Source organism: Oncorhynchus kisutch, linkage group LG9, assembly GCF_002021735.2.
Source record: "Oncorhynchus kisutch isolate 150728-3 linkage group LG9, Okis_V2, whole genome shotgun sequence".
NCBI lineage: Eukaryota > Metazoa > Chordata > Actinopteri > Salmoniformes > Salmonidae > Oncorhynchus > Oncorhynchus kisutch.
The window spans coordinates 4,829,649-4,891,008 of NC_034182.2; the positions used below are offsets into that span (position 1 = coordinate 4,829,649).

The following is a 61,360-nucleotide window of genomic DNA, read 5'->3' on the forward strand; positions in this document are numbered from 1 at the left end:
TCTGAGGACAAATACCAAATCTTTTCAGTCTCCTGAGGGGAAATAGTTTTTGTTGTGCACTCTTCATGACTGTCGGTGACTGTTGGTGTGCTTGGACCATGTTAGTTTGTTGGTGATGTGGACACCAAGGAACTTGAAGCTCTCAACCAGCTCCACTGCAGCCCCGTCGATGAGAATGGGGCGTCCCCCACGCCCCACGCGTGCTCGGCCCTCTTTTTCCTGTAGTCCACAATCATCCCCTTTGTCTTGATCACGTGAGGGAGAGGTTGTTGTCCTGGCACCACATGGCCAAGTCTCTGACCTCCTCTTTGTAGGCTGTCTCGTTGTTGTCGTTGAACAGGCCTACCACTGTTGTGTCATCAGCAAATGTAATGATGGTGTTGGAGTCATGCCTGGCCGTACAATCATGAGTGAACAGGGAGTACAGGACGGGGCTGAGCACACACCCCTGAGGGGCCCCTGTGTTGAGGATCAGCATGGTGGATGTGTTGTTACCTACCCTTATCACCTGTGGGTGGCCGGTCAGGAAGTCCAGGATCCATTTGCAGAGGGAGGTGTTTAGTCCCAGGGTCCTTAGCTTATTGATGAGCTTTGTGGGCACTTTGGTGTTGAACGCTGAGCTGTAGTCAATGAAAAGCATTCTCACATAAAGTTGAAGTCGGAAGTTTACATACACTTAGGTTGAAGTCATTAAAACTTGTTTTTCAACCACTCCACAAATTTCTTGTTAACAAACTATAGTTTTGGCAAGTCAGTTAGAACATCTACTTTGTGCATGACACAAGTCATTTTTCCACCAATTGTTTACAGACAGATTTATTTCACTTATAACTCACTGTATCAGAAGTTTACATATACTACGTTGACTGTGCCTTTAAACAGCTTGGAAAATTCCAGAAAATTATGTCATGGCTTTAGAAGCTTCTGATAGGCTAATTGACATAATATGAGTCAATTGGAGGTGTACCTGTGGATGTATTTCAAGGCCTACCTTCAAACTCAGTGCCTCTTTGCTTGACATCATGGGGAAATCAAAAGAAATCAGCCAAGACCTCAGAAATGAAATTGTAGAGCAAATTGGGAGCAATTTCCAAACGCCTGAAGGTACCATGTTCATCTGTACAAACAATAGTACGCAAGTATAAACACCATGGGACCACGCAGCCGTCATACCGCTCAGAAGGGAGACGCGTTCTGTCTCCTAGAGATGAACGTACTTTGATGCGAAAAGTGCAAATCAATCCCAGAACAACAGCAAAGGACCTTGTGAAGATGCTGGAGGAAACAGGTACAAAAGTATCTATATCCACAGTAAAACAAGTCCTATATTGACATAACCTGAAAGGCAAGGTAGAAGCCACTGCTCCAAAACCACCATAAAATGCCAGACAACATTTTGCAACTGCATATGGGGATAAAGATCATACTTTTTGGAGAAATGTCCTCTGGTCTGATGAAAAATAGAGCTTTTTGGCCATAATGACCATTGTTATGTTTGGAGGAAAAAGTGTGAGACTTGCAAGCCGAAGAACACCATCCCAACTGTGAAGCACGGGGTTGGCAGCATCATGTTGTGGGGGAGCTTTTCTGCAGGAGGGACTGGTGCACTTCACAAAATAGATGGCATCATAAGGAAGGAAAATGATGTGGATATATTGAAGCAACATCTCAAAACATCAGTTAGGAAGTTAAAGCTTGGTCGCAAATGAGTCTTCCAAATGGACAATGACCCCAAGCATACTTCCAAAGTTGTGGCAAAATGTCTTAAGGACAACAAAGTCACGGTATTGGAGTAGCATCACAAAGCCCTGACCTCAATTCCCATAGAAAATTTGTGGGCAGAACTGAAAAAGTGTGTGTGAGCAAGGAGGCCTACAAACCTGACTCAGTTACACCAGCTCTGTCAGGAGGAATGGGACAAAATTCACCCAACTTATTGTGGGAAACTTGTGGAAGGCTACCCGAAACATTTGACCCAAGTTAAACAATTTAAAGGCAATGCTACCAACTTTAATGTTGTGAAGCCAAGAAATACATGATTATTTTCTATCTTATGCTGTTCTGATACAAAAGACTTAAGTACATGAACAGGGTGAAGGCATTGGAAATTCATGGAGCATTGGGCACATAAAATATTGTTAATATTAGTCTTATATCCATATAAAATATGAGTTGCTAATGTCGTGTCACCAACAGATCTGAAATGAATTTGTCTGTGTACAATAGTATAACAAAAAAAGTTGAATGGTGTTCAGTGAGCAGAGTTTGCTGCACACTGTGTAACCTGCTTCAGACCCCTTATCAAAATGACCTTTCCGAGTATTTGAAACACTCGGAAATCCTGAGGTCCTTTAGGGTAAAGTTGATCTTAAATGATCTATTGAGGACTCAAATATTGTAGTTAGCAGCTCCTAGGAAAAGCCCTGAGGGTATTTGTAAAATGGCCATACGAAGTCAAGTCTTGTCTCCTCAAGCGCAAGAGTGAAAACACTTAATGTGCTTTATTATTGATCATGATTGCTGTCTCACTTCCCATGGCACTTGCAGTCTCCATAAACCTACTAGAGTGAAGAGCAATGCAACGTGGGAAGTCTTGCAAACATGTTGATTAAAGTGCTTACACAAGACTTGCTTGTGCACATCTTTATCTCGTCACACTGCCTGCGTCTTTCGTTCATTGACTGCTGTCGGCTCAGATGTTTTCACCCACGACCCCTGCACTTCATCAATGTCATCGGCCTGCCTCTGGTAATTACCCACAATGCTGCTTACTCCCCAGAAAGATACCTGTCTTGAGTTGACTCTGGTACCTGGAAACAATGATTGAGCAACTCATCAATCTGGCTGGCGTTTGAGTCCAATGTGATTTACAAATGCCCTGACCAATGTTTTCCATGTGGGTTTTCAGGCAATCAATCAGTGCTAAACACGTAATTCCAAGTAGTGCCATGTAAGAGGATAAATGCATCTCAATTCAATCACCTTTTGACAGAATCCCTTTTGATTTGAACGAAACCTTTCATATATATTTGACCATTATAGAAGTGCTCAGAAAGGGACTTTTTGGATCTGAATGTCAAAACATTCAAGAGATGAAGGTGCTCAAAGTTGACACATTTTGCATACCCCACCATATCACAAGACATCCATGTCTTCATCACTGGAAAAGATAACCAACAGTTGAGATTGATATTATTTAAATGCTAACAAGTGTTGTCAAACTATTTTATAATGTTTTAAGCTTTAATGTCAATTATCCAAAAACGTGTAAACTAAAACATCATATTCACATACAACATGTTGTAGCTTAGACCCTATTTTACACCATCTAAGGTTTTTGTGTTGTGCCTGACAGCGGTTGAGACACAATATGCTCTTGAATACAGAGTGGGCGTCATGTTGTGGCTGATAAATGTACTAAAATGGGAATAACTATATATTTTAACATTCCAACATATCAACAATTCCCTGTGGGAAAGTCTGGAGAATATGTCTAACGATAACCACACAAAATTGTGTGAATGCAGATGCTGTGTGGGAAGAGCCTGTCTTTCGGGAAATGGCAGTTAAAGGCAAGTACACTAAATTTAGACTACCAAACGCCAAACCCCTATTTACACGCAATTGCCATCTATTAAAGTAAGTTGCTAAACATAGTCCAGTTTCTAACAATCTCTATGAAATGGGCTTTAAATTGTGTCATTTAATGTAGTGAGCTGAGCTTTGCAGTTATTGATGTATGTCCTTTTTAAAGTGGTTATGTTTACTTTTTGAAAATATTAATATTAATGGACAAATATACCAACAAATATCAAAATTAATAGTTAGATGCAAAAATGGCATTTCAGCTTGTGGTGCCTGGCCTTAGTGCAGTAAACTCTCCATAGCTGGTTTGTCTGCATGGCTCAACATGATAATGGATTTGTACAGGTTTCTTTCTGATCAGCCACTGTGATCTGTACCTCGATTGTACCTCTGCTTGCTTGTCATTAATTAATTACTACTGTCGTGTCTTTGGCTATGCCGGATTAAGTGATATGACATGCTATTCTATAAAATCCTTTCTCTGTAATTAATATTACCTGGTTGAGCTAATCATGTAAATGTAATTAACTAGAAAGTCGGGGAATCACAAAATAATATTTATAGAGCAGTTATCTTCCATATAAACTCTTAAAGACCTAGTAATATTTTACATCCATAGCAGTCAATATTAATCGTCACCATATTTCAGTCTCATCTGAAAGTTGTAAATTCTTGGTTATCTTCACGAACCCTGGCTAACAAGTTTGATCAGCAATGCAAAATTGGGTTTAATGATTTATTTACTAAATACCTAACTAATCACACCGAATTACATATACACAGAATGAATCATACCTTGATTACAAATTATGTCATAAAGGAAAATGTCCCTAGCGGGCAGAACAGATATGACAGCTGGTTACACAAAGAAAAGGGGGTTGGCTTTGAGTGAAAGAGTGGGAAGACTGAAGAACAAAGGGAGAAGCTATGTCTCTATCGGGCCATAGGCAGCTACTCTATCGTAAATACAGAATCTTATGCATTCTAAATTACCGCCCATTTTGGAAAAGGAAAATGCAATAAATATTTACTCTGAGCTGTGCTTCAATAGGTTTGTGGTAGATGTTAGTTCTTTCCTAGACCACGTTTACAGCTGCTGTTGCTAACTCAGCGGCTAGGAGGTATCACTTCTGTAGCGAATAAGAGTTCAGAGTTCATACCATTCACAACCAAAGCTCACGCTGAGGTTGGCTTCGTTCTGTAGTTATTATCTGAATCATTCTGACATCGGACAGTCGTCCTAATGTACCCGGAACAGATAGTTACATTTTCGTCAAGGGCTTATATAGTGGAGGGAGATAAGGGTGTGTTCCATAGTTTATAATCCATGTCTCTTCACAGGGGCGGGCCACTGATTGAGCAGAGCTCTAATCTTATGAAAACCCAATTCTCTCATTTGGAAGCTAAAATTACATTTAATCTTTTCACAAATAGTTTAATTTAAATTGCACAACAATTCCATGTGAATCTGATAACTATAATGTGTAGACTTTTCCAGATACAGTTTATGTCATTCTGTCATCAGTCATAATGTCTCAGATGACAACCGAACTGACATCATATTCATTAAGTACCAACGCATATTTTCAACTGGTTCTATTACCAAAATATGGTTCCTTTCCCTCCACTTGTTTGATGTTCTCAGACTCTCTATGTTTAACAAAGGCTATTCAAGAGTCCCTCAGTAGAGTCAGAGAGAGGGAAGAGAGAAAGGTATTTATGGGGTTGGTCATAAACCTTACCCACAGGCCAACGTCATGACACTACCATGTCATCAAAAGGGAGATTGTATGTACAGGACAGGAGTCGTTGACTACATTCAAAACCTTGGATCGTCAAAGGCTGTCAATTCTCCCAGTGGTTTAATTTGTCCAACCTGAAGGTCTCTGTAAATCCCAGTACCCAGCGATTAAGCAATACTTCTTCCTATAGTAGCGCACGTGCTGCTAGCAGGATATGTTTCATTTACATTCTGTGTCTGGCACGGGGCACGGACCTGCAGTGGACACAATGATCTCCTGTAAACGGGTTGCACTGGGTTTATTCATAAGGGCTCTTCCATTCACCTCTCTCCCTCTCTGTTAGATATGAGGAGTCAGTGTGAGTTTGTATGGGACCAAAACACACTGTCCCCTCACTGACTACACAGGTTGAAGCCTGTGTAAAAGTCTATATAATTGTTATTTTATCGTACTGTGATTGATTTTAAACCCAATGTTACAGTATGTCAGCATAAAAGTGGATTTATGAGATGATATTTGGTGTAATTACAGTGATTGTAATTGTATACCCTACTGTGTGACTGGGTTTAATGTAGCACAGCAGTAGATGTTTAGTTTCATTTATCTAAGTAATTTGTCAGAAGTCATTTTGAAGTAGCTACTTCTTAACTATTTCCTTACCGTTCCAATCACATGACTGACTAGCTGTGACTGCGTTGGATGGTTGCCAGTTTAGAGATCAGAAATGGAAACTAGTAGGCTACATTTAACATGTTTAAATAGTAATTTAGCAGACACTCTTGCATGTTAGAGCTTGAAGCCTAAGATGTTCACTGTACCCTGCAATCACACCTGCAACCCTGTACATGACCATTAAACACCCTGAATCTGAATCAAAGGCATCAATAGTTTTTTCACCTAGTCGGCTCGGGGATTCGAACCAAGGACCTTTTGGTTACTGGCCCAACGATCTTAACCGCTAGTACTAGGTCAAATGTCTGATTTATTCTCATTTGACACCTGGAAGTGTTACCTGCCTTTTCTGCCGAGACCAGGCTGGTTGAATGAAAGTTATTGAAAGCGTAAGGTAAATGCCTCATGTGTCTGTCATAGTACTATACAGGATATGTAGATGGCATTTCCCTCCCTCTCCATAGGGAATAGGATATGTTTTCCAGAAGAGCTGACATGCAGTGCCAGCATAACACCCACATGTTGACACTGATTTCCTCACTGCTTTCTTTGATCAGCTGTCAACAGCTGCCTGTTGGTTGGATTTGAACAGACTGGACCACTGCGATGGCAAAGCAGAATGTCAAATCAAATCACATTTTATTTGTCATATGCTCCGAATACAACAGGTGTAGACCTTACTGTTAAATGCTTACTTACAAGCCCTTAACCAACCAATAAGAGTTAAGAAAAGATTTACTAAATAAACTAAAGTAAAAAAAGTAACAATAAAATAACAACAACGAGGCTATATACAGAGGATGCCATCCTCCTCCTGCTATAATCTGCAACAGGGAAACGTGGAGAATTGATCCAGTAGATGGATGCATGGATCTCCTGACTCCTGTCCAGGCAAGAATTTCTTATCTAGTAGTTATTAAAAGCAGCAGAGTTATCAATTTGACAAGACGACACCTTCTAATCTTGTTGCTGTATTCACAAGTATCTGTGACATGTCGCACACACACAAGCACCAGGGAAACATTGGCAAGCTTGTCAAATAAAACCAGTAGCCTGTAGACTACAGTAGCTTTTTTTGTGTGAACTAGCCTACATTGTTTTTGGTCGGCTCTGGCTACGTTTGTGACGGCAAGCGGTACTGGAGCGTCAAGTCTAGGTCCAGAAGGCTCCTTAACAGCTTCTACCCCAAGTCATAAGATTGCTGAACAATTAATCAAATGGCTACCTACAATATTTGCATTGACCCCCCCTTTTTTTTAAATGCTAATGCTACTCACTGTTTATTATCTAAAAATAGTCACTTTACCCCTATGTACATATTACCTCAACTAACCTGTACCCCCGCACATTGACTCGGTACCTGTACTCGTACTCAGCAACCAGCTTCAGTATATTGTATTGTCACTGATGTTGTTACCTGTTGATTTCAACCTCAACAACCCCAATAGCAATTTATCATTCCTTGAAAATGGGGCTTGATCAGATCATCTCTGCAACCCTGAGACTTTTACCTCTTGGATGGTGCAGTCTGCACAAAAGCAATGGCATTTGTTTGTTCCTGACGTCCTTAAGTGCTCTCTCTATTTCTCTTTATCTCTCCCTCTCTCTCTCTCTCCCTCTTTCACCCCCCACCTCTCTCTCTCTCTCCCACCCTCTCTCTCTCTCTCTCTCAAACACAAACCCTATCTCCTGAAGTAGAACGTATCATCAATTTAGTAACCAATTCACTCTCAGTTCCAGGGCCTTAAGAGCACTGCAGTCTAATCCCCTCCTCTTTTTAAAAACAGAAAGGTTTTCCAAACACTAGCGCAGCAGCCCATATGGATGTGAGTGCATAATCTTCCTGTGTCCTCCTTCTCACTGGCCTTAAGCCCTCCCTCCATCCCACCACTTACCACTCGAATACAACTTGCATCTGCATGCAGCTGGGTGGAGCTGCTGTGCGGCTGTGATTCGCAAGCACATATGGTCTGTGTGGAGTTGATTACAAGTGCAAGTCGAAAAGCACTTTAAGATGAAGGATACAGTATGGAGTGGGTTGCTGAAATGCAATCTTGAAAAATGGCACAGCGGTACACAGTAGGCTGCAGTCATATTCTCTTCCATTGTTACACTTTCCCACATTAGAATGGAAATCTACCTGAAAGTGAGGTCATTGATTTTCTAAGGTATAAGTAGACTTCGCTGAGAGGAGCCTAGACATAATTAAAAAAGAAATGGAATCATTTGAAACTTAAACACGGTTGTCTAGTTTATAACTAATTGTGCACCGAAAAGTCATCCAGCTAAATACATCTTGAAAAATGTCCCTCATTTGCTTTAAATCTATAATAGCATTTACAAATGAAAATGTTCAGGCCTATGAAATGTAGCCTACAGTGTGATCTGTCACCTTGTTTAAATCCTGCTTCCTCCATTCTAAAGGATGTACCCACGGCCATGGGATTGAGCACAACCTCTATGGAGAGGGCGGTATTACATTTTCCTTGGTTTTTGGCCACACTGCTACAGGTAATGCAGTAGATTTGCCACAGCTTTAGGCTGTAGTTGCAACAGGCATTAGTAAAGGCAACAGCGATACAGAGAGAGAGCCCAGCCCAGAGCCAGTTTCTGTCTATGCACCGGTCTCCTTTCTACAGTACTATAAACATGGGGATTAATCTATAAACCCTTCATCAGCTGCGGTTCCATGCCATCATTGAAATCTGTTTATCACTTTGTGGTTACTGTAGACTACTATATCAGCCTTAGGCTGCAGGACAACAAGAATCCCCTGCCATAAGCACACAGGTTGCCAATGAAATTGTCAGTGAAGAATTCAATATCAAAATGTTCATATCAGCTAGTCAATTTGGCTATAGGTCAATGCATTTCCATCCACTCTCAATTATTTGCATAAAGATATTAATCCCGCGGTTGTTCGGTTTGACAGGACCATTGGGTCAGTCCGATGGAGCAGCGGCGCGGGAGGTAATCCCCTCTCCCTTCCAGCCACTCCCACCGACGGGCTATGTGCTCTCACTCGCCCGTTTAGCTTGAGTTGCTTCTGATGCTGCAGCTACCGTAGTCGCTATATCTCCCCATAACAGCAGTCATGGCGACAGAGGTCCAACCGCTCACTCTGGATCGAGGTAAGACGCACAATCGTCGGATTCGCTTTCTTGTTGAATTATTTCTGGATCCCGAAACTTGAGCGAACGATGCATTGGCGGACCACATTTAAGTTGAAAGTACTATAGGCTATTATATCATTTTTACATTCGTCTACTTATATTTCTCTCTCGCTGGATACCGTTATTTGCTGGGAATAAAATGTATGGACCGTTTGGTGCGCACTCTGCAAAATTGGATAAAACGGCTTAATTAAATGATGCTGTTCAGCAATATTATAACGAATGTGTTATTAACCCACAGTATTACATTCCACTGTATATGAATAGAGTGGATTTATCTCTGTTATGTAACATCCAATAGAATATTATCTCGCTCTATTCTTCACTTCGTGATTGGGAGAAATAATTTATTGCGCGCAGGAATCCAATCACGCGCAAATCCTTACTTCTCTACACATCAGACAACTTTTGGATGGGTAGGTTTAAGAATATAAAACAAACAGCTTTTTGAATGGGTTTATATTTTTCTTGAATCTAATTGTAATTTGGACAGTGAACAAGAAAGGGGCACAGGTCTTCACCCCATAGCATACCTGTTGTCGACAGTGAAAAACGAATTCACCTGCGGCATTATTTTAAAAGGAAGGTTGAGTCCACAATGTAGTCTACCTATAGCCTACGTCATATTTCGGAGTAGTAATAGGTCGACTTGCACGCGGAATTCAGGTGATATTGCTTTCCTACAGTAGCCTGCCTGTCCAATGATAACAGATGGATAGCTTCTGATAGCTTCTCCTGACTATTCTTTCATTTTGATATTCGAAACGGGGACTATGGGGAAATCAGATTAAATGTGTAGCCTATAGAGTGCTTAAAACGAATCCGGCGGTGAAATGCAATAGTGTGGCTGCATGGCACAAACGAAAGGGGTGGTGTTAAAAATAGAGAAAGATGATACATCTGGGAAAAGTAATGGGCATGGGCCCACTTTGAATGATTGCCACAACAGTTAGTGACCGTAGGAAAAACTGTAAACGCCGTGGAATAAACAACTCACGGGAATGTAGAAGGCAAGAGGATATAAACATCTGTCTAAATTGGAAAATGACAAATGGTGACCTCTCTACGTTGTGTTGAACACAGCATTGCGCATGAGTAATCGAGCCTGGTTGTTATCATGAAGGATGGAATGGATGTAAACCGAATGAGGATCATCAGCGAGTGACCTGTCTTTATACCCAAGGAATAACAGATAATATAACGGTTTTATTCCCATTTTTTAAGCATTGGCTCATTTGAATGATTTACAGTCAATTAAATGCTCAGTGGCAATTGGATTCATTATTGCGTGACTGCAGCAACTGTATACGAGCTTGTATACGAGCTTGAATGGGGAGTGGGTGGATGTATACGAGCTTGTATACGAGCTTGAATGGGGAGTGGGTGGCTGTATACGAGCTTGAAGTGGCTGTATACGAGCTTGAATGGGGAGTGGGTGCAAGGGCAAAAACATGATACAGGGCAAAATGATAAACAAGAAGCTGCGCTCTGTTCCATGAGGGGAAGGAACATTTCTGGCATTGAGATTCTATTGATAAACAAGCCATTCATTATATGACACATTGGGGAAGAGTTTTGTTCTCCCCAGTTAAACTGAAATATGTGTGCCAGTATAGGCTACTCAACCCTTTCCATTGGGTTTGCATAGGTAGACTAGTGAGTCAGAGCCCCTATCATTTCAGAGAGAACATTCAGGTGGCTGCTGTATCCACATGCTCATTAAGTGGCCACTGCCCCGCAGCAGTGATCATGTAGGGGATCATAATGATAGCTTTACCAGAGCTGTCATTGTCTTTGCACAGAGTCCTTTGTCGCTACTGCCACTAGCGAAGAAACACTGTAATTGATATTGAAAAGAAGCCTGTTTCTTTGTTGAAAGCAGGATGTGTTAGGGATTTGTCACACACACGAAGAGGCGGGAAACTCACATTGTGCTTTGAGGTCATGACTGCACTTCCTGCTATTGTCTCAGGAAATGACTCAAACGCCACTGTCCTGTGGAGAAACAGCCTGTGTTGGAACCTCCCTGCCCATGGCACCAAAGTTCTCCTTCAACGATTGACTCTCATTCAAACACTAATCGGCACCAGGCATGCCAAGACTATTGAAATTGATAGAGATACTGAGAGAGTTCTCATCAACTGTATGCCATGAAGTCCTAATAATATCAGTCAGGCTGGGGCTGTACAGTAATCACAGTGAAATGTGTTAGTGCTCTTTCTCCCAGATATTTGCTGATGGAGAGGAATTTGAGATATATTCCTATATATTTGCTGATTGAGCGGTGTAGTAAGACACAGATGCTCAAACAGGTTTCTGTGCCGTCTGAAATTACAGATTCCAAACATCGAGGGCGAGCAGAAGCTTGAAATCTGGAAGTCAATACTTTTTTGATGCTCTCCGTGCATGGTTTATTGCCGTAATAAATATAGAACAACCGCACATTTCCTTGCAAGTTATCGCTGATCCTTTGTTTGAGTCTATTCACAGGGGAGAAAGGGCAACACACTGTAGGCTACTCAGGGCCCTAAGCATGTTGTCTCACCATACTGCAGACAGGGTTTGCTTTGCTTGCAGAGGTCACTGGATTTGTTCGTTGTTGCACAGCAACCTTCCTCTTGTACCTTGCTTTGGGTGATAACAGAGAGGAGGGATTACAGGTGAGGTGAACAGCCAGCTCAGCAATTTAATCAACGGAGAGCTGTTTAGAATGGCACAGCTCTTGGTAAGCTCTCATTAGAACCACAGTGAAAAGAAATGTAATTTGTTTGGGATGGACATCTGCCAGGTAATCAGTCAGAGGAAGGGAAACAAAAACAAAGTTCAGAGTGTTATCCGCTTCTGCCTTAGGCTACTGAGCCCTGATGGGGACAGTCTAAGGAGTGTTTCATTTTCCCAGGAATGTCACAGCAGGGCCATTTAGTGTTAATTCACTCGGCTTATGGGGGGATTGATAAAGTGAGGTGCGTCCATTTAAAAAGCTCTCCTGTTGAGGAGCTGGCCTTGTGTCTGGCAAGCCCCTGCTGGCCTGTTCCTCTGCTCATCCAGAGAATGAGCACAGTAGAGGTTTTTTGTGTGGTAATTTCGGCGTGGTTGCCAACGGCAGAAAGGACACGCGGGTCAAAGTGGGAAGTGGCAGATGGCATGGCCTCTCCGGGGCAATTTATTCTGGCATGTGTCAGCCATTCTGGTAGTGACCGTGTTAGGGCACTGCTCTGGGAAACATTACATGTGGGAGTGAGGAATAGCTCAGACTAGTCTTGAATCAATCAGCTATGAAACGATTCTCTATTAGGACCTTAGACGTCCCAGTAGAGATGAAGATGCACCTGCGTTGCAGTCTCTGTTTTCATCAGCACCATGTCTTAATGAGCCAGCTGAGTTCATTGGACATGCTTATTTACACCGCACAGCATTTGTATTGAAACAACGTGCAGATATTGGAAAATATATTCTATTCAGCTATGCTCTTTATTATCAACAGGGCAATTATGTGATGATATTGGAGCACTGCCCAGTTTTGCAAACAGTTCAAAATCATGTTTAGACTTTTACTCAAGTGTAGAAAGCAGTGAAGCACTCATTGTTTAATACTGCGGCGTCGAAAGGCTTGGACCCCCAGGAAGAGTGAAATAAGCCGTGCCTAAGGCAGGACAGCACAGACCTGGTGTGTTTCAGCACAGCAGCATTGCTAGCTGCTTGTTGTGGTCTTCACATTTATTTATGACACATCCAGAGTGATGGCTGCATTAGTAGATCCAGTCATCAAAGCAGAGCAGAAAGGGAACTCTGTGTACTTGAAAGGCTGACTCATTCTGGAACTGGTGATTGTTTTAGACACCATGCTGTTTATAGTTTGAACATTGTATTTGATCAACATAATACCATTCATTTCTGTGGTCGTCCGTCACTGATTACATTTGAGGAAGTCTCAAGGTAACACACAGGACAGTACTGTATATTATAGATTTATCACTAAACGTCTTTACATTGTCAGTCACAGAAACAGATTTACCACTAAACATATTTACATTGTCAGTCACAGAAACAGATTTACCACTAAACATATTTACATTGTCAGTCACAGAAACAGATTTACCACTAAACGTATTTACATTGTCAGTCACAGAAACAGATTTACCACTAAACGTATTTACATTGTCAGTCACAGAAACAGATTTACCACTAAACATATTTACATTGTCAGTCACAGAAACAGATTTACCACTAAACGTATTTACATTGTCAGTCACAGAAACAGATTTATCACTGAACAGATTTACCACAAAATGTCTTTACATTGTCAGTCACAGAAACAGATTTATCACTGAACAGATTTACCACAAAATGTCTTGACATTGTCAGTCACAGAAACAGACTGTAGTGGACTAATAGCTTCTTAGATACGCACTATTAATTGATTGATTCCTCTTGGAAATGTCTCTTTAGAGGACACTGCTTTCAGTAACACTTCAACAGCACTTTCAGTATATTTCTCTCCCAAAGTTGGGCACCCTCTAAAACACCTTCATCGTTGCCTTAGAACATGAATGAGAATGAGCATAAATGTTTTATTTGTTGGCTGCCTCAAGAATTCTTTCCCACAAAGAATTCAGATATAATTTTTATTGGACTTTGTTCTATTGCTTTTACTTCTGTCTTTATTGCTGTTAGGGACACATACATCGGCCCATTAGGAATGTATTCATACGTACACTGGAGGTCGCACAGTATCATTTTGGTTGGCCACAGGGATTTCAGTAAACACTCAGTTTGCTTCACTCTCTGTTGTAATTGGAGACGGATGATAAACCTTTCAAATAGAGAAATGTGTCATTACCCAGTCAGGAGTGATTGTTGAAATAGAAAATGGTAGATGAGAGCCCTATGTGACCGCCCCAAAGAACACGTCTTGTTACTTTCAGCTCAACCAATCAGGCAATGGTAATGTGTTCTCACTGCTGTGTGGCAAAGAGAAGTTCAACTAGGTCAGATGTTTGGCTAGTAGCATCAATGTTCCCGACGACACAATGCATAGCAATGTACTGGTGTTTCATACTTTATTTAGTTATAGAAGACCGAGGCAAGAAACATGCCTCTCCAACTTCACAGATTGAATAAATGTGAATTAGGAGTTGTATGTTTAATTTTTAACAACCATTGTTTTGTATCCCATCTCTTGCTCCCATCCTTAATTACACCTCCAATAAGAGCAACAGTATCACCTGGACACCTTTGTCTTCCCTTGAAAATATGTGTCAAATGAAACAGGATCATTTATTTTATTTTATTGCAAACAGTGCTCATGCCCTGCAGAGGTTCTAATGGCAACATCGATTTGCAGTTGTGTCGGCGTTAAAGCTGAACATACAGTAACTGCTCTTTAAATATGTTCATTTTGAGGCGGAGGGAGGAAGGGTGAGTCCCACAGATGTTGCGGACATCTGGACCCCCTGAGTCCATCTCTAGAGTTGGTGAAGCGCCAAGGGGGCTGAAGTCTCATTGGAGTGTGGAGAAGAGGAACGACGAGCAGAATGCTAATGGTTTAGTGGTTGAGTGAATCCATCTCAGTGGAGTGAGGACAGTGGATTGAGGACAGTGGAGTGAGGACAGTGGGGTGAGGACAGTGGATTGAGGACAGTGGAGTGAGGACAGTGGGGTGAGGACAGTGGGGTGAGGACAGTGGGGTGAGGACAGTGGAGTGAGGACAGTGGAGTGAGGACAGTGGGGTGAGGACAGTGGGGTGAGGACAGTGGGGTGAGGACAGGAGTGAGGACAGTGGGGTGAGGAAATCCAAAGAGAGGTTTTCTAATGAAGTGGAATAGAGAGAGAGGGCCAGATCCATGCATACTCTCAAGCTCCTCTCTCAGATGGGTTGGAGTGTTAGTTAGTAAGGCAGGCCAGGATGGTGTTGGCTGACTGTGTGTTACCCTCCAGATGTACTGTAGTTATTAATGGAGTGGCTCCGGCTTGGTAACGGGCCACGCCATGTGGGCGGTGAGGGTATTCTTAGTGGTGTGTAGAGCTACTCTTTCAAAGCGGTTTGCCTTTGTATTAGTATTGTAGGCTGAGGGATTTGCTGTTGGTGGTGTAGCTCAATATTACCATGGTTTTACTGGTCTGTGTGTGTCTACATAGCCAACTATAATAAGGACTTAAGTTCTCAGCTGGTCTCCTAGGTGATGTGGCTGAATGCACCAAGCAGGGATTTGATGTGACGCGTGTCGTTGTAACGTGTCTTATTTGGGAGTCGTTGCAGACTAAGCTATTTGGATGTGACGTAACTCTGTGCCTGGATTCCCATAGTCATTGAAACTGCAAATCACCCTGGGCCGCCAAGTCAATCTTATACCCTGGGGGTTTTATACCCCTTAGATCACACACAGAGGAAACCATTTGATGTCTCACTCCTCCCACCGTAGACAAAATACAGTATTCCAGCAGAAATGCCTGACGTAGGCAGCTCCTCACAGGACTGGATGTTGTTCTATTACTGCTGCATGTTCTACACCAATTATCACACAACACTATCCACGGTCTGTCCAAGACATTCTGTCCAAAAATAGCCATCTACTTCTTGAAACAAATCGACATGACAGTGCTTGCAGAGGGGATGAGCTAGCAGACCAAGGGAAGCAGGGTGGATGATGGGCATGATATGTGTCGCGATGCAGCAAATGAAATGCAACTGTTGGAGAGGGGAGGCTTTTATGACCGATTACCTGTAATAACTCTAGGAGCAGGAGAGGCTCTGCTGTAGTCTAGCCCTCATCACTGGTCTAGGGGGATAACAACTGTCACATCTGGTAGCAACAATCCCTATTCACTGCTGGGGTGTTGGCTGACTGGGCTCAGACACTGGACAGTCTGAATAGGGGAGATGGGGCATGACATTTATGGCGTCGTTACGGGATTTGCGTTTGTTTTGCTATTCAAATATGGGTCTAAAATACTGCCTTTGACGGCTTGTAGCCTACGACTTTTCCAGACTGCTTTCTCCTTTCAAACACCTTGATACCTGAAATCCTTCCCTTTCGCAATCAAACACTTTTAGCCATACTTTTACAAAATAGCTTCTTATCCTATAACCCAGTTTATTTCAAAGAATACATTTATTTAATTCCCCAGACCGAAGTTGAAAGCCAAACTACTTGAAAGTGGTGCTGAACAGGTGGAGAATACCAACTATTGCTTTTGATCAGTGTAGAGTCAAAGTACAAAAACTGACCTCCCGAGAAATCCCATCTATCAACAAAAATGTTTTAGAAATCTTAAATCTTTGATGTGTTGCTCGATGTCGGAGGCCTCGTCAGAGACCTTGACGTGGATGAAGAAATTGGCGCTAATGAGAAAATGAGAGCAGGCAAAAGCTCTCCTGATCTGGCTCTGACCTCGCTATAATGAGAAATAAACGCTCATAAAACTACCCAGGCTGCTTGGAATAATACCAGCAGATTACTAGCCACTCATTAGTGCAAAGCTAACTGTTTTTTACAGGTATGGTACAGAATACTGTACAACCTCATTCACCTTAGCGACTCATTGGATGCTTATTAAAGCTGATGGAAATCCTGTACATTAGCTACATTACCATTCACACTCACAGGTTCAGAGAAAAGTGTCCTCTTTCCTGTGTCCAACTCTCTATGGACCAGCTTTAATTCCGCTCTCGTCTCCCCGTAGCTTAGGGTTCTTACCAGAACAGGCTGCCTCTAGGGTAGACTACACCACCCACGCCTAGACTTAGAGCATTGGGCCAGTAACTGAAACGTCGCCGGTTCAAATACCCGAGTCGACAAGCTGGGGGAAAAAATCAGCCGATGTGCCCTTGAGCAAGGCACTTAACCCTAATTTGCTCTGGGGGCGCCGTACTACTATGGCTGACCCTGTAAAAAAAAATACATTTCACTGCACCTATCCGGTGTATGTGACAATAAAACATGTTATTTTTGTACATCCTTTAGAACATCCTATGTGATATGATCTGTGCTATACAACACCATCATTACAGAAGATGCTGAGTTGAGTCGTGGAGTTTGATGAATGCCCTGTAAAGATCTCCCTGACAACACTTTGTGGCTTGAAGTAACCAATCCTGATGGAAATCGACCCCACCATTTCTTCTGGTTTAATGTAATCCACGCTGGTTCTCTGGGTATCATGTTCTTTGTCCATGTATACTTGTGTACTAACAGTAAATGTTGTGCCCTTGAATGTCTGTTTGACTGCCTAATACAGGCACAAAACAAACCTGCCCAAACAACCCCCGGTTCTATGTATGCAGTTCTCCCTCCCCTTACCTAGTTCGCCCTAGGTCTGTAAAAGGTAATAGCTTTTCTGTCTCCTCTCTGCCTCACCGGGTTACACTAGATTGTCTTCCGTCTCAGTCCAGCCTCCCTGGGTTCGGCGTGATGTTTATAAACATGGTCGGTTGTTTACCTCTCTCTGTTGGTGTGGTGCAGAATGTGGCGCTAGTTCAACACCAGGGTAAAGGTGTTTAAGATGATTGTTTAGAATCCTTGCACCTAGCCTCAGTATACACTTGCTGTTCTGATGTAGTTGGATATTTCTAGCATTAATAAAGTAGACTCACTTAACGACGTTTCATTTTTCACACCTAAGCTATATTATCAACTCCAATACAACATCTTGCAATTTCCCTCCTGGGTGGCACTGTGTCACTGTGTTCGACATCAAGCTCGGTAGGAATAATATCAAATCTGTAGCTGATTACAAGTGGTTTGATCATTTTCGAGCAACTCACTGATCTTTGCACATGCTCAAGGGATAAAGGGTTGACAGATGCACATTATCCACCAACTGCTTTTTATTTAGTTTCTTCTAGAACAACTGACCCAATGATTAGGCTGCGCACCAAATCCCTCCTCTCCCCTTCCAGCATGTACTCTCATTTCTATCATTTTCCCTGTTTGTCTCTAAGAGTGTAAAAATAATCTGCTTTACTCTGGATTTCTTCACCGGATGATAATTAGGAGTGGAGAGTTTACTAGACACAGGAGTCAAAGTCTTTAACTCAGAGGCATCATAGGTTTGTTTTCAAGGATCTAATGCTCGTGGTGCCTGCTCCTGCCAGGAATCGCTCGCTTTGAACGGAACAATTCTCTTCCCCGAAGTCCGCCCCCCATTTTCTCATGCATGGAGCAGGCCTAATGCAAACTATGCTGGGATTTCTCTCTCTCTCTTGTTCCCCTAGGCCTTGACTCAGTTTTTTTCCATTATCCTCTATCGATTCACTCCGGACTTCTTTTTCAAGGCTGAGGTTAATGTAATTCAATGGGGCATTTTTTTCCTTCTTGTCATTTCTCTCTCTCTCTCTCTCTGACTTTCTCCACCTCTCCTTACCTCTTCCTCTCTCTCCTTCTCTTTGCCTCTCCCCCTCTCTCCTCCCTCTCTCTCTCTTTCTCAGATGTGGCCAGGGCGATTGAGCTGCTGGAGAAGCTACAGGAGTCCGGAGACGTCCCGGGTCACAAGCTGCAGTCCCTGAAGTTGGTGTTGCAGAGTGAGTTCTGCACAGCCATTAGAGAGGTGAGTCGATTCCCCTGCACCACGGCCCCGGGGTCCTTTTGCTCCTGCCAACACAGGGAAATTGACCACAGGTGACTGATGGTTATTTGAATGAATAAATGTGGCTACACAACAATGCAGACTTTTAGGGGTGTTTTCCCAGACGTGGTCAGCTCAGACACACAGACTGAAGGGTAAGAGGGCCATCAATACAGACTGAGGTCATCTAGTAGGAAATGTAATCTACCAGAGGAAATGTCAGGGTGGGCTGGCCCTTTCATTGAAGAGCAGGATGAGAGAAGCCTGGCCTGGGAGTCAGGCAGAGACACTGGAGCCTGGTGCTGCCTGGTGGTGGGGGAGGCGTCATGTCTCTGCCAGGAGTAGCAGCTAGGCAGCACCCTACAGACTAGGTTACAACAGCTGGCCATTGAGAGGGAAAGAGCGAGAGAAACACTTCAACCACCAACAACACATCCAGTCACCAGGGAAACTAGAGAGGATCAGCTTGGATTGGTTGCAGAGGCTGACGTGGCCATAGTTTCCAGTCAATTACGTCCTTGTGTGAGCTGACACTTTGCCACGGTGCAGAATGGCTCTTTCTCGTAGAGGTCTGACTGCTAGAGGAGCTGGAGAGTGAAGATGAGTGGTCGTGGCCATGATGATGATTGCTGTTATTACAGAGATCGTTATCAGCACATACAGTTACGCTGCAACATTCAACAGCTGTGGTGTTCACGTCAGTGGTTATTGGACTAACAAACTCCCAAGGCGATAAATGCTCCCACGTCTCTATGGAAGATCAGAGAACATGGTGTTTATGTGAATGGCGCAATAGCTTGCCATACGTGAGAATGTCACATGTGTTTACAATCCAGCAATGTTGTCACAACGCCTGCATTCACTTTCCTAGCACATGCACATTTTCCCCAGACTATGGACAGTGACGAGCATCGTAAAACACTCCCCCCCCCGGCTCGCTCTTAATACCCTGACAAAGCAGGACTAGACCGCTGAGCCTCTTTGAGCTACATTGGTGAGTTAATCGTAATGCAATCACCCTGTTCTGTGCTGCAATGTCTGCAGATGGGAAATCTTTGTAGTTGAGAGAGCCACGTCGTGGGGATTCTAACCAAAAGGAGAGAGACTGTATTCTTCAAAACAACTTTATTATTAGATTTGCAAAAATGAAGCAATCAATAACAACCACTCAACCATTGCCACCATTTTGTCCGTTCCGTCCTGCATGTTGTTTCCACACGTCTAGGTTCCTGTAGATTGTTAAAACAGAATGTCACATACTGCAGTCACACCTAAACGGCTCTTATCTGTACGCCCAGACAAATGACTAAGTCACACAAGACAAGCCTGTATCAGCAAAATACTAATGTATAACAATGTACAACTCTCCAAGTAAAAACAGCATATGTTCAATTAAACAACATAGTAGGTCACTCAATAATTTCCTCCACAGCTATTACAGGGAGATTAAGGGTTGCGTCAGAGCCATATATTGTTGTGCGGTATTGGGATTCACCTGCGTGTCATTTCATTAATGCAGATGACCTATACTGCATTAAGCTGGGGCCACCAGGTATTATAATTGAGCAATTTGATTTGTTCCCCTCGTCTCATATCTGCTGGTGAAGCTCATTTCATGGTCTGATGAGCAGACAGAATCCCACAGACCAGGGTAGCTTGATCATGTCTCTACTGTAGAAGTCAGAGGTGATCCGGCTGAAAACCTTCTTCACAGTGTCAATAGTATTTACAGCCACATGAATCAGCCTAGCTATGGGTGAGGGGGTTAACTGGCTAACTGTTGATAGGGGAAATTGATGGGGGATGGAAATGCTTGCTAAGGTGAAAGACCCACAATTACAGAGAGATGGAGTGAGGAGGAGCGTTGCTCTTCCCAACCTTGTCTATCAATGACATCTCAGAGCTCAGGGAATGTCCCTGAATGAGTTGTCAGAGTCAATCTGCTTTGCAAATGGAAAGGGAAGGACACCAGGGAAGACGACTGGGAGCGCTAACCAGCTGGAAATGATGGAGTTTTTGATGATTTCCAGCCACTCTGTTGGCTTGACTTAAAGCGCTATGCATATCCTGATGAAAATCATCCGAGAAGCCCGAGCAAACGATTCAACCCGAGCAAACGATTCATTCCACACATGAAATAGAATCATGACTTTCATTAGTCACAAAAAAAAGCATAGTATGTTCCAATGAACTGAATCAATTATGTGATCGTAGAGTTGTAGTAGCCTGATGATAATGGAACAGGGCATATGAATACGGGTCTCACTTTGAATTCATATAAAGGAAAGGATTTGTGTGCCGCTCCATTGAGGGCAGACCTTAGTCTCTTACTACATTTACTGTGAGCTGAAGGCTGAAAGCCACTTCATTTAATTATCTCTGTGTGTTTAATATTCTCTTTTTGTGTCATGCTGACAGAGCGAGGGAGGTCTGTGAATGAACAGTTATTAAATGCCATTTTGCTTCTACCAAATGACCCCTTTAAACTCAGTCAGCTAGAGAGAGGAGAAGGAGAGCTCTTCAAGCTCTCTCTCTCTCCGTCTCATCCTTCCCCATTTTTCTCTCCACTCCCCGACTCAGTAAAGAGAGGGAGACGGTCGGGGAGCCATGGTTACACGCGTCGTGCCAGGCACCTTCCGGGCAGCTCTCTCCACTATCAGGCATTGTGTCGTCCTCGTAAGGCTGGCGGTAGACGGGTAGCCCCCAGCCCATCAAGCACAATGAGCCTTCCACAGAGGTTAAATAGATCTGGGTTAATGAAAGCCTGTCGTGGTTTACGCCCAGTGAACCGGAGAGTCAGGAGAGAGGGGGAAGAGAGAGAGAGAGAGTATATTCAGGAGGGACAGGAAGAAAGTAGAGTTCGGAGGTAAAGATGGATGCGTAGTAACAGGAGGGGGAATGAGGTAGAAATTATGTCTTCAGGAGTGCAAGTCTTTCAAATCTTGTTCTCTCTCTCTCACGCTCTTTCTACCTGCATGTGTCTGTATGTTCCCTGGAGCTTCACAACATCAACTGAGGGCAAAAATAACACAGCAATTTGTTCCATGTTGTGACTGTTTTCTTTATGTTATTGGAGATTATTTTCCCCCAATGAATTATCAGAACAGAAGGTTAAGTTCATTCATTAACAGTGTTGTCAGACTGAGTTCAACTGGGTTCATTATGGTCAACCTAAAAAGCTCCAATATCTTATTTTTGTAAGTGAACTACTTGCTCAGAACAAAATGCAATTGATTTATTTGGTTGACCATAATGAATTGTGAGCTTGAGGTTGTTATTTTATTTTCACATCAACAATGGACTTTGTTTTTCATCAGTCGGATATACCAAGGCTTCACGAAACCACTTGTTTTATTGTTGAAACACAGATGAAGCACGTTGAAGTCGCAAAGAGGCAAGGGCCTTGTTTTGCTCCAGCTCATCATACAGAAATATTGAATGATGGTTGAGCCCAGAAAACACATGCTCTCCTTTGTAGAGACATACCGAGGTGTGAGCTGATGAGTAAAATCCCTATTAGTTTTCATTCCAGCGAAAAACAATAGCATGAAAAAGCTTTCAATTCACTGCACAGGAAAAAAAACAAAGTCAATGTTGTTCTTCAAGAAGGGTTTGAGACGTTACAATTGAATTTGGTTTGCTCGTTGAATAATTCAGCAGTAGTTAGTGGTAAATCCAATTTGCACTTCAACTCGTGGATGTTTGTGCATATAGTTAAGCAAATTACAGATTGAAATAGCTTGACCTTTATTGTTATTCACGTGTTTCCTAGACACAATTATCCTGACTCACAGCAAGGCATCCACTGAGACCTTGAATACACAACAGCCCATACATCTTAAGTGTATTTAAATCAGGCTCACAATGATGGATGGATGCAGTATCTTTATGTGAAAAGCGATGCACTGAAACAAATATTTATAGAATGGAGCAGCCGCAAGCCTCTTGGCTAAAACACACAAAGGATGTGGGATAACATGAGTCACATCAAACAATTACATGACCCTGTATGGGGATGTAGGCCAATGTCTCATGTAATGTTCAACAATGCAACACTAATCAGAACATTCATAATGTTTCCAGTTGTTTGTTGGATCACCAGAGGAAGGTGTCATTTTTAAAAATGTACCTTTATTTAACTAGGCAAGTCAGTTAAGAACAAATTCAAATTTTCAATGATAATGTCATACTGTGCACTGGGGGGGCTATTGTAAAATGGTGTCGAAACAGTATGTCATATTCTGTATAGAAACGACTATGTATAGAAACGACTATAGAAACGACAAGAAAATGGCTCTTTTACACCTGAAAGCTTTCCACTGGCACATAATGCTGACTCCTCTTTAGAGGAGGTAAGAACACACTGTAGATGTGGAAGAGGTGTCCTGGAATAAGGTCCCAAGATGGTGTTCAATATTGGAAATCAAAGAGTCGCTCAGCTGAAAAACAAAGAACTGCTTTTTGACTGTAACACCAGAGTTCCACTAGTGTATACACCCTTAAGTTATACTAGGAACGTTGTGATTCCATAGCTAGGGCCAACAGTGAGGACTTGTGAAGAGCGGAGTCAGCAACCTCTGCATAATCAATACAGTTGCTTTGTGAGGTGTTAAACATCATTCACAGTTAGCCATTGTTATGTATTACTGAACAAAAATATAAACGCAACATGTAAAGTGTTGGTCCCATGTTTCATGAGCTGAAGTAAAAGATCCCAGAAATGTTCCATACGCACAAAAAGTTGATTTCTCTCAAATTTTGGGAACAAATTTGTTTACATCCCTGTTAGTGAGCATTTCTCCTTTGCCAAGATAATCCATCCACCTGACATGTTTGGCATATCAAGAAGCTGATTAAACAGCATGATCAGGACACAGGTACACCTTGTGCTGTGGACAATGAAAGGCCACTCTAAAATGTGCAGTTTTGTCACAACACAATTCCACAGAGGACTGAGGGAGCGTGCAATTGGCATGCTGACTGCTGGAATGTCCACCAGAATTGTTGCCAGAAAATGTAATGTTCATTTCTCTACCATAAGCCGCCTCCAATGTTGTTTTAGAGAATTTGGCTGTACGTCTCACACCGCAGATCATGTGTAACCCAGGACCTCCACATCCGGCTTCTTCACTTGTGGGATCATCTGAGACCAGCCAACTGGACAGCTGATGAAACTGAGGAGTATTTATGTCTGTAATAAAGCCCTTTTGTGGGAAAAACTCATTCTGATTGGCAGGTCCTGTCTCCCCAGTGGGTGGGCCTGGCCCCAAGTGACCTCCCAGGACCACTCATGGCTGCACCCCTGCCCAATCATGTGAATGATTAGTACCTAATGAATTAGGACCTAATGAATTTATTTCAATTGACTGATTTCCTTATATGACTGATTTCCTTATTACTGTAACTCAGTAAAATCGTTGAAATTGTTGCATGTTGTGTTTTTATTTTTGCTCAGTATATTAAATGATGCCCGAAGAGCCCCAGTGGCCTTGCCTTGACCCCAAGTCAGGTCAGATCCACTGAGCCATGGCCCAGTAAGTACCAGGAGCTGGGCCATGGAGCTGGAAACAGACAGGTCTGATGCTTTTTGGTAGAACACCGGGGTAAATCCTCAGCCGAAATTCACCTACAGTACCAAGAGTCTTAGCTCCACTCGCTACTCCGTTCCAAACTCCACTCTCTTCAGTTTATTTACTCAGTGCCATGTGTTACCCACATGAGAGAAAACCAAAAGGGGTAGTAGCGCCACACCACAGTGTGCTATGAGTATTTTGTACTTACTGATGCACCACGGTTTGCTTATGCTAATTGTCGTAGGGACCAGATGTTTGAGCAGCCTTAAGGGCAGTAAGTAGCAGGAGGCAGCAGGATCAGGCACCAAATAGTGTGCAGTTTATTAACAGTGAGAGGTGGATCCAGGTGGATGAAGAAATCCAATGAATATCTACATAATCTTCGGAGGTATTTGCAAAATAAAACACTCTCAAAATACAGGTTTGAATTGAAATCAAAAACCTAACCCTGCCAACTAACAAGTCTGGTAGCCTACGACATGGATTGAACATGCAAGAGACTTGGAGAAATGTAGCAGACAATTCAAAAGGTACTGAGAAAATACGCTCATGGTTGGTCCATTTTTCTCTCTCTTTCAGGTGTACCAGTACATGCATGAAACAATCACAGTCAATGGCTGTCCGGAGTACCAGGCACGGGCTACAGCGAAGGTGAGCAAACATCTCAGACCGGCTTAGCTGTATTTACCACACCTGAGGCCAAAAGATACTGTACAATGTAGCCTAGATACACAAACACCCATCATGTCTCCTTCAGATGATCAAAGACTGGAGCCGGTTTGGTGTACAAATGAATTACTCATTAGCAGACCTTGGATGTAAACACTTGAGAGGTTCTACCAATGAGTCCCTCTGCCACCGCTCATTCATATTCCTTCTGAGGAGAGTTTCTTTTGTGGAGGAGAATAAAGCAAGCAGATCTCTAACAGTGAAAGGGGGACAGGAAAAGAGGGAATCAAGAGGGAGGGTGAGATGAGAGAGAGGAGTGCATCTCCGTCCTCCCAGTGTTCACAAAACATCAGAGAGGGAGTGAAGAAGACATGGGGCAACATAGGGAGGTACGCACACTGACTGATTCAATTGGCTGCTCCTTCCAGAGACTGGGCACACAGAGGAGTAGGACACGGATTGATTGACAACACTGGGCAAGCAGGATGAATGGATAAGTAGGCCCGGTGTGGAGTACAATTCCAAAGGGCTCTTTTTTTTGTCAGCGAAACATCGTCTCTTCAATCGCAAATGGTTTGCAAAACTTTGACTGTGGTTCAGTAGTAAACGGAGAAGTAAACGGGGTAACCTTTTTTTCCGACTTTAATCAGACTGTGGATTGTGTTGTGAATTTCCACCTTGGATGAAAGGTATGCAAAGACATAGCTTAGGCCTATTGAAGGACACCACTGTGTCTGATGTTGATGGAATATCAAAAAACTCTTTCTAACCTGCTCAGATCAAATGGTTTTGAGGTTGATGGTATGCTGCTGTTGATATTTCCCTTCAAATATCCATCATTTGTTGAATATTCAAGGTCCCTGTTCAACATTATAAAGTACATATTCATAAACAAATCATTTTATTTTCAAAGCTTATTCAAAGGCTGTTTTGAAAGAGAGAATGTAGATAGGTCTAATCAAACTGCTTTACAATTCATGAAAGAGGCCTTGGGGCTTGTATTTAACAGTGTTAAAGTAAGCCAGATTGTCCATATGACACTGTTTACACAAGAAAGCAATGACGACAGCATGAAGTGCCTTTCAACTTGTCCTTGTCCATCACCAGTCTTTTCAAAAGCATATTAAATGTAGCCACCAGCGGAGCAGCAATTAACATAGAGCAAAGTCCGTTCACTGGCTTCCACGCCCACGGGAGTGATTTCAATCGATGACATCGAAATGAGATGGTGCGCTGTTTTTGAAAGTGCTGCCCTCCTGAGAGTTTCCCATTTAGCTGAGCCGGTGCTTGTTTCATCAGCCTCCTCTTCAAGTACATCACTGACCAAAGGTCTGGAGGGCAGCACTCAGGGCATTTCACATGAATCACTTTAAGTAGGACACCGGGGGCCTAAAAAACATGTTATAGTCCTATGGAAAACCAGGGATCCCTTGATACATCTTGAGGCATTAGCAGGGTAGATGTTATTTTAGATGCCTTTGCTGTAGTGTTGCTGGTGAGCGTTTACCAATTAAAATGTGTTCCACCTGAGAACATGAGCACTTGATTCAGTTTATTACCCAATTAATTGAATCAATTCCAGGCTGTAATTCCTGGCCTGAGGTTCTTATCTTTTATCTTCTAGAGATGGGAGACCACTTAGTCTATGGTGCTCCAGAGAAAAGACTGAGCTGAACTGATGGCTGATGATGATAACATTTTATGAAATGAAGTCATTTCCATACGGTACTGTGACATTACTTGGGCAATTTCCCAGTAAGCTGTAATTTTTGTTTGGTTCGCCCCAGACACGTTTTTGCATTTGGAGGAGGCAGCCATATGCCATCTAGTTTCTTCCTCTCGGGAAGGGAGATACATTTGTGAAGGTCGATATGCCGTTAGCCAGAGAGGGGATGGTGGCCTACTGAACACAGTGCTTCTTTACTCACAGTGGGAGAGAGAGATGGAGAGAGAGAGATGGAAAGGGGGGGGACGAAAAAGTGGAGGATCTCAGGGCTTTCACCTGCTAGGGAAAACATTGGATCCACATACGCCAAGCTTTGAAACAGAGGCCTTTTTCCCCTGCAGTTTCCCGAGAAAGTATTGCTCAATAATAACGAGACAGACTTGACAGACCGGCACCCGTGGCGATGTACATCTGCTGTTCCTTTCCCAGGCTGGGCTAACAAGCTCCTGTACACTTTGTTTCAGACGACAAGGAGAGGAGAAGATTCGTCTAGAACTTGAAAGCCATCCCAAGCCAGTGGAAGGCTCACAGACATTTAGTTAGTGGGGGTGGAAGTTATCTCGCTTCTTCTTCTCCAGCTGCGACAGATATGTGCTAATTCATGTTCTTACAGAGCCAGAAAACATCTCACATGGCTATACAATACATCACCTTGGCTTTGACTTTGTTATTCTCAGCCCTACTGGACGTCTCTAAGCCCCATTTAGAGAGAGAAGTCAGAAGGTCCCACCCTCAGAGTGAATTTAAGTCTGTACACTTGGGAAAGTTTATTTGGCTGTTGGGAAATGCAATCCCAGTTCACTTAGTATCGTCATTATCTAATCTATTTGTGTGGTAGACAGAATAGGGTGGTATAGGGCGTGGAGTTAGTGCTGAGCACACCAATAATGGTCTGATCGTTACCATCTCGCCTGTCTCTCTCTGCAGGCCACAGTTGCAGCCTTTGCGGCCAGCGAGGGTCACTCTCACCCCCGAGTGGTAGAGCTGCCCAAGACGGAGGAGGGGCTGGGTTTCAACGTGATGGGCGGCAAGGAGCAGAACTCTCCCATCTATATCTCCCGCATCATCCCAGGGGGCTTGGCTGAGAGGCATGGGGGCCTGAAGCGAGGGGACCAGCTCCTGTCTGTCAATGGTGTGGTATGTATTGCTTATTTACTATTACCGCTAGGTTTGGTTACATGGTCAGATCTTCCTGACCACGTGAACCAACCAGGAAAAACTCTGTACCCTATTTATGATATTCGGTGAATTCGCATCTTCTATATTACGAATCCCAATCACAGTTGTGTGCTGTTGTTAATATTTCAAGGTATTCATTTTCTCATCTTGCTTGACTTTTTCTGACAAGCCACATCCGAGCAGGGAAGCATTCTGTCTAAACCTTGAGTCAAACTTTCAGAATATTGATAGGGTCATGCAGAGTGATTGGTTTTCTGAAGCCTAAATAAAAAGAGGCTTATAGTGAGCCAGCGTCCAAGATAAAGGAGAGCTATCTATGACTAAATGACTAAAGCAATGGGCAACAACAAACGCTATATCAAAGCGACCGTTTTTTAGAAGAAGCAAATGTCACCATGAGCAAAGTGTTCCAAGCTTCACACGGCTTAGCGGTTTTGCCATTCAAAGTCACTCCTTGCCGAATCCTATTCCGTAACTCTCCATTTACACCATCAAATGAAAACCAATTTACATGGTAAAGTCAGGATGTGTTTGGAATTAAAACTGCCTTCAGACAAACACTAATCAAACGTGTGCTTTAAAAAGCTATCTTCATAAAGGAGTCATTTGATTTCCGTGACATCCAGAATGTTTATGTGAAAATATACAGTACCAGTCAAAAGTTTGTACACGCCTACTCATTCAAGGGTTTTGCTTTATTTTTACTATTTTCTACATTGTAGAATAATTGTTGAAGACATCAAAACTATGAAATAACATATGGAATCATGTAGTAACCAAAAAAAGTGTTAAACAAATCAGAATATCTTTTATATTTTAGATTCTTCAAAGTAGTCACCCTTTGCCTTGATGACAGCTTTGCACACGCTTGGCATTCTCTCAACCAGCTTCACCTGGAATGGTTTTTCAGTAGTCTTGAAGGAGTTCCCACATATGCTGAGCACTCGTTGACTGCTTTTCCTTCATTCTGCGGTCCAATCCCAAACCATCTCAATTGGGTTGAGGTCGGGTGATTGTGGAGGCCAGGTCATCTGATGCAGCACTCCATCACTTTCTTTCTTGGTCAAATAGCCTTTTCACAATCTGGAGGTGTGTTGGGTAATTGTCCTTTAGAAATAGTTTATTTGCAGCAACCATAAAGGCCTGTCTCCTCTGAACAGTTGATGTTGAGATGTGTCTGTTACTTGAACTCTGTGAAGAATTTATTTGGGCTGCAATCTGAGGTGCAGTTATCTCTAATGAATTTATCCTCTGCAGCAGAGGTAACTCTGGGTCTTCCTTTCCTGTGGCGTTCCTCATGAGAGACAGTTTCATTGTAGCGCTTACTGCTTTTTGATATTTTCCAGGTTGACTGACCCTCATGTCTCAAAGTAATGATGGACTGCCATTTCTCTCTGCTTATTTGAGCTGTTCTTGTCATAATATGGACTTGGTCTTTTACCAAATAGGGCTATCTTCTGTATACCCCCCTACCTTGTCACAACACAACTGATTGGCTCAAACGCATTAGGAAGGAAAGAAATTACACAAATGAACTTTTAACAAGGAACACCTGTTAATTTGCTTCCTGTAGCACTAACTCCCAAACGTTTGGGGACACTAAAATCCATGGAGAATAAGAGCACCTCCTCCCAGCTGCCCACTGCACTGAGGATAGGGAACACTGTCACCACTGATAAATCTAGGATAATCGATAACTTCAATAAGCATTTTTCCACGGCTGGTCATGCTTTCCACCTGGCTACCCCTAACATCTCAGCCCCCCCCCCCAGCCCCCTGGATCCCAACAAATCGGCTGGGCTAGACAATCTGTACCCTCTCTTTCTAAAATTATCAGCCGAAATTGTTGCAACGAGAGCATACAGGTTGCAGTGGTGGGTGATACAGCTGAAGTCGGAAGTTTACATACACCTTAGCCAACTACATTTAAACACTGTTTTTCACAATTCCTGACATTTAATCCTAGTAACAATTCCCTGTCTTAAGTCAGTTAGGATCACCACTATATTTTAAGAATGTGAAATGTCAGAATAATGGAAGAGAGAATGATTTATTTCAGCTTTAATTTCTTTCATTACATTCCCAGTGGGTCAGAAGTTTACATACAGTGGGGCAAAGAAATATTTAGTCAGCCACCAATTGTGCATGTGCTTCCACTTAAAAAGATGAGAGAGGCCTGTAATTTTCATCATAGGTACACTTCAACTATGACAGACAAAATGAGAAAAAAAATTCCAGAAAATCACATTGTAGGATTTTTTATGAATTAATTTGCATATTATGGTGGAAAATAAGTATTTGGTCACCTACAAACAAGCAAGATTTCTGGCTCTCACAGACCTGTAACTTCTTCTTTAAGAGGTTCCTCTGTCCTCCACTCGTTACCTGTATTAATGGCACCTGTTTGAACTTGTTATCAGGATAAAAGACACCTGTCCACAACCTCAAACAGTCACACTCCAAACTCCACTATGGCCAAGACCAAAGAGCTGTCAAAGGACACCAGAAACAAAATTGTAGATCTGCACCAGGCTGGGAAGACTGAATCTGCAATAGGTAAGCAGCTTAGTTTGAAGAAATCAACTGTGGGAGCAATTATTAGGAAATGGAAGACATACAAGACCACTGATAATCTCCCTCGATCTGGGGCTCCACGCAAGATCTCACCCAATCTCACTCAATCTCAGAAGCACACCTAGTGAATGACCTGCAGAGAGCTGGGACCAAAGTAACAAAGCCTAAAATCAGTAACACACTACGCCGCCAGGGACTCAAATCCTGCAGTGCCAGACGTGTCCCCCTGCTTAAGCCAGTACATGTCCAGGCCCGTCTGAAGTTTGCTAGAGAGCATTTGGATGATCCAGAAGAAGATTGGGAGAATGTCATATGGTCAGATGAAACCAAAATATAACTTTTTGGTAAAAACTCAACTCGTCGTGTTTGGAGGACAAAGAATGCTGAGTTGCATCCAAAGAACACCATACCTACTGTGAAGCATGGGGGTGGAAACATCATGCTTTGGGGCTGTTTTTCTGCAAAGGGACCAGGACGACTGATCCGTGTAAAGGAAAGAATGAATGGGGCCATGTATCGTGAGATTTTGAGTGAAAACCTCCTTCCATCAGCAAGGGCATTGAAGATGAAACGTGGCTGGGTCTTTCAGCATGACAATGATCCCAAACACACCACCCGGGCAACGAAGGAGTGGCTTCGTAAGAAGCATTTCAAGGTCCTGGAGTGGCCTAGCCAGTCTCCAGATCTCAACCCCATAGAAAATCTTTGGAGGGAGTTGAAAGTCTGTGTTGCCCAGGAACAGCCCCAAAACATCACTGCTCTAGAGGAGATCTGCATGGAGGAATGGGCCAAAATACCAGCAACAGTGTGTGAAAACCTTGAAGACTATGACCTTTGTCATTGCCAACAAAGGGTATATAACAAAGTATTGAGATAAATAAGTATTTGGCCAATAACAAAAGTTTTCCACCATAATTTGCAAATAAATTCATTAAAAATCCTACAATGTGATTTTCTGGATTTTTTTCTTCTCATTTTGTCTGTTATAGTTGAAGTGTACCTATGATGAAAATTACAGGCCTCTCTCATCTTTTTAAGTGGGAGAACTTGCACAATTGGTGGCTGACTAAATACTTTTTTGCCCCATTGTACACTCAATTAGTATTTAGAGGCATTGCCTTTAATGCCTTAATCTTGGGGCAAACATTCCACAATAATTTGGGTGAATTTTGGCCCAGTCCTCCTGAAAGAGCTGGTCTAACAAAATTGACAAAATTGAAATGCATTCCAAGTGACTATCTAATGAAGCTGGTTGAGAGAAAGCCAAAGCTGTCATCAAGGCAAAGGGTGTTTACTTTGAAGAATCTCAAATCTCAAATATATTTTAATTTATTTAACACTTTTTGATTCCATATGTTATTTCATAGTTTTGATGTCTTTATTATCTTTTGAAAATAGTACAAATAAAGAAAAACCCTTGAATGAGTAGGTGTGTCGTATATATCAAATCAAATTTTATTTGTCACATACACATGGTTAGCAGATCTTAGTGTGAGTGTAGCGAAATGCTTGTGCTTCTAGTTCCGACAATGCAGTATTAACAAGTAATCTAGCTAACAATTCCAAAACTACTACCTTATAGACACAAGTGTAAGGGGATAAAGAATATGTACATAAGATATATGAATGAGTGATGGTACAGAGCGGCATAGACAAGATATAGTAGATGGTATCGAGTGCAGTATATACATATGAGATGAGTATGTAAACAAAGTGGCATAGTTAAAGTGGCTAGTGATACATGTATTACATAAGGATGCAGTAGATGATATAGAGTACAGTATATACGTATACATATGAGATGAATAATGCGGTGATACAGCGGTGATACAGCCCGACAGGATGCTCTCGATTGTGCATCTGTAGAAGTTTGTGAGTGCTTTTGGTGACAAGCCGAATTTCTTCAGCCTCCTGAGGTTGAAGAGGCGCTGCTGCGCCTTCTTCACGATGCTGTCTGTGTGGGTGGACCAATTCAGTTTGTCTGTGATGTGTACGCCGAGGAACTTAAAACTTACTACCCTCTCCACTACTGTTCCATCGATGTGGATAGGGGGGTGTTCCCTCTGCTGTTTCCTGAAGTCCACAATCATCTCCTTAGTTTTGTTGACGTTGAGTGTGAGGTTATTTTCCTGACACCACACTCCGATGGCCCTCACCTCCTCCCTGTAGGCCGTCTCGTCGTTGTTGGTAATCAAGCCTATATATATTACTCTGGGCTTGAGGAGGAAGTACTAATTATACCAAATACGCAATGCTTGTTGAACTAAGTAGAAATACATTTGACTTCCATTTCAAACCTAATTGGTAGTAACCATTTAGAAACTGAAGCTGCTGCTGTGTAACTGTGTCATTGTTGCTTACATAGAAGTCCCTTTATTTCTCTGTCCATGCCAATTAAGAAACAGAGGCAGACTTCAGAGACCATACCACTAAAACACTAAAACATTGCCACCACATTACTTAAATGTGCTGAGTCTCTTCTCTTTCACTGTATCTCTCCAGAGTGTGGAGGGGGAGCACCACGAGAAGGCAGTGGAGCTTCTGAAGGCAGCCAAGGACAGTGTGAAGCTGGTGGTACGCTACACGCCCAAGGTCCTGGAGGAGATGGAGGCGCGCTTCGAGAAGCTCCGCACGGCCCGCCGCCGCCAGCAGCAGCAGCTCCTCATGCAGGCCCAGCAGCAGCAGAACCTCACTACCCAGCAGAACCATATGTCGTAGGTGAGGCTTTTCATTGCTTTAAGGGTGGGGGACCATAGCCTGGTGCCAGATCTATTTGTACTGTCTTGCCAACTCCTATGGGCATTGTCACACCAAGGATGACTGTAGGTGTTGGCAAGACAGCACAAACAGATCTGGGACCAGGCTAAGGGGCCACCAAGGAGAAGGGCCACACAGCTGAAACAGTAAGAATACCAGTCCTCTAAACTGGCTACATATTCAACAAACTGTGATTTAATTTAGACTCATACTGTTTTAAGGATCTGACAGAGATTTTTAATTTCCGTCATTTAGCAGACACACTTATCGAGAGCATACATTTTCTCACTTGTCCCCCTTGAGACTCTAACCCACAACCATGGTATTGCAAGCGCCATGTTCTACCAACTGAGCCACACAGGACTCTTTAGCACCTCAAAGGTTTTTGGGGAATAGGGTGAACTGACGGAGGCTGGCATTGTCTGGAGATACACATTGCACATTCGAAACAGCAACAACATTTAAAACGCAACGAATGCCTCTGAAAACTGCCCATGTGGCATCGATATGAGTCAGAAACAGTTATTCTAGTGTCCACATTGACTACAAAGTGTTTGGAACATGTGTGTGTCACAACTGGTAAATGAAGGATGGGTATTGATTAAATGAAGTACATTTGCCCATTAACATTGGGTGAACAGCTGCAGTGATGGCTCTCTATTCAATAGCATACAGTGAGACAGACCTGCCCAGCAGCCTGGCTTGGTTTACATAAGACATGTTACGCATTTTTTTAACTTGAAAAATACTGCAACAAACACCGTAGTCAGATGTAAAATTGCACAAATACAACATGAAATAGGCTTCTGCATCTACAGTGTCTCATGGGGGACAGACATCATTAACCAAGCGTGGAATCGGTCCGGAAACAAACCTCCAAGACTGAAATCTTGTTTTTCTAATGAGCAACAGAAAAAACAGAAGTGCCAATCGACGTGTTCAGTGGTTCTTTAAAACACATTGGGCTCTTTATACCCAGAGAGAGTACCAGAGAGGCTCCTGTCAGAGAGGCTCCTACTACAGAATGATACCAGGCCTTGTCCTTTGGGTAAAAGTTACAGAGGATTTATATTAAGCTTTTCATTTTTTCATTAAACATATGCTTGCTGCACACATTAAGTTCCTGGAATGAGCGCTTAATCTATTCCAGGGTGTTTGTTAACTAAGCAGTTGCAATCCCCTGTACAGTCATAACCGTCTATGTTGTGTCAGTAATTCAGCCGCGTGGCTTGTGAATTATTTTTGATATGGCTGAGCAAATAAGAGCTCACGCTCATGGGATGCTACATGTTTTATAACACATACCACAGAGCAACGTTCAGGCAGACTTATGGTATACAAATATACCCTGTCGTTGCTTAGATTGCTGGAGGTGATAAAGCAAAAATAAGGACAACTCTGAAGATAGGTAGTAGTAATATCAAGCCTGTCTTGGCCTCAGATGAAGCTATGACACGTTGCTGTGGCTAATTCAACTGAGCATTCTTTAAAGTGTACCCTTGACATACCTCAACGAGGCACATCACAAAAGACTTAACACCACCCGCAGGCTAAGGGATCCTCAGTGGCACTGATCGTTTGATAGTAACCCTCCTCGTGTAGGCCTCGTTTAGCTCGGGGAGGTATGTGTGAGCTTGGAGACCTGTGCAGTAGAGGCATGGAGTGGGGACTGAGCAGGGATCATGTTGTATCAACCCTGGCATGCTGACTACAGGGCTTTGCCACAGGGGCCAAGAGGCCGGTGGCCAAGCAAGCGACATGCGCGGCGAACAGGCTGCTAGGTGGCAAGCACCATGGAATCTGTACGTCATGTAGCCTTCCTCTCTGACACGCTGCCCGGCCATTCTGTCTCCTCTCGCATACCTGGCCAGGCTGACCAAGGCCGAGGACACAATAAGCTCTGCTATATCTCTGTTCTCAGTAGTGGGAAAGCCACAGAATGTAGCCATTTCCTGCTGTCAAATGACCTAGTGGCCTCATGGGTGGAATGTTATTCATATTTTTCATAATTTCATAATTAATAAACATTATTTCTAAAACCGACCGAAAATCCTGTTTTTACATCAGACGGTTTTGTTATATTTCAGTCTTCTGTGATGTATATAAAGTGTAATATTGGGATGCAAACTCAAAATTGTATACATTTAAACTCTATATCTGACATGGTACAGGTGTCTTCCTTCTTAAAAGTCCATAACCATCTGTCTGAGGTGTACACTTTTGTTTCAAAGTAGATTTGTTTAAGACTACCAAGAAACACTCTGTGTGACCCTGATTTAGCCCACTGCAGTAAAAGGTTAATTCACAATCCTTTTTAATTGGCTTTTCACAGTTCAATGGGCTTTTCGCAATTCACAGCAGAGTACACTACACTTTTTTTGTAACTAATTCTACCAGAATATGACATTAGCATCCCACTTTACTGACCTTTCAAAGTACTGACTTGTCAAATGGTTTCAAGCATTGCTCTCAGCTGTCCTTACATCTATCCCCCACAGGCTGTTCCAAAAGAAGAAGTAGTGAAGGACACCGAAAGCAAGGTTCTAAGTCCATCTCTGTGCGGAGGATCCCGAAGGAACCACCTGGTAGAGGAGAATATGATACTGTTAAGCAGTGAAGACTCTCTCTCCCCCTTCAATGTACCACCAATAGAAGGAAGCAAAACTGAATGATATGTGTTCTGAAATGTAAACAATGGTGCTTGTGACTTGAGACATTGGAGGCTAGCACTGAAACCCATCCTTTTAACTTTTATTTTGTTTGTGTTCATTTGAAGTTTTCCTCTAACAGTTGAAAGTTGAGACCCTCCTCAATGTTCCTCGTCATTTGTGATAGTTTATTTTTGTTATCTGTTTTGAATTCATTTCACTTGTTTCCTGACTTTGGTTTTGCTATAGCTTTGTACAGTGATATTGTTTCTTCTATGGGAGCTTGTGTCTGTGTGTGAATGAACATTGCTTTTTTTGTGTCAAACTTGTCCTGCTTTGGATAAATGTGAACTCTTTTTTTACCTTATATATTGCAGTGAGAAAATATTTTGTATGGAAACTTGTAGATTTAGCAATAACAGACTTTCGTTGGTTTTACATTTCACATAAAAGTAACGATTAGAGATATACAGTATGTGGTAAAGATACAAAAGTTAACCATGGAATACTCGGTCAACTGTATCTTATGCACTGTGTGTCATAAGGCAGCTTCTGCCATTAAAATCAAATGGCTGTTAAAAGAGGAAGAGACTGTGGAATGTTCTCGGTCGTCTTATCAATAAGGGACCTCTGTTTTAAACTCTCTCCTTCAACCCTCTACCTATCGTCTGACGTAGTATTCTCATGACAAGTAACCGTATTTAAGTATAACAAGTTGCACTGTGGATTCATTCAAAGCTATTAGAAAACCAGTTGATGATCAAGACTGATCAAAAGGAGTCTTGTATCTGTAGTACAGTCAGACAAACAATACATTGGATGGTTTTCCTAGTAGCAAACTCTAGTATGTATGTTCTATATAGGCCTAGTTCCTTTGTGGGTGGGTATTGAAGTAGTGCTAGATCATTTGACAGGCATACTGTGTGCAATGTGCCATCCTGATAGCCCAATCTGGTTGGACTATGAACGTGTTTTTTCCCTCAACTTTTGAGCAGTTCATCTTGCCTCTGACAGATCCCTTTTGTACATTTACTTATTCTCTTTCTAATTGACGACTTGCATTTTTTTAGGCTGGACGTACTGTACTTCCTGACTGGACGTACTGTACTTCCTGATTCGACGTACTGTACTTCCTGATTCGATCTACTGTACTTCCTGATTCGACGTACTGTACTCCCTGATTTGACGTACTGTACTTCCTGATTGTACAGAAAAAAAAGACAACACCAGGTGATATGCAATTGTTATACATATTATATTTGTATAAATAAATATATGTGCGTGTGTACAATGACGACTTTATTGACCTCAAACTGATTCTTCTTCTACTGTGTCTATTGTGCTCGTCTGAAATCTGGGGTAAGGGGACTAACTCGTGAGCCCTGTCTGTTTGAGCTGTGAACGGGAGTTACAGGGCAGCAGAGTAGCACTTGGTTCTGACACTGCCTTCCACTGACAGGCACTGAGATGAAGTGCCTGTGGATGATGCTTTTACATCATAATTCCCCCTTGAATTGAAGCATCTGAATATGAACCCAATCGCCAATGGCACGTCAACACAGAAGGCAGACACTGAAAGTAATGCCGGAGCTCAGTGGTCCTTGTAAGATGGTGGAAGGAAACTCAAGCTGAGGATGTGGATTTGCTTGCCCCAGCTACACTGTCTATATAGAACATAGTGTGTATCGGCCTACTATTGTGTTTGTCAAAGGGAACCAACTAGACAAACCGTGGTATATTGCCCATATACCACACCTCCTCGGGCCTTATTTCTTAAATATATTCCCCTCAGATAGAATCAAAGGAATATTTCCATCGGGAATGTCTAATTCATAAACAGCGACTCATCCTCGCAATCCATCTATCCATTTAATCACCTCTTTTCTCATTCCACAGGGCTAATGAACTGAGTAGTGAGGATGGAAACGCAAACTCGTAATTAGGCATCACTGATGAGAGATCAGTGAAATATGTTAATATCTGTCATTCTTATTTTGTAAAACGAATAGATCTCAGCTTGAATTAATAAATCAGTAGGCTACACGCTACAGATACCTTCATATAGTCTAGAGGGCTTGTGCACAAGCTACAGAGACTGGGCCATGTCGTGGTTACTGACATTTGAGCCCTCAGGAATGACATTGCATTATATGCATCTAATCTCATCTTTGTGGACATATGCATCCTGGCTACAAGTCATTTCCATGATCACAACCTTTAAATTCAACTGAATGATCTGATGAGTCTAACGCAAATTTAGAACAGTATATCTGGCATATGTATTCACTGTATAACACTGTAAGAAATTCACACTTATATGGCTGGTGTGAATTGATGTGTTTCTGTGTAATGCTGGAACACAACACTTACTTTATATCCAGGTGAAATCACATCTTCTCTGTCTCTGTGACAACAGACTTCCAGATGCAGGGGTGGGTGGGGGGGATGCCAGACTTTACTCTGTAGGGTGGGTGCATTGCATGCATGTGATGTGATGTGATACCCTGTGATTTGATGTGATTTGATGTGATACCCTGTTGGTCTGCCATGGCAACCTAGAGGTAGAAAACATTGCTTTTGTACCACAGACATTTGGAAGCAGGTGATAAAACAATACTTCATATGATTCCACATGGAAGCAAAGGAAGAAGGAAAGGGTAGACTACAAAGGTTATGTTAACTGATGATACAGTCTACTATACAGAGGAAAAGCATGGAAGATTCGACTGAAGCCTTTTGTATAGTAGTCTGTCTGGCACCAGGTCTGGAGGTCTTCCAGTCACACCTCACTGTGTAGTCACGTGGGTCGCGCGTCAGCCAGGCTAATAGAATTGTATAGACCCAACAAAACAAAATAAATACACATTTTTCATTTAGGCAAGTTAGCTTGCTAACTCATTGATCCTGCTTTGTGGTATATCCCTCTGGTGTCCCAGGTTTAAATCAGTCCCAGATTAGAGGGGACTTTATGGTTTGAGGTCCAGATTTGAATTTGAGGGGTATATACACTATTATTTACTAGCTATAGCCTAAAATCCCACTGGGCCCACACTGGATGAATCAACGTTGGTTAAGCAACGTAGAATAGACATCTGTGCCCAGTGGGATAAATCAACATGGTGTCTAGATTACGCACTCAAAGGTATGTCCTCAATGAAAGGGCAATAGTGTCACGGCGGTCGTTCAAGGAAGACCAAAGCGCAGCGAGCGTAATTTTTTATTTATTTGTAAAAATGTCATCAACAAAACAAGAAATAACAACCACGATTCTTACCAAGGCTATAGTGCCCCTAACAAAGACACCTTCCCACAATGACAGAAGGGAAAGGCTGCCTAAGTATGATTCCCAATCAGAGACAACGATAGACAGCTGTCCCTGATTGAGAACCATACCCGGTCAAAACGTAGAAATACAAAAACATAGAAAAAATAACATAGCATGCCCACCCAAATCACACCCTCACCAAAACAAATAGAGACATAAACAGGCTCTCTAAGGTCAGGGCGTGACAAATAGTTAGCCTTCATAATGACAAAAGTGTTTGAATTGTATGGAATTGATGTGATTATAAATCACTTAATGTGGTTAAATATGTTTAATGTAAGAGTCTGTCAGCTAGCTAACCTCCTCATAGCCTCCTCATAATTTGAAGGAGGGATTTGCAGTGAACATGAGGACGACATTAGCTCCACTTGAGCACGTGGATTTTGGAGTTTTGATGTAGCCTACAGAGCAATTGAATTGTTAACTGTCTTCCTTTCATTCCAACCTGTCCCGTTAGAAGAGCCCAATGTCTGTCAAAAACCTACAGATGTAGGATCTTAATTTGATCACCCTGTTGCTGGAGAGCTTTCCTGCAATCCAGGAAATGTAAAATGTGTAGTGTATTTGAGGTTTAAAAAAGGCTTCTGAAGTTTTGTCATTTCCACCATGAAATTCCAGACTTGATTTTCCCTTACGAAAAATGTATCAACCCTTACAAAATGTCCATTAATTATAAAATTAATTATATTAATTATATGCTGCAGAATAATTTTCCTGGTGTAGTAAACTGGCTAAAATTAAGATCCTACATCTGTATCAAATTGTCAGGTAGTTATTGTTTAACTGGAATATGACGCAAACAATATCACAACCTACTTATTAGATAAGCAATTTGAAAAAGCTGTGGAGTCATGAGAGCATGAAAAGTGACATCTCAGAGTCAAGTATTAGAAATACCTCCCTCTTGTGGTAATAGTGTATACTCAGTATTGCAAATAATGGCTTTGGCTATTGTGAGAAATGCCAGAGTACTTCACATTAGAGTGATTAGTGTCAGGCTACGTTTAGTCCTTACATTGTCCAGGTTGGAAGATGAATCAAATTGAAATAGATGAGTGATATCCTAAAAATAAGGTACTCGGTGCAAATTCCGCCCGTTTGTAACCTTGGGTCAAACTATCTGTTGATGTGGAAAAAATATTATATATCTTGTCATCTCATGATGTCACATGCCTAGTGCATGAGTGATTTATGAATATATCCAAGGTTCAGCCATGGAAAATTTCTTCAATGCGCAGGGAGCTTCGTAGCCAACGGTGTGGCTTACTGAAATAGAAGCCCTCGCTGGTATGCCTGCTATGCCACAGAGCCATCTAGCTTCGTGCCACAGAGGCAGAGCCAGTGTTTAACTACTAACCCACTCGCCACTGAGTCTCTCCCTCTGGTGTCACAACAGGAAGGTGCTTGTCATAAATATGAAGACTTAAGTGTCTCTCGAAGGTTGTGTCATGACGAGACAGGTTTCTATGTTTTCACATGGTCGTGACTGTGTGCTGTGCTGCCATAGGGCAAGTGATACAGGAGCTTCATCACCTGTTGGTTTCTCTCAAACCCAAGTCAAAAAAACGTTTGATTTTACTGTCTTCTTCTATTATAAATGTGCTATAAATGTGAGGGAAATCCTTTTAGCCTAATGGGGTCACAATACAACAGGAAAAAGACTGCAACGCTTTGATTTTATGAGCTATAGGCTTTGATGACACGCAACATATGATACTAGTAACCCCTTCCCCTCCCTTACACACAATTTCAAGTGTTACGTTCAGGCCATTTGTTCAAAACCATAGTGTTTAGGGTGTAGTTAGGGGTGTTAACAATGAGAAACATCTGTTCCTAAAGAAAAAACAGGTACACAAACCCTCTCTCCTCCCCTTCCCATCTCCACCCACCACACCAACACTATGACCAGGAATGGAATGCAAGCTACTCTCTCTTTGGTACTCACTCTATTTGATAGAATAAACAGCATTTACACCAACAGATATGGGAACTCTAGAATTATTGAAACGTTTATTGATCATGAGAAACGTGAAGCTACAACTTGTTTCAATGATGCATAGGCCTATATTAGGACAGACACATGAAAAGGATCAATTAAATATGTCACAGTTGGTATTTATATTGTTTAAAATAAATGAACATTTACAGTACATATTTACAATCTTATTTACAATACAAAAGTTGGCAGGTGTTGATCGATCTTAGCCATCACCGAAATAGGAAGTCAAAGTGGTATGCGGTTAAAGATCAGGGCCATCAGTTTATTTATATTCTAATGCAGGTCATTTTCACAATACGTGGTACACAGGTCTGGTCCCGGGGCTTTCTGGAGTGCAAGGCTGGGAGTCGGTGCTGGAGGGCGAGAAGGTAAGCATATCTCTGAGCCCTGCTGGGGCACTGGCATCCACCGAGGAGAGGCGATCTACTATGCTAGACAGGCAGGCCAGGCTGGAGGCACCTCTCTCTCCAGAGCTCACTAGACAGGACAAACAGGGGAAGGACAAGGTCAGTCAAGACAATGAAGATAGCTCATCTTATGGATGAGATCAGTTTACTACCATGTCTCATTGAGTCAATTTATGGTTATGGTGAACTTAAATGGAAAGGCAAAATTATTCACATAACTTGTAACACCATTTGTGTCTTTGTAGTACGAATCAAAACAAATGAAAGTAAACCTGGCAAGTTTTACAATACTCAACATACACAGACCACAGCCTTACATAAGCCCATTACATGTATTCATTAGACTATGTCTATACGTTTACATGACATAACAAACAAAAAAACATATTCATCCATTTGTCTTACCATTCTTAGTATAGCTGTAGTTGTTGCCATAGCTTGTGTTCATCTGAGGCCACACAACAGGAATGTTACAGTCAACCTACAAGGAAACAAACAGAGCAAACTGACGTTAGCACAGCAGTCATGACAAAGCATGTGACACTATTCACCTTTCTACGTTTCAGACATTTTGAAGTGTCGAGTGCATTTTCCTCAACTGAGGTTTGTAAATGGTGCACAACAAAGAAATCTACTAAGATGAGAACATACATATACGAAATAAGACTAAAATATGGGTACATAATGTAATCCTTGGTCAGCTTGCCAGACTGATAAATCCACAGTGTTCCTGCCTGTCTGGCTAGGGTTCTTTATTTCACAGCCACCTCAGGGCCAAAGTTGCATGCTACTCCCATGATCTGCCCGGGCTCTAGCCGTGGCGAATCGATTGTATCAGTGGAAGCAACACCAGTTTGTGCAAGATGACACTTTCTCCCAGTAAATCTGCAGAAAATCCTGGCAGCGGAGGAGAACATGCAGTCAGGATGGAATGCAGAAGAGCACAGTCTTTCCTGCCAGACTTCAGTAAGGTGGATTTAGCAGGGTTTATTAGGCTATAACATGTACAATGGTGGGAAAGCCATTACTCCATCCGCCATCATAAAGATCCATTCTATTATTTAGCATCGCATCACCTTCTAACCACTGTTTTGTAGAGCTGATTCTAATCTTGACTGGCCAACTGAGAAAGTATCATGCACTGGGGTAATGTACATGCACCAAACACACCAATAAAAAGAAAGGATAGCATGTCCAGGTGAAATATAAAGCATCATGCATATATAACACTGCAAAAGAGATGTTTGCATTAATGATGCAGCCAAAGAAGATGAAATGCAACAAGGGAACATTGTAATTGAGATCCCCCAACAGCACAATCAGTGCAAGTCTATTCAATAAATATTCTACATTTCAAGTGAGCCTATTCCCCTTCAGATCCAGGGAGATACTCTAAATGCAAATTAGATATGGCATTGTAATATCAAATTATTACAATATGCATGCTCAGAGACATCGGAAATTAAGCTACTAAGCTAGAGTCCCAAACAAAAGCTTTTTAACTCAAGATCTTGGGAGATGCAACAAGACAGAGGCTAACAGGAATGTGATCCATCATGCAAATAGAGTACTCTGAATTAGTCCAATGAGGGAAAGCGTTTCAGCAGACACTGAACTAGCAGGACCTGAAAAAACCTCTGTGTGCTGCACAGAGATGAGGAGACAGTGAGAGAAGCTGTATATGAGTCCGTGTGTGTCTGGTCTCAGTCTCACCATGCTGTCGGAGCAGCTGGACGAGGGGCTCCCAGGTTCTGAGCTGCTCTCCCCAGGAAGGCCGTAGTAGTTCTCCACATGCTCATGGAGCAGCTCCTGGAGGCTCTCGATGTACTGGATGGCGTTGCGCAGGATCTCCACCTTAGGCAGCCTCTGGCTGGGGTTGGCTGAGGTGCAGCGCCTCAGAGCCTCGAAGCCGTGGTTCACCTTTTTCAGCCGGCGTCGTTCCCTCATGGTGGCAGCCCGCCGCCGGTCCACTGTGCTGGACTTACGCTTGCAGGCCTTGCAGGCCCACTGAAGGCAGTGACCCGCCTGGTGAGGAGTCCCAGGGACCCGGACGTGCTCGTCCTCCTCTGAGCCGTCCAGTTCCCCGGGGCCGAAGTCCAGGTCCTCTGGCGAGGAGGCACAGGCGCTGTCATAGAAGACCTGGGATGGGGAGAAGACATCCATGGCTGGGCTGTTGTTGTGGTTGAAGAAAGGAAGGAAATAACTCTCTGCTTTGGGAGAGCAGTGGGGTGAGAGAGGAGACCTCTGAGTGATATGAGGGGGCTGCTGCCATGGGGCCCCCCTTATATGCCCCCAGTCCAGAGCCCAAGGCCCACATTGGCCAGATCTAATTACCATGCCCCATTGGCCCAGGGAGACTGGGGTTAGCTCAGCTCTCCGCCCCACCCGCTCCCTCACCCCCAGTACCCTGCAGAGTTCCCCAAATCTGCACTCCCTGGTGTTTTCTCACTCATTACACCACTACCTTAACCTTTTCTGTAAGAAACAGACCTATTCTGAGTAAAATAAAAAATGTCTATACCAATTTTTTAATATATACACTACTAATATTGCAATAGGCCAACACTCAAAATCTTACACATATGAGTGATAATAATGGAGATTAGTTTTGTTTTCTAAAACTGACCAATAGCAACGAGGTGAACCATGTACAAGAGTTCGCAGGCCAATTTTATGCTTGAGACAAATAGCAGCGTTACAGATGCAGCCCAGCTGCAAAGGGAGGTGTAACATTTCAAATCATTCACATTGCAGCATCAGAGCCTCATTCACATTGCAGCGGTAACTCCTCTAACCGGTCCTAACTCATCATTGAAGGTGTCATACACGGGGTGTCTGTGTTTGTTAAATCTCATTAAAATAGGTAATTGAGCAATTAACACGAGGGCTTCAATTCGTGAATAATTTGCAAGCTTACTGTCATAGCCAAACATACACTATAATTAAAACCTAATTATGTCAAATTATATTCAAAACAGATCGGCCTATTCATTTAAATATGTACATATAATTGTTGCACCTAGAAAGGTCTCATAATGTCTAATAATGTATAGTTGAGGCCCCTCTTAAAATACCTGTATCGCATTCCATCCTTGATAAATTTTACTCAATAAAATTAGAAATCTGGCATTACAATTGTGTTCATTTTTAAAACATTCGTCTTGTAATACATGTTAATAGGCATGCTATATTCATTATTTAAACTGCATCTCGAAAGAGGCCGCTGGCGCCCGAACCACATGTGCATAGCCTAATTAAGCATGAGAGACTAGCTAGAACAAACACTGATGAATAGCCATGATGAGCTGCCTGTTTCAGTCGTCGGAGTAATTATTCGAGCTTTGTGTTTGTTGACACCCTACAAGGATACAATGTGGATATTTCTCACAACGTGTCAAAACGTTTGTCCTCCTCTATCTCTGGGAACCGCGCACACCTAAGAAAACACCCGAGTACCTGCCACGGAATTGCCGTCCGAGTTTGTATTGGGCACAGCTGAAGAAGACATTGGCATGAGCCTGGCCCTCGATGCTGCCGATGAGATCAAAGGCTATATTGACTGTGAACAACCCCAACAATATGGACAAGGAGAAAACCTGGCAACAACCGACAGCTAATTGAGCCTATAGGATACGATTGCACCAGCATATGGTGTTAGTGGCGATACATCTAGCAGAAGCCTATGCGCTGCTCCAGACGTTGTACACACTCATTCCGACTCTGTGATCTGAAGCGCTAGTGGTGTCTCTTGGGAACTAGGGGGTTTGTTTTTTATCGCCTCTATTCCGGAGTTGTTGTCAGGGGTCAGAGGCAGAGTTAAGTGTAGGGCATTAGCTGGGATTTAATGTCCCTTTTCCCTCACGTGTGAAACCCGTATTTCTTCTAAACTGCTTAAACATTGATTTCATGTGATGTTGTGGCCTTCCTAACCGATCTCCATAGGTGTTATATATCAAATGTTCCATAAAGGTTTATTTACCACAGATTCTATATGCCATAGATGGAAACGTATTTTTGTTATATTTCTGAAAGATGTAGAGTATGGTGACAAATCATCTCAATTTTGTCTGATGAACAACATGTTTCAGACTGATACAATAATTGAAATCACACTTGTGACACATTATAATCCTTCTTGTATAGTATTTCACTTTTCCAGTTAACTAATGTTTGTTTTTATAAATGGGGGGCAGCCCATTTCTTAAAGTAACTTTCTAGTGTTTCCAGATTTCTATGAAATATGACCAACAGTTAGTTACAATATGAGTGAAATAGTTTTCCTTCCAAAAAGTGTAATTATGTATGTTTAAAAGCATCTTTAACATGTTGGAATTGTGTGGGTGTACCTCAGCAACAGAATGTTGTGGGCATATACCTGGTCATTAAAAATATTCATGCAAGCATTAAAAATAGTAATGTGCGGTAGACCGCTGATTGGCCAGCTCATCCTCCTTTAGACCACTGATTGGCCAGCTCATCCTCCTCAGGAATATGACATCATACTCTATGAGGAAATAGCAAGCATTTTTTAAATGGTCTGTTTGAGATAGAAGTTTGAGGTGGGGTTTTTGAAGTGTTTTTTTTGTGTATAATTTAGGCTTTAGCCACAAATGCGAGAATTGGATGAGTCAACAAGATTATTCGGGTATGAGTAAGATTATTTGGGTATGAGTTAACAGAATATGAACTTTTAAAAGTGAGACTTTCACTGGACAGTTACTTTAGTGAGTGCATTAGATCATATCACATGATGAGGGTTTTTGATTGGCAACACCACTTGTCTGGCAGGGAGCTGCAGTGTGCTGCCAACTACAATGTTGCAGGGAATCATTTCGTAGCAGGATATTCTAGTAAAGCCAGAAAAATCAAGGCATTTCTCCCAAAGGCTGATCCTCCCCTATAAAATCTCCCCTTTCATCGGCCTTGACTTTTTAAACACATCCTCCACAGCAAAATCCATTTCGATCGCATCATAAGTGACAAGGAAATCTCTGTAAAATTGCAGGCCGATGTTGTCTACTAACAAGTCAAATGGTGATAATACATCATACTGCACTTATCCTCCATTTCAAACACCCAGAGAGAGGATTAAACAATTGAATCTCTAACACCTAACTTATAAAGACTGTATTATACATAAATAAGACAGTAATCATAGACATTAGTATAAGAATCACATCTATTAAACCCCAGACTGATCAATTTGCATCTAAATCTTAAAATAACAGGTCCCAATGAAATTACGTCCCTCTCAACATAAAGGTGGTAATTGCTATTTTCCCAAGGTTTAGGTTTCAATGTTGAGCAGGTGGTAGATTTTGGTCAAACATATCAATGATATTATCCAAAAACAAACAGTAGATTGACAAAGTCATTTAGGGGGGGGGGGTCTAGGAGAGCCTTAGAACTCATTTGGAAGGATGACGCTGGACAATTCTCATGGACACTGGGAAACAGGCTCACAAACTCATTGTGAGAAAGCTGCTTCGATCCCATTAAAACAACATTACTGTTGGAGCTATCTACTTTCAGTTTGGTTCAGTGAGAGAGTCAGAAGTCAAAGGAAAGATGTGAAGGGACTTTGAAGTACAGGCCCTATATCCTTTGATAGTACTTACTGTATCAGGCATCACTGAAGTGCTCATTTAATCTATGTTTAATCACACTAGAAATAGGAGAATTGTGTGTTTTGACATTGTGTTTTGGATAAATGTTGGTATGTTGGATATGCAATCTGCTGTTTTGAGAAATCACCCAAAACGTACCCTACCCTAAAGCCTTTTACACCTTAGGTTAATCAATTTGAATGTACTCAGCTGCAATACAAAAACAACAACAGCACAGAGACCCCAGTGTATCTCTACTATGGCCTCTTTTTCAAATGACTGTTGGATGAGTCACTAATAAGTTGTGTGTGTGCTTGGGGTCATGAGTCAATGTGAGGTGTGTGTGTGTGTGTGTGTGTGTGTGTGTGTGTATGCTTACATTTGTGTGAGGGCTGAGGGAAAGGCAGACAAAACAACCTGGAATCAGCGGTGGATGTAACATAGTCAACAAAATCCGGGGTTTGTTGAAATTAGGATGATATTTTACGTTTGTTATGACATGTATTAATTTCTGGATGTTCATCATCCATAGCTTATTATATGTTACAAATTACAATTCGTATGATATTTTACGAATTACATTTCGTATGAGATGTTACAAATTGCCATTCGTACAATATGTTTTGAATTCAAAATTCTTATGATATGTTACAAATTCCAATTTGTTGTGGCTAACATTATGTTACGACTAGTCTATGACACCAGGCTGGACACACAGGGGTCAGCAGTGTCAGTGTGTCAGCCACAGAGATCAGAGAGGGAGAGGAGCAGTGCTCACTGTAATGCAGGCTTAGGTCAGCACAGCAATGCACTGTGGGATCATAAACAAGTAGGACTCCCCAAGTCAACACATATAGGAGAAAGAGATCATCATATCAAACATACATTCAGGGAGTCCCGTATAAACTATGTGTAAACGTTGTTCTAACGTGCATGATCAAACAAGTGATCATGAATTAGGCTCTAATAGCTGGCTGCACCATTGCCTCCTGACCAAGTTTCCATGTCAAAGCATATCTGAGTTTAGAGGTGACAAAATAATGATAATAATAGTAATAATATTTAATAATATATATATTTAAAAAATACATTATTTCCCGATCACCTCGCTATCCTAAAATGGGCACAATAATTGTATTTCGCTCTGGATAAGAGCGTCTGCTAAATGACTAAAACGTAAATGTAACGCTACTGAAGTGGACCAGGCTAGATCTCTGCCAGCTGCAACAAAGAAAGGAGCCCAGGCTATTTCAGGGCTTTTTTTAATGGTCTTCTAATAACCATGAATACTGGGGGAACTTGTGGCTGATGCTTGCATGTACAGTGTCACATCTCTATTCAAATTCCACATGATCAATTGGGTTAGTGGGGACATTAGGGATATCCTCGGATATCATTATGATACCTGAAGGGTATGGCTAAAAGTTTGTCACATAATTAGAATAACGTATCTGCAAAGAGGTTGAACACAGTATGACCTACCTTAAGTACCCATACAAACATACATTAAACTATAGTATTTGGAGTGAGTCAAGTCTTTTTAAATGCATGGTTTTCATGATAATATATTATACTATATGTGTCAAGGATATATTGTGTATAAAATGTCATTTGTAATTATATCAAAATGTGTAAAAACTGAATTCTTCTTAAAATACCTGACAAGTATTTAAAATAAATAATGAAGTGCATAGATAGTGATGAACAAAACAAAACGTGTAGATGCCTTGTAAGATACAATGCTTACAATTTATTTGTTGGTCAGTTCATATAGAAATACTCAAATACAACAATGAATCTCTTGAGGTTGAGAAACACAGCCTTTTATATGTAAAATAAATTAACTTGTTAATATATTATAAAATATTTACAATGATCAAATGTCCATTTGGAAATAAAAGATTATAGTTCCATTGTTGTCATACTTTAGAAATATAATATTGACCATTCATACAATTTAAAAGAAAACAGTGACTACAAAATGCCCGTTAATTTGTACAAATGAATATAAGTAAATGGAAACTAAAACATATGAATAAAGAAGTGAAAATAATTTCGAAATAGACAATGGAAATATGAAATGCTGACGTCGCTTATACAGGCTACAAAAAATCCAATAAATTAAGCATTATTTTTCTGAGACTTCTTCGTTGCAAGTCGGTTTCTCTTCACTTGATATACTGTCAACGATTGATGATAGGCGAAGAAGGCTGGTGGACGCTGAAGACTCCGTAAAGCCTGAAACACAGAAATCAAATATATAAGATGTACAATCAGTTGATGAGTTGCAAAATAGCAATTTAGATCTAATTGACTATTCATAATTGGTTCCAACCTTCTCTCTGATTCGTCATTGGTGCATTGGAATGATCAGCTGAGGTCTGCCAGTTTTGACAGTTCTTCTTCCAATGGTACTCCTTATTGGACGCCTTCATGTACACACACATGTATTAGCTTAAGTGTCTACTAACAAACGTGTTATTATACAAAGTAGTAGGCCTACAAGTATAATGCACAGTAAGATATTTCTCTTTATGGCAATTTTCCCTTTAAGTGTAAAGCCAATTATTGTACGCATAAAGTGACATGAAAAATGCAGATGCAAATATTTCTCAAATGAAGCTTACATGGTGTTCTTTCACGTTATAGTTATATGAGCCATTTTGGGGCGTTTTTTCTTGCTCATCCAGTGTATGCAGCAGGTCCTGCAATTGCTCGATGTAGTTTATGGCGCTGCGTAAAATCTCCACTTTGGGCAGCCGCTGGTTCGGATTGGGCACGGTCTTTTTCTTCAACGCATCGAATGCTTCATTGATCTTCTTGAGCCGCCTTCTTTCCCTGAGAGTGGCCGCTTTGCGCCTGTCGGTTGGTGCAGACTTTCTTTTACAAACCTTACAAGCCCAGATGAGGCACTGTCCCTCGCAGTGCGGCTGAAGACCCGGGGGTGCGAGGACATGCTCCTCTCCACTGCTGTCACATCCAGTCTCGGACGGATCCCCCCCAGGTGACAACGGGCTGTCATTCCCGTGGTACAAAGGGGACACCCCCGCCATGTCCAAGTGCTGCAATGGTCCATGATCTCCCTCGAGATAGCGCAGATCGTTGAAGAAATAAGTGTTGGTCTCAAAAAGTTCCACCATACTGTTGTACCCTCACACGGCCTATGTTTTGACAGTGGGACACTGCATGGCATTTAAATAGCCCAGTGACACAAGTCACCAGGCTTATATATAGAATGTGAAACTCTATCCAACGCTTAGCTGTCGCAGTGCATCAACCTTTTTTTTTCTCAATGGTTTTTTTTACTACCAAGCGAGTTTGTGTAGAAAATAAATAAGCGTTAACACCTCTCAATGAAAGTTAAAACGTCACTTCAAACTTATGACAGGTGTTTTCAATATCTGTTTCACAGTGAAATGGTAACATACTGTACCAGTGCCCATTTCAACTTTTCAACCTGCAAGATAAATGTCAATGTAATCTTCAGGCCCTCGCAAGAAGTTGGCTCCCCTAGCAGAACAAATATTGTCCCTCAACTGACTTGCAAAGTTCCAAAAACATTATGTTCATAATCTATAGTAATAATAAAGTAGGTTTGTTCTTGTTGACTTGTCTTATCAAAACCTTTCAGTTTTGAAGCCGAATTCTGAAATTCTACAGTATAGCCTATGACATTTCAAAGAAACACATCCTAGACAGTGAGAATGGTTAAGTGCACCTGTAACTTGTGGCGTCCAATCATAAATAGATATGAATGTGCAGTCAAAATGACACATGTGGTATCTAGGTGGTATAAATAGATCTGGGACTCATTCATCTTAAATCCATGAAATAGATGAAAGCCTTCTCAGTGGTGCTATGTGGCCTTTGACATTTTTTTCTACGATCGGCAAAGTCTGCTTCTCTCAGCTGGGATACTCATGGTCGCTGAGGGCTCCTGTTTCTGCCTGGAGGTATGGCATCCATGACATGTGCCAAGAAATTAGCCAAGTACATTTTTGCCACCCTTCTGGCCACTGTTTACCATTTAAAGTATTAGGGTTGGGGTTAACTGAACATTCATGAAACTATTATGTGTGTGTGTGTGTGTGTGTGTGTGTGTGTGTGTAATATCATACTGTATGATAAGCAGTGCATTGAGTACGTTCCAGATCAGTGTGTACTATACTGTTGTGCAACCACTCTTGGTTAAACCGTATGAATGTCCCATGGATGTCACACTCTGGCTCTGGAATCCCTGTGTCAGTCGGTGACACATCTCTCTGGCCCATGTCAAGTCATCTCTTCTAAACCCATTTGGATAAATATCCCTGACGTAAATTACCCAAATTAAAGTAGATTTCAATTTCTGTTGAAATATTGCCCCTCAAATATACAATTTCTTCTACATATTGTATCCGTGACCCTCCATCAATCCATGCCTCATCCTCTACACTATTCTATTGTTCTACAGCTCTGTTCCAGCCTGTAAATGTACTCATCCCTCCCAGTAACTGACACTTTAGGGAGCGCTCCTAATCCTGCTGGGGTTTCGGGGTTTGTTGATCATTCCAACATCCTCCTGGGATCAGCAGCTGCCCATCCAGGACAACAGGCCGGTTGGTCCTGGCCTGTTCAATGGGACTATTCTACTGCAGTCAGGTCTTCTTTCACACAACCCCAGGGACTCTGAGCTGAAGGCCATGGTCAAGGAGAAGCTGCAGATCCACTTCGCAATAGATTATAAGTATGTTTATAGGAGGAGAATGGATGAAATTAACTCAATTTCAGAGGTAGTGAAGATGTGAAAGTGAATGATGTAAATGAAGACGTGATACATTTCCACAGTAGGTAGTAGAGGAAGAGCTGTCGTCTCGATCACTGGATATACAGTATATGGTGAGCAGTTCATGACATGTATGCCCATTCCGTTTTGTTTACAAGGGTCTGGGGGAGCAGTCACATGTGGAGGCCAATATAGATTTGATTGGTTTAGTGCTGACAGATCACCAGATCATGTCGGTTGCTGTCTTGGACTTGAGGACAGTTTCTCTGCAGAGATAGACTGCACACAATAATACCAATTTGGAAACCACATTTTGTGAAAGCAGGACGTACTTTTCAGCTAGGGCAGATTTGATGATTCCACATAATTTCACATTTCACATCATTCATTTGACTCTTAATTACTATACAAATCATGATTGAACTTTTACCCCATTTTTCTCCCCAATTGGTAGTTAGTCTTGTCTCATCGTTGCAACTCCCCTACGGACTCGGGAGAGGCGAAGATCAAGAGCCAAGCGTCCCCAGAAACACGACCCTGCCAAGCCGCACTGCTTTTTGACACACTGCTCGCTTAACCCGGAAGCCAGCCGCACCAATGTGTCGGAGGAAACGCCGTACAGCTGGCAACCAAAGTTAGTGTGCATGCGCCCGGCCCGCCACAAGGAGTCGCTAGAGCACGGTGGGACAAGGACAAGAACATCCCGGCCGGTCAAATCCTCCCCCAACCCGGACGACGCTGGGCCAATTGTTTGCCGCCTCATGGGTCTCCCGGTCACGGCTGGCTGCGATACAGCCTGGGATAGAACCCGGGTCTGTAGTGACACCTCGCCTTAGACCACTGCGCCACTTGGAAGGCCTTAATACAAGTTAAATCTTTCTTGGTTGAGTGAAACTGTGTGACATTTCCATTCTAGAAAAACAAAAACAAATCACAATTCCCACATCTGAAACACAACTAGGAGTTTCAATCAACATGATGTCAGTTGAGCCACGAGACTCTAGTATCCTTTATCAATGTACATGCAAAGACAATAAACAAAGATCTCTTGCTGAGCTGGTACCAGATAGTTGGTTCAGACCCTGTAGATGACTTCATATTGACATTTTAGTCATTTAGCAAATGTTCTTATCCAGAACAACTCACAGTTAGAGCATTCATCTTAAGATAGCTAGGTGAGACATCTAAGATATTGGTTCACACGCTGTAGTATGCAATGGGGATAATGGGACACAGACCTGTTTCAGTGCTATAATGAAGGTTCAGTTAGTTGTGCAACAGTCAGGATGGGACAGATGTGCTTGGTGGCTGGAGAGGACAGGAGATACATAAAGGTCTGAGTTCTCTCCATAGCCTCCTCTCATTGTGTAACACAGACAAAATGGTGTCAGACAGAGTTCTCTGCTAGATGATGTTGATGGTGTAGATAGGGACTTGATCCTCTCAGGCATGGCACTGTGGTGTCACCCCGGTGTCCTGCTCTCCCCAGGGCTACCGTGTATCCTGCAAATGCCCATAAATCGCCGCCAGTGTCAAGGGGGTGACGTTTCAGCTGTCAGGGAGAATCACGGGATACCCTGCCAAGAAACCCAAAGCGCAGGGAGGGTCTAGCTTTCCTGGTGAAGGGGGACGGATACAGAGAGGAGTCGAGAGGGACTGCAGGAATCTCAAGACCCAGAGAAGCAACAGGGGTGATCAAGTCAATAAATCTTCAGCGTGAACTCAACATTTAAAAACACAGAACACTGGAGACCAAACGGGCATGTGAATATGGAATATGCTGACATGACATGAAGGATGTGAATTGGACCTGAAGAAAATCTCATTATAGCGCCATGACACATTGAGTCCAGGTGCCATCAGAGGAAAATAATGTGAAAAGGTTACAAAGCTGTGTTTCTGAACTGAGGACATTGCGACATTTTAGGTGGTTTAGCTCCTGTAGTTCAACCTCAATCAGTCAAATGACTATTTCTGGAGTAAAAATCCAATAACTGCCCTGTAACTGAGTATGGTGTTGCATCACTCGACGTAACAGAGATAATGTAGTGAGTTCAGAGTTGACTGTTGGTCAGTCGCTCCGGAGTGAGGTTTCCTCTAGATACAGATCTAGGATCAACTACCCCTCCCCCAATCCGAACCTTAACCCATAGTGGGGATAATGCAAAACTGACCCGAGATCAGTGTCTATGGGCAACGTCACCTTACTCCTGGTCTGTCAGTGTTTGGAGGTGTGATTTACTTGGCTTCAGGGCCCCTCTCTGACCTATGATAAACTTGAACCTATAGTATGGTGTGTTGTGTACAGGGAAATGCTCACCTCGCATGGCATTCATAATTGACCAGGTACATCGACAGGCCTCTTCCTCGTCATGTCAGTAAAGCCCCCACTACGTGCCCAGAGTACTGAGAGAGAATATCATATAACAAGAAAACATGACTTTTACTTAAGGGTCACATTTTCACACTTTCTACCAAGTGATGTGAAACTTTCAACCGTCAAGGCATGCTTCCCTTTCACCAGGTCATGTTACTGGAATATTCTAGTGTATTTGTTGAGCTGTTAACAGTAACCTTGTGCTGCTGTCCTCTTCTTCCTTATGCAACATGGTCAATTAGGCCAGTATTAGCCCCCTCACCAAAGACATGGAGGAGATTGCCTTACAGGAGGATATAAATACGCATGAAAATACCCAGAGCTGGGCCTGTTGGCACATTCCAGCTAATGTGGAAATTTACGAGAAATCTGCAGAGAGCTCAACTAATGATTGAGGTGGAACGTTTACACTGCGTTGGTCCAATCCGCTCTCTCTCTTTTTCTGCATTGGTCCAATCCGCTCTCTCTCGCTCTCCCTCTCTCCCTTCTCTTTCCCTGTCTCTCTCTCTCTCCCATTCTCTCTCTGTATTGGCCCGACCCTCCCTCCCCACTCCCTCTCTCTCCCTCTCTTTATGTCCATGCTGGTCAGGGCATTAACAAGATGTTACCACATGGTCTGTATGTTCTCTGAGTGTCAGTTAGTTGGTGAGAAGGAGAGATCCGGAGGGGTGCTGACACAGGGGTCATAAACAGGCCTGAAAATTAACATGAACTTTGGGGACTTCATCCCTCGCCGACCCCTCTCTCCCTGCTTGACTGGACCTCCTGGCTCAGACAGACTACACAATCATTGGGCTGTTTTAGAGGAAGCCAGAACCCAGCGTGACTGACACACCGTATATTACCCAGCAGTCTCACACGGTCACACCTGGGATTTGACTTAGCCAATGAGAGGTTAAGTAGCCTGGTCATGGACACGATGACAGTGCCTCACCTGGGGTCATGAAAATTTGACCTCCAGGTCATCAGCCCCATCGGCTTGGTGACTAGGTTCGTTAATGTTTGGGAAAGAGGCCCCATCTCACAATGAGGATACAATATGTAAACCAGGACTTGTGAGATAGAAGTTAGATGTTATAATGTTTAAATACACCTTCTATCCTCTTCATCCATTGACCATTTACAGTTTCCTAGTTTCATAATTCAAAAACATCATCAATGGCATCACAAACCTGTCCCGTGAGGTATTGTCATCTGTCTCCCCTCACGTTGCCAGGGGAGACAGAAACCGGAGACACGTTGGTTGTAGCGCTTCACATTGGCAGAAGGTCATGTTTGTATAAGTCCGCTCTCTCCTCTTCTAAATGGCCTCAAGCCATTTCACCACAGTTAAAACCCCTGTCCGTCTGTCCCCTTATGAGGCTCGGGAGGGGGATCGGTCCTCTCAGATACTGTCTGCACAGATTACCAGGCTGCAGTTGTGTGGGGAATCGTCTTAAAGCCTAATGCTGGTTCTTTGTCTGAATGGAGGGGAATAGGCAGGATCACAGTCTAACAGCTGCACTGCCCAGCTCATAGGAGAGAGTGGAGCCAGAGCTGGAGTACCGCCAGTCATCTCTGCTATCACACAGGGGCTAAAGCACTACACAAACATGGGCTCTCCTCCCTGACCCAGCCCAGCTATGATGCAGCGTCCCCCAGGGACTCTCAGGGCTACTGCCCCGTCTGTGGCTACTGATGATAGCATCTCTTCCCAACAACAATCCTAAGCCCCGGTGCCTGGCTCCCTCAAACACAGACCCGTGTCAAGTGTACTTAGAAAGCAACAACAGTGGTGCAGCCAGCGACGCGGGGCCAGGGCACACGGTTTCTTAATGCAAAGCAAACAGACGGGTCCTCTCACTGGCGGCCGTGGCAGCGCCGAGAGCTCTGGGTCATCATCGGGGGCTTGAGTTTCAAAGCAGAGGGGGAAATAATGATGCCATCTGCATTCTCCCGGGTGGACGAGGGGGATTCAGTTCAAAGAGCCCAGCGGCTGAAGTGCATCAATTAGCGAGCGAGAGAGGCTGGCGCAGGCTCCACATGCTGCTAGCTAACTCTCTATGACCCTCACAGTCACAGCATTACACTATGAGGCTGTATCATGAGAGTGTTGCAACCTGGCCACTGAGCGATCATCACGGACCCACACAAACGGTGTGTTACTGATGGACTGGCTCATCTTCCCAGAAGATGGAGGCAAAAAATAACAAGCAACAGAACAGAACAGGCTACTGTACGGAGGACGAGAGGAGGACATGTATCACATGTCTTTTGACAATCCACATCACCGGTTATGTCTCCGTCGACAGGACTCAGCAGCTTGTCACTTGACAGACAATTCTGATTTAGTCTGGACAAATCACATTCCTTGGTGATTGATTCTGTCCTCATTCAGCTGAGTGATGGATTGTGGGTGTTAGCCAGTGGCTTGTGTGTATCCAGATACGGTCACTCATGGGGAATTAGAGGGGTGGTCATTGGGTGCTGGTCTTGACCCCCAGACGAGACGCCTTATCTGGACAGAGGGGCAAGACGTTAACCCCCTACCCCCACCCTGGCCTCTCTTACAGTTGAGACAATATATGTAAAGCACATATAACTACTATATGTATGAACAGTACTGAGAAAGATTATGAGAGACATTTTTCTCAAACCATACATGGCTGAGAGAATTGGTTTGTAATCAAAACAAAGGGCATCAGCAGAGCACTTTAATGACACTTGGGTGCTTTGTAGCAGTGTGATTCAATGTAAACGGCTGTAAATGATCTGGTGAGACATTGCTATCATTAATATCACTCTGCCGGGGAATTAATGATGTAGCCAGTGATAAGACCAAAATAAATCCAATCACCAGAGAACGTGTGTTGGTCGCCATAGCAACCACCGAGACAATGGCCTCCAATATGATTTTTTCTCTAAGTCAGTAACCCAGTATACCGTTTTGGTTACAATGAAAATCAGCCCTAATGTAGGCATGGGATATAAAGCAACAGGCTTTGTAGAATAAACTCACATGCTCCAAGAGAAACTAATAGGATATTGACAGATGTCAGTGTTAAAGACTGAGGAGAGGGCTACCGCTGTCTTGTGGAATTGGTTATATCGGGTCCATGTCATTAAAACAACAGCTACTAGGGCAATGAGGCTTTAGTTGAATGGATGCTAGAATATGATAGCCATAAAGCCACTGTTGGTAAAGAACAAAGTAATATCTCCTAAAGCAGTGATGGAAGTCTTTGAAACAGAAAACCCTTTTAAAAATATTTTCACTCAGGGTACTCCACTCAGGGTACTCCATTCATTTTTTAAACTTCTACAGAATCCCAAAGGCAAACTAAGCATTCTGGATTTGAAGATTACATCTTTTAGTTTGATCAAATTCTCTTCTTAAACATTTTTTCAATTCTGATTTTGAGCCTCCATTACCAAAATATAAAAATGGTGTAAAGCGTGACATGAAGATCAAACGAGGAAGTTAATTATTCACTTTTACCATGATTTATCGATTTATTTGTCTCTCTATGACATGTGACCAGTTCCCAATAGGTGGGTTAGCTGACAACGTCACAAAAACAATCCACACGCCTCAATGGGGCAGAACACAGCGTGTTGTTGTGATTCTAGATGGCCAGATTGCTAGCAACACTGACAAGAAAATGCCACGTGGGGAATTGTAAGTGGCTCGTTTCATCTTGCTCTTGATACCAGGTCTTGTTTTGAGGTGTTTTCACTGATTTCATGCCAATGCTAATATTGCAAAAATGTGTTAGCTCTCTAACCAACAACTTTGACAATGTATTTGAGAGACAACAAGTGCTCATTGTGTATATATATTTATGTTTTCAATAAACATTGGAGACTAAATATTGTTTACATGCTGACAACATTCTAAGCCAACCCTGTCTGTTTTGCCCTATAGTTATGTTGCTTGCGCACACGTAGGTTTTTTGTCGGTTTTGTTGCTAAACAACCAACTTTATAAGTATAAATATAAATGACCCTGCACTAAGATGTTGATCCCTCTAAATCCCTCTAAGTCTGGTATGTGGGCCTGCTCTGCCTTGTGATGGCTATAAATATAATCTGAGTTATAATTGATCCATATAATGGTGATAAATGGCTAAGTGCTGAAGCCCAGCCCATCCAGATGTGTGGTCCACCAATAGTAAGAGTATCCCTGGATTCCCACATTTGACACTCACATGAATTACACTTAACAGGTTGCTCTGGAAGGGCCTAGGGAGCCAACCTGCATGATCTAACTTTACTGTCCAAACACAGGATGTGGTAATTGGGGATTTGATGATGGTGTGGCGAGTGAGTGAGGGGAGTGTGTGTGTATGTATGTGTGTGCGTGCTTGCATGTGTGTGCTTGCCTGCGCTGGCGGTGAGTCCGTCGGTCCGTCCGTCCATCTGTCTGACCGCGTATGTGTCTGGGAGGTATGCTGTGCTGTAGCCAGGGCCGACTGCAGTAGGCATGGTAGGCATTCCTCCCTGATGGTGAGGGTTGTTGTTGGCAGACAGGTTCTCCACGTGCTGCGGGAAGGACCTCTTGCAAACACATCTAAAAACATACAAGAGGAGGATAGGATGGATCAGTATCCCAACTCACACACACACACCCATACACACACACCCATACACACACACCCATACACACACACCCATACACACACACCCATACACACACACCCATACACACACACCCATACACACACACCCATACACACACACCCATACACACACACCCATACACACACACCCATACACACACAAACACATTCCACTCATCCTGGATGTCACTCCCACCTGTTTTAATACTGGAAAAGCTCTAGTGTTCCTGTGGTGGATGTTATTAGATATAGTGTTACATACCTGTGTATAATTTTAAGTGCAGGAGGGTGTGTAGGAAAATGGACTATAAGGAATTATATGGACAGGTGATAATAGGACTGCTATGATAGTGAATACTGGGACTGGGTCCAGTACAGGGTGCAGAGGAGAGACAATGGAAAAGCCTCATTCCCAGTGCTATGATAGTGAATACTGGGTCCAGTACAGGGTGCAAAGGAGAGACAATGGAAAAGCCTCATTCTCAGCACATTCACAACCTCTTTTATTATTTTGTTCTTCCACCGAAGCAGTCAAATAGAAATTCACACATGAAGTGTGTTTTAATGTTGTTTAGCAATGTAGCAGAAATCCTCAAAAAAATCTGATTCAAACCCCAGCACTCCTACAATAATATTCCTTGCTTCTGAGCTAATCAATACACAAGAACAGAGAGTATCTTTTTACAGCAGCTTCACAGAGGATCCCCAGCAGTGGCTGAAGGTGATGGCGGTCCTTAATGACTTAATCCCAGGTTCAGTCTCTCTGGCCGTGGCCCTGCAGGCCCTGGATCTCTGTGTTCTCTCTATCTCTGTGTTCTTTCTCTCTGAGCCCAATGCTGACCTCACTGTTTGGTTTCACGGGGTCTCCAGGGGCCCGTGGGGCTTCGGCGGGGCCTTACTGCAGGGCGTGCTGAAATGCTGACGCGCAGGCCCTGGATCCACGGGGGAGCGCCGGCCCGGCTCCTGTTACAGGTGGGTTTAGTCACGCTCCCCTGATTTATGTGTGGAACGGTAGCAAGGGGAGAGCAAGGATTCCGGAATCAGAATATTGCCTATTAAACTCTTCTCCACTCCCCTGTCAATGGATTTCACAATTTTCACAGAGCACACTGACAGACACACATTCATACACATACTCTCACTCGTGCTCACACACACACACGCAAGCAAAACACGCACGACAAACTTCTCAGGGAGGTGACCGTGTCACTTGAACACCCTGGCATTACATGTTGGACCCCGGGTAAGATGCTTATCTGACATCACATCATGTCAAAATACAACAACACACATCACCAAAACATGAGACCACATGCCAATGAAAATACTATTATGGTCCACTTTTGGGGTATGGGATGCTTGGTTGCACCATTGGTCTGATACCGCCTATCAGGATTTGGCAACCAATAGCTGTGTTTCTAAGCATCAGTAACGGCATTGTCAGGAATGTGACACCTAGTCACAGGACCCCTGCAAACTTCAGATGTGATCTTTATTTAAAGTATGATGAATATCACAAATGTTACTTTGCTTTGCTGGCGTGTGTTCATCTAAGATCACAGTTATTATAATAGACTGCAACATAGATGCACAGAGGTTTTATTGAGGCAGTGTACAAAACATTAAGAACACCTGCTCTTTCTATGACGGGTGAATCCAGGGGAACGATATGATTCCTTATTGATGTCACTTGTTAAATCCACTTCAATCAGTGTAGATGAAGTTAAATAAAGGTTAAATAAATAAATATAGATGAAGGGGAGGAGACGGGTCAAAGAAAGATTTTGAAGAGACATTGAATGTGTATGTGTGCCATTCAGAGGGTGAATGGGCAAGACAAAAGATATGAACGGGGTATGGTAGTAGGTGCCAGGCGCACCGGTTTGTGTCAAGTACTGCAACGCTGCTGGGTTTTTCACGCTCAACAGTTTAACGCATGTATCAAGAATGGTCCACCACCGAAAGGACATCCAGCCAACTCGACACAACTGTGGGAAGCATTGCAGGCAGTCAACATGGGCCAACATCCCTGTGGAATGCTTTCGACACCTTGTAGAGTCCATGCCCCGACAAGTTGAGGCTGTTGTGAGGGCAAAAGGGGGGGGGGGGGGGGGGGGGGTGTATTAGGAAAGTGTTCCTTATGCTTGGTATACTCTGTGTGTTTTCATATGAGACCACACAACAGGATCCTGGGTGTGTGGTAGGTCGTTTGTAAAGCCAGCGCTTGTTGTAGCTAACATTTGCATGGGTGGTGCTGCAGTTCATTTGTTGTTTCACACTGTTTAGCGCTGATGGGGTGGAGGACCACCACTCAGGCTCTCGGCTGACCCTCAGTGCTCGGGGCAGGGAGACAGGTGGAGTGCCCCCCCCCCCCCCCACACACACACACACACCACACTTCCAGCCTGGGAGGCCATCCAG

General features: G+C 42.7%; 3 protein-coding genes across 4 annotated transcripts; 1 reads left to right on the forward strand and 2 right to left on the reverse strand.

Annotated features, from left to right (window-relative positions):
- Positions 1 to 9,003: 9,003 nt before the first annotated feature.
- On the forward strand, positions 9,004 to 37,162 carry LOC109896622 (protein lin-7 homolog A). Of its 2 annotated transcripts, none has more exons than XM_020490905.2 (6): positions 9,004 to 9,130; positions 18,600 to 18,718; positions 24,889 to 24,960; positions 27,632 to 27,841; positions 32,960 to 33,175; positions 35,713 to 37,162. In XM_020490905.2, the coding sequence occupies exons 1-5, from the start codon at positions 9,094 to 9,096 to the stop codon at positions 33,173 to 33,175; spliced, it is 654 nt and encodes a 217-aa protein (XP_020346494.1). In that variant the 5' UTR covers positions 9,004 to 9,093; the 3' UTR covers positions 35,713 to 37,162. The 2 variants fall into 2 exon arrangements, with proteins under 2 accessions (XP_020346494.1, XP_020346493.1); XM_020490904.2 differs by having other exon boundaries at positions 9,007 to 9,130; positions 32,960 to 33,171.
- A 4,007-nt stretch (positions 37,163 to 41,169) lies between these two features.
- Positions 41,170 to 43,873, reverse strand: LOC109896624 (myogenic factor 5-like). The gene is made up of 3 exons (XM_020490908.2): positions 43,307 to 43,873; positions 41,999 to 42,074; positions 41,170 to 41,663 (listed from the first exon to the last, which is right to left on the reverse strand). Exons 1-3 carry the CDS (start codon positions 43,754 to 43,756, stop codon positions 41,476 to 41,478), a joined length of 714 nt encoding a protein of 237 aa, XP_020346497.2. The 5' UTR covers positions 43,757 to 43,873; the 3' UTR covers positions 41,170 to 41,475.
- Positions 43,874 to 48,935: 5,062 nt separating this feature from the next.
- LOC109896625 (myogenic factor 6) lies at positions 48,936 to 50,380 on the reverse strand. Its single transcript, XM_031831355.1, has 3 exons — positions 49,827 to 50,380; positions 49,535 to 49,628; positions 48,936 to 49,437 (listed from the first exon to the last, which is right to left on the reverse strand). Exons 1-3 carry the CDS (start codon positions 50,337 to 50,339, stop codon positions 49,328 to 49,330), a joined length of 717 nt encoding a protein of 238 aa, XP_031687215.1. The 5' UTR covers positions 50,340 to 50,380; the 3' UTR covers positions 48,936 to 49,327.
- Between the last annotated feature and the right edge of the window lie 10,980 nt (positions 50,381 to 61,360).

Excerpts from the sequence above, each read along its gene's own strand:
- LOC109896622 (XM_020490904.2), top strand. The coding sequence starts at position 9,094 with ATGGCGACAGAGGTCCAACCGCTCACTCTGGATCGAG. Across the intron at positions 27,842-32,959 it reads TCCTGTCTGTCAATGGTGTG|AGTGTGGAGGGGGAGCACCA; the intron begins GTATGTATTGCT and ends GTATCTCTCCAG. Across the intron at positions 33,172-35,712 it reads ACCCAGCAGAACCATATGTC|GCTGTTCCAAAAGAAGAAGT; the intron begins GTAGGTGAGGCT and ends TATCCCCCACAG.
- LOC109896624 (XM_020490908.2), bottom strand. The coding sequence starts at position 43,756 with ATGGATGTCTTCTCCCCATCCCAGGTCTTCTATGACAGCGCCTGTGCC. Across the intron at positions 42,075-43,306 it reads CCAGCTGCTCCGACAGCATG|GTTGACTGTAACATTCCTGT; the intron begins GTGAGACTGAGA and ends GTTTCCTTGTAG. Across the intron at positions 41,664-41,998 it reads CTACAGCTATACTAAGAATG|TGAGCTCTGGAGAGAGAGGT; the intron begins GTAAGACAAATG and ends TGTCCTGTCTAG.
- LOC109896625 (XM_031831355.1), bottom strand. The coding sequence starts at position 50,339 with ATGGTGGAACTTTTTGAGACCAACACTTATTTCTTCAACGATCTGCGC. Across the intron at positions 49,629-49,826 it reads ATAACGTGAAAGAACACCAT|GCGTCCAATAAGGAGTACCA; the intron begins GTAAGCTTCATT and ends GTGTACATGAAG. Across the intron at positions 49,438-49,534 it reads AATGACGAATCAGAGAGAAG|GCTTTACGGAGTCTTCAGCG; the intron begins GTTGGAACCAAT and ends TCTGTGTTTCAG.